At 41.4% G+C, this 72089-nt stretch overlaps 2 protein-coding genes across 2 annotated transcripts; both read left to right on the forward strand.

Annotated features, from left to right (window-relative positions):
* Positions 1-3928: 3928 nt before the first annotated feature.
* Positions 3929-21005, forward strand: LOC310935215 (3-oxo-5-alpha-steroid 4-dehydrogenase 2-like; the record flags this gene model as incomplete). The annotated part of the gene is given in 7 exon segments (XM_083899068.1): positions 3929-4074; positions 14643-14856; positions 14859-14911; positions 18146-18309; positions 18401-18502; positions 18796-18946; positions 20939-21005. Coding segments are annotated over 7 exon segments (897 nt in total).
* A 3011-nt stretch (positions 21006-24016) lies between these two features.
* LOC310935216 (microfibril-associated glycoprotein 4-like) lies at positions 24017-26007 on the forward strand (the record flags this gene model as incomplete). Its single annotated transcript, XM_083899069.1, has 4 exons — positions 24017-24022; positions 24145-24289; positions 24822-25007; positions 25766-26007. 4 exons carry the CDS (start codon positions 24017-24019, stop codon positions 26005-26007), a joined length of 579 nt encoding a protein of 192 aa, XP_083755195.1.
* Between the last annotated feature and the right edge of the window lie 46082 nt (positions 26008-72089).

Raw genomic sequence — 72089 nt, forward strand, 5'->3', positions numbered from 1 at the left:
AAACTTTGTCTCTCCTTGACTCTACAACAAGAAGAAGAGCTGCTGTGTGTGTGTGTGTGTGTCTGTGTGTGTGTGTGTGTGTAATGATGAAAGGACGATGACATCACAACAGTGTGCTCTTTCAAAACTTTAGAAACATTCTAGAATCACCGTGAAGACAGGTTCATCAGGGTCACTGTTGTCGTCCTGTGACTTTAAAATCATCCTCTTTAACACGCTAATAAAAAACAGACAGAAATAACTTGTTTAGAGCTAATGATTCTTTTCATCGTCCATTAATCTGGGGATTATTTTCTCCACGAGTCGTTCAAAAACGTGGATCAGTGTTTGTCAAACCTGGAAATTACCATGTTCTCAAACCTCTTTGTTTTTGTCCACAAACCAAAATAATTTCTTTGTTTTATGGAGAAAATGTTCACATTTAAGAAGCTGAAACAATCAGAAATCTGGTTTCAATCATGAAAAAAAGCTTCAAACCGATTGATCCACGATCAAAATAGTTGACGCTTCATTTAGTAATGGATTAATAATGAATGAAGGGTTTGTTTTTAAATGTGCTGTAGAAATACATTTAGATTGGATTAAGTTGATGCCACCATCCTTCTTCATTGAGGTTTCATGATAGACTTTGGACCGTCTGCTTTTAATGCTGTGGCTCTGAATTATCTATGATAAAGTCAGAGTGACTCACCTGACCGAGAGCTGGTCTGAGGTCTGTTGACTGAGAGCTGGTGTGAGGTTTGTTGAAGGTGAGAAAGTGGAAGAATTGGAGTAAATAAACGTTTGCATCAGCCTCTGAATTCACAAACCCTGACACATACTAAATTATAATCCTTTCATGATGAGAATGAAAGGGTTACGACGTCACAACAGCCTTTAAACTTCACTTTGATGTTGTGGAGGAAAAGGTTTTCAAAGGTTAAGCATACAAGTGAAAATAACTGAGAAAATCAAGTTAAAGTTATACATGACAAAAGGAAACAATTGAGTAAAGAAAACTGTTTAATTACAGCCCTAACTGTGAGACTGTGAAGTGTGTGTAAACTAGGAGAGGAAAAGGAAAAAAACTAAGTCAAAGGAAGTAAAAGAAAACACCTGTTGAGACAATTACTCCAGTGAGGAGCTGTGTTTTCATCACAAAGATAAGTGTGACTTGTTATGAGATGTGCCAGAAAAGCCCCTGTATAATCAACATGTACTTTTAATCTAAAAAGAATGTCATCCACTGTGAGAATGAAGTGTGCATGGTGAGATACCCTGTTATCAGTAAGCGTGCCCCCTAGGGGGAAGATCCTGCCTGTGTTTTATGTCATCCTGGAGGTCGGCTTGTTGGTTGGGAAGAGCATGGTGTGACACTTGGCTGAACCTGTTGCTGGGAGCAAGCCAATGGAGCTTGCCAACGGTGCAGAGCGCTGAGAGAAAGCACCTAGCTCTCAGAATGTATCAGACAATCTCAGACTGTATGAGAAATTGTCCAACGGGGGGAGCGGCAACAATTATCACCCACCTACCCCTCCCTACGGAGTAGAGTGTTAACCATGCCTTAAGACCAGAAAAAACAAAAGAAATAGATGACCAATCCGACACGATTAAACCTGTTGATTTGATCCTAATAGGTGGAAAGGTTATGGGGATGGACATAGGAGTAAGGGGGGTTCTATCCCCCATTAGGGTTATAAAAAACGATGCACACTGTCTGACACCTCAGTTTGTACCTAATCTTTGGATTTGGTACAGCTCACTGGGTATTCTTTGTGGATCTACAAATAAATGCCTTTGGATTGAAGACAACGAACGCAACTCTGTCTCTTTTTGTGGAGTACAACTCTGTCTCTTTTTCGGGGTGAGACTCTGTGATTTTTTTTTGAAGCCGATTTGAGAAAAAGGTCGTTCCACGACAATGTTCAGTTTAAAACAAACTGGTTCATCATCATCATCATCATTATTATTATTATTATTATTATTATTTATCCAATGATTTATTTTCTCTGTGACCTCTGACCCTGTCAGAAAAATATAGACGATTAAAATAGTTGCCGATTCATTTAGTCATGGATTAATAATGAATGGATGAACGGTTTCAGCTCTAAACTCATGAGAAGTTGATATTAAGTGAGGGGCCACATGTGGCCCACGGGCCTCAGGTTTGACACCACTGCTTTAAATCAAGCTCAAATCATGTCTAAGATGCTCTGCTGATTGTTTTTAAACATGAAGCAAAGTGTGCGAGTGTTAAAGGCCATACTCAGCAGTTCCCCCTGCTGGCTGGAGCAGGGATGTGAACAGCACTGGTCCATGGTGTGAATGTCTCACATCCACAGACGGTCTTTGTTCACACAGCAGTCGACTACTCATCAAACGACTGAGTGAAGAAACCAGTCCATTCAAACACAACTCATTGTTTTTCAAAGTAAATGTAAAGGTGGAGCTTTAGCAGATTTACAGTAGATTGACAGTGTATTCAAATGAAGGCGTGGCCTTAAAGCAGGACCACCTGACTCTGATCATCTCTAACTAACTGTTGACAAACTCTTTTCTTCCTTGTTTCATGAATCCTGTCTGTTTCATGTCTCTATGGGATGTACAGCACTTTTTAAATGTGCTGTAGAAATACATTTGGATTGGATTAAGTTGATGCCACCATCCTTCTTCCTCTGTGTGTTGATTTCAACAAGAACATTGAATGATTTCATTGAGGTTTCATGAATGACTTTTGACCGTCTGCTTTTAATGCTGTGGCTCTGTAATGTTTTGATTTTCCAAAGCACTGTGGTCGACTGTGGCTTGTTGTAAAGAGCTGTAGAAATAAAGTTCATGACACTGAAGGTTGAATTATCTACGACAAAATCTCACTGTTCTTTTAATGTTTCATGTCCTGCTGTTTGTGCTCGTGACCTTTGAATTATCTACGATAAAGTCAGATTGACTCACCTGACCGAGAGCTGGTCTGAGGTCTGTTGACTGAGAGCTAGTCTGAGGTCTGTTGACCAAGAACTGGTCTGAGGTCTGTTGACTGAGAGCTGGTCTGAGGTCTGTTGACCGAGAGCTGGTCTGAGGTCTGTTGACTGAGAGCTAGTCTGAGGTCTGTTGACCAAGAACTGGGGTCTGTTGACTGAGAGCTGGTGTGATGTTTGTTGAAGGTTAGAAAGTGGAAGAATTGGAGTAAATAAACGTTTGCATCAGCCTCTGAATTCACAAACCCTGACACATACTAAATTATAATCCTTTCATGATGAGAATGAAAGGATGACGACATCACAACAGCCTTTAAACTTCACTTTGATGTTCACTTTAAAACAAACTGGTTCATCATCATCATCTTTATTATTATTATTATTATTATTGTTATTTATCCAATGATTTCTTTGAACTCTGTGACCTCTGACCCTGTCAGCAGAGTATAGAATCACCGTGACAATGGTTTTCTGTTCACAATGTTTCTCTTTATTATTGTTTTACTCAGATATGGAACAAAAGAATTGAAATCTTTTAATAAGAAACATTCTGTAAGTGTGTTTAACCCTCGGCCCTTTTCGTGGCTTAGGGTTTGTTAATTGTGAAGCCATTTTGTCTGTGTTGAATGGATATATCTCAAATTTTCCAAAGGAAATTCATTTTTGGTAAACTTTGGTAAATCTTCTTAAAGATTGTGAAGTTTCTTAAATGAGCCTAAAATGGCTAAGCAACGCGAGAACTTACTAAAGTGTTCCTCCTTCCCAAAAACTGCTATAAAAACATTATATATTAAAAAAAATTCCACTTTAAATTGTCAGTCTTATAAAGCTACTTCAGCCTGAAATATACACATCAAATATTAATAATATTTTTGACATTTTAACTCTTTAAAGGCCAGTTTGTTTTGTTTTCACATGGAGCAGCACTAATTGTACTACTTGTGTTTCCAGCTGCTGTTTTAGCCAAGGATGAGATGGACGTCTGCAGGAGCATCACAACTGACCTGATGTCTGAGGAGGAGGATGGAGGACATCAGCTGATGGTTCAGCCTCCATCCTTCAGGAGCCAGGAGCTGTCAGAACTGTTCTGTTCTACAAGAGAGGCTGGAGAGGGACCAGAGTACTGAACAACCCCCACAGAAGGCTGCATAATGGACCACTCTCTGCAGACCTGCTCCAACTTATGACCCTGAAGCAGCCAAGAGAGATTTTTCATAAAGCATGTTTGATCATCATAAGGGTTAACTGGCCACTCTCCAAAAACAAAAAGTTTAGGCGGACTCAATGCTCCAAATTTTTACCATTACTCACTAGCAAATCAACTTCAATATATCTACAAATGGACCCATCCCACCCAGTCAGATAGCACTTGGTCATACATAGAACAAACAGTTAGCAAAGACATCCATCTCTCAAACTTACCGTTCCTAAGCCAAACTATCAAAAAACACCCATAATATCATCAGCCCTGACAGCCTGGTGGAAATTCCACAACATTACTAACTCTGGCACCCTCGCTTTTCACCCCGATCTGGCACAACCTGGACTTCATCAGCAATAAACAATCACTATACATCAGCACTTGGGTATGTAAGGGGATTACTCACCTCAAACATCCATCCATCCATTATCTACCGCTTTTTCCTCCACCAGAGGGTCACGGGGGGTGCTGTGCCTATCTCAGCAGACATTGGGCGATAGGCGGGGTACGCCCTGGACAGTTCTCCAGTCCATCGCAGGGCCACATAGAGACAAACAACCATTCACTCACACCTACGGTCAATTTAGAGTGACCAATTCACCTAATCCCCATATCGCATGTTTTTGGACTGTGGGAGGAAGCCGGAGAACCCGGAGAAAACCCTAGCACACACGGGGAGAACATGCAAACTCCTTGCAGAAAGGCCCTTGTTCCGAAGTTGTCCCAAACGGGGCTCGAACCCAGGAACCCGGGTTTTCTTGCTGCAAAGGCAAGAGTGCTAACCACTACACCAACCGTGGGCCCCACCTCAAACATATTTTCAATAATAACATCCTGGTTCCATTCCCTCACCAGGTCCAGAAGTTTGGCATCAGGAGCCATCAATTTTTACAATACCTACAGGTTTCATCATCCATTCAATCAACAATGAAAAACAAGAATATAAACTTAGACCTCCCCCCGTCAGCCTCTAAATTCATTAACATCTCCTTCTCAAAAAAACTTTGATCTAAAATATACAAATTATTATCACAGGCAGATACATCGCCCTCCTTACCTTCGGAAACTGACCTCTCCATTGCTCCTGATACCGACTTCTGGCCCCAAATCTGCCAGAACATTTTCTCCATGACAACAAATTCCACAACTCATACAATACAAAATCCTTCATAGAACTCATTTGACTGGACACAAAATGCAACAAATGGGCTTCTCATCATCTGGAAAGACCACTTCTGGAGAAATATTATCCCAGATCATGGGCTGCCACATCCCACTTTCCCCTTCACTGTTCATGAGGAGACCTATCTACAATAAAACTTGACAAAATAAACACCCGTTCACTTCTAGTGGCGCTGACCATTGCCAAGAAAACTATCCCCATGAACTGGAAGTCTCTGAACTCCATACACATCATACACTGGAAAAACCTACTTGCAGACGACATCTCCTTAGAAAATACAAACTCCTCTGACTATAATCATAACCCTGTTATCATTCATCACTTTACTACAATCATAATATGCCACATACCAGCCACAACATCATTCACTTCAGTTCTTTGACGCCTCAATATTTTTCTTTATTATTTTTTATTATTATTATTGTTGTTGTTGTTGTGGTTTTTTTTGTTTGTTTTTTAAGCACACCATTATGATTAATATTATTGTGTTTATTATTATTTATATTTATTTATTTATTACTTATTTATTATTAGCACACTATTATGATTAATATTATTGTGTTTATTATTATTTATACTTATTTATTTATTTATTACTATTTATCACTTGGGTCGCGCTTGTCGGGCGCTGACCTGTGATCTCCTCTCCTCCGATTCTCTGCCCAGGTCTGTCTTCAGACAGCACATCACCTTTTTTAATGCACATCACACTAGTTTAGGAAGAAGAAAGGGGACTCACATCAAATTATACTTCATGACAACTCCTCTCCTGGTTTTTAATGCACAACATTAGAAAGCACATATGTCAGAGAAATATAGTGCTATGGTAATAATGATGATAACAGTAATAATGGTAGTAATGGTGATAACAATAGTAAAACATATTAAGTAAATAATTAAGACTATATATACATCTAAACATAGGGTAAGGTGTTGTGCTGCATTCAGTCCGTCCCAGTTTGTGGGGATACAGGCTGGGAGGAATCCGAGGGAGTCCATGAATTTAGAGACTTCCACTCCACCCATATTATTATTATTGTTACTCATCATTTTTTGTAATATTGAATATGGTTGTTATTTTCTATTATTGATATTATTCGTATTATTATAATTGCAAAATTATATTAACAAAAAAAAGTTTGTATTATTGTATTTCGTTTTAGCTCTTTTGTGTCTACTTTTTTTCTTATTCTTATTATTTTAATTTTTTTGTTTCTGTTATTATGATTCCCACTTTCCTGTCTGACAATTATAATATTTATTATCATTATTATTAATATTATTAGATATTATTAGATGTTTCTTACTCTCATATCACACACACACACACACAAAGTCACAAATGCTGTTGTTTTTTTGTTTGTTGTTTGTTGTTTGTCTGTCTTGTATTGTTATTGTATTGTCGAATTGCAAAATAAAAAAATAAAAAAATAATAATAATAATTCATCATTAAACTGAAGAGCTGTGAAAACCTGACCTCTGGTGGACAAAAGTGTCATTACGTTTAGCTGAATGATTGAAAGCTGCTGAAGAACCCTGTACCTGAACAATCAATATATGATGTGAAAATATAAATGTAAATAACTTTAAAAACACTTAGTAAAAAAATAAACATTACATTGTAAAGAACCCACATTATAATACAATATAAATATATAGAGCAATAAAATACTGTAAATAAGTAAACACACTTATATAAACTTAAATAACTCCCATTATAAACTTATAAATAAAATATAAAGTGGATTTCTTCTGTTTTATGGTCGACATGTGAACCAATCCATTACCCATAATGCTTTGTGAAATGTTAATAGTGAAGGAAATAAATGTCTAAAATAAATCACATTTTGACTGTGAAACATTTGACAAAAGATGGTAAAACAGTGTCAAAATGATGTGATACATAATTCTGTAATAATTCAAGTTTTATCATTTAATTCTTTACCAGCACCATAAGTGATAAGACTTAAGTGGACTTTAAATACTCTGTTATCCCCCAGTGACTGTAGTTTATTACAGCTCATTTCTAACTCTTCAGCAGCCATGGATGAAACCCATCATGTCATGCTGACCCTAACCTAATTGCCCTCTGGAGGGCAGTGTCAAAGATTAATTTCACTGATTTAAAAGTTTATTAAAAATATTGAACCCACTACTAGAGGGCAGATTAAATAATTAATCAGCCAAAGTCATATTAAATTATACTTCCAAAGATATACTTGTCCACTGGGGGCAGTCTACATTATTGTGTATAATGTGAATGTTATTTTCACTTCTGTGCAATAACACTTTTGTCCACAAGAGGACAGTCTAAACAACCCAACATCAATAGATCAGATTTGACCTTACATGTAATGTCAAACTTGTCCACTGGAGGGCAGTCAAAATAATTGAGGATCCATGAATCAAATTTGACCTTACTTGTAATAACACGTTTGTCCACCGGAGCGCAGTCTAAATAATTCGTCAGCCAAAGTCATATCAAATTATACTTCCAAAGATATATTTGTCCACTGGGGGCAGCCTACAATATTTTGTATATGTGAATTATATTTTCACCTCTGTGTAGTAGCACTTTTGTCCACCAGAGGGCAGTCTAAACAACCAAACATCAATAGATCAGATTTGACCTTAGGTGTAATGTCAAACTTGTCCACAGGAGGGCAGTCTAAATAATTGAGCATCCATAAATCAAATTTGACCTTACTTGTAATAATTCGTTTGTCCACCAGAGGGCAGTCTGAAGAATCCAGCAGCGATAAACCTGATTTGACCTAACTTGTAATGACACGTTTGTCCACTAGAGAGCAGTTTGAATAATTTCTCAGCCAATAATCAGATTTAACCTTACATGTAATTACATGTTCATCCACCAGAGGGCAGTCTAAATAATTTACCATCCATCAATCAAATTTCACCTTACTTGTAATGACACGTTTGTCCACTAGAGGGCAATTTAAATAATTTCTCAGCCAATAATCAAATTTGACCTTACATGTAATTACATGTTTGTCCACCAGGGGGCAGTCTAAATAATTTACCATCCATAAATCAAATTTGACCTTACATGTAGTAACACTTTTGTCCACTGGAGGGCGAGTGAAGAATCAAGCAGCGATTAACCTGATTTGACCTTACATGTAATATCAAACTTGTCCACCAGACGGGTCCGGGTACTAAAGTATAATCCGTTTTTTTCACAATACCAACAAACGAGAGCACGGAAATTTCCTTGTTTTGTATTGAACCAAAATATGAAAAAACGGAAACAGCGCCCCTATTTCCTTGTTTCGTATTCAACCCAAATATGAACAAACGGAAACAGCGCCCCTTTTTCCTTGTTTCGTATTCAACCAAAATACGGAAAAACGAAAGAAACAAAACAAAATTTATTTTCATACAGATTATATACCATTCTCTTTATACACTTTAATGTAGTACATGTATTTTCGTGAAAAGTGAAACTATAACAGCTGGTTGTTCGGGAGAAGGACATGTAGGCTATAATTATTATTTTAGCTGAGTGTGTGAATGGATATTGTACAAAACGTTTACCCTGCCGAAATAAGCCAGAAATGTCACCAGCAGAGGTCGCCATCAGCCGCAGTCAAGACAGACATGGCTTCAAATTCCAATAATAGTTTTAATAATCATTTGAATTAAATTTGAATTAAAAACTTATGATTAAGTTATAATGATTTCAGTCAGGGATTTATTATGTTTTGTCTTATAGCCTATAACCCTGTATGATTTGGAATACAAATATGTTAAAATATGAGAAATGGTTCTATAGTATGTAAACTGGCTCATGACAGGTCATCTGATGCACATCTCAGTCTTGTATTGTCGTCCCAGGGCAAAATACAGTAATGTTATAAATAATATATATCTTTAAATGCATAGTAATTATTGAATGTTTTTATTATTTAATTAAGGGTTTTCTTATTCACTTTCAAGTTCAGTTGTGTTCCCTCTGTTATAAACTCTTCCATTTAGTAATATTGTGTTGTGATCAGTTCAGTAATTAAGTAAGTAAGTCATTTTCATTTGACAAATGCACTTTTAGACAGAAGTCAAGAGGAAAAGGTCACCTTGTGTCAAGGAGAGAGGGAACCCAAGAATGCCAACAGGCTCTCAACACATGATGTTGATGTTGATCGTGAATAAGAAAACCCTTAATTAAATAATAAAAACATTCAATAATTACTATGCATCTAAAATATATATTATTACATTACTGTATTTTGCCCTGGGACGACAATACAAGACTTCCATAGATGTTGATCCATTTGAGACAGGTACGTTTGCTTTGTATTCCAGATGACCTGTCATGAGCCAGTTTACATACTATAGCTCCATCTCAGCATATTTGTATTCCAAATCATACAGGGTTATAGGCTATAAGACAAAACATAATAAATCCCTGGGTGGATGCGGGCGCCACCTTGTGGCTAAACATTGACGCTGAAGTCATCATAACTTAATCACAAGTTTTGATTTTCAAATAATTATTAACACTATTATTGGAATTTGAAGCCATGTCTGTCTTGACTGCGGCTGATGGCGACCTCTGCTGGTGACATTAGATGCTAGCTTATTTCGGCAGGGTAAACGTTTTCTACAATATCCATTCACACACTCAGCTAAAATAATAATTATAGCCTACATGTCCTTCTCCCAAACAACCAGCTGTTATAGTTTCACTTTTCACGAAAATACATGTACTACATTACAGTGTATAAAGAGAATGGTATATAATCTGTATGAAAATAAATTAGCACGCTTTTATTTTGAAGTTTTTACACTTCACTTCCGCTTCCGGTCTGGGGGTTAACCCTAACCCAACCCTAACCCTAACCCTCGAGAATTAAGAAACAAAAAACAAAAGAAGGAATTTGCAAAAAACAAATTTGTGCCGTTATTTTGTTTTGTTTCTTTTGTTTTTCCGTATTTTGGTTACGGAAAAAGGAAAAAGGGGCGCTGTTTCCGTTTGTTCATATTTGGTTTGAATACGAAACAAGGACATTTCCGTGCTCTCGTTTGTTGGTATTGTGAAAAAAACGGATTATACTTTAGTACCCAGACCTTTCAGACACACACGGTATTTGATTTCCTCATTCATTCAGTCAGCAGAGTTTTGGCGTAGTATAGTTCTGCGTCTGTTCTGCGTTTACATTAGAAGTTATATTAGGTGGAGACTATTTTCACAACCATGTCCTTTTGACAGTGATCCTGTGGATGAAGGTGCAGCATTACTGCGCAGAGAATTAAATATTCTTCAGGAGATGATTATCAGACCTCATAGATGTTCTTACATTTCCACACACTTTTCTTTTAGAGCGTAACTGTTTCACGTCACAGTTCATCATTTACATACATGACCTAATCTGTCCTTACATTTACAACATTAACAACCGGAGTCACGCTCTCACATCACAGCAGAAATTGTGTGTTGCGCTGCGGTTTTTTACAATTATTTTTTTTACTTACAATTTTACAATTTTTCTTTTATACAACGTCATAGATGCAGAGCACTTGAACGTGATATAAAGAATGAAAAGTCATTTATGTGTGAAAACATCATTATGTTGGGGATAAAACAACTGTACAATCAAACAGCCACTTCATATTTACTTTATGTAAAACATGATCAAAATGAGGTTAATCCCATGAGATTATACCGAGGTTTTACCTGTTTGAACAATGTTTTTATGTTTCATCTTAAATTGCTGCCAACTGCGCTTCTCCCCCGCGGGATAACACCTAAATAAATAAATTAATAATCTACAACTCAAGCAGTTTCCCCCTGTAATATTATTGTGATTGTGCAAAGGACAACATTTAAACTTCCTCATCAGCAGCAGTGTTCTCTCAGACACCATCTCCCTCTCTTTTGCTGCTGTTACACTTCCTTCTAAAACATGCTCAAACTCACGCATTAATATTTTCAACTCCAGTGGGTGAATAACGTCACCCTCCGCTTCCTCGTTGTCATGGTGACTCGTTGAAACGGGGCTCCATTCATGCTGTCTTTTTATACTTGTGGTGCACGCGCTTAACTCGAGGTGAAACTTTCTGAGTTGAACAAACTAACTCAAATCAGCTGTTCTGAAACCGAAAACTCAGAGTTTCCTATCTCAGAGTAGATCAACTCAGAGTTCAGGGTTAGACTCAGAGTTTGTTGAACCTGCTTTGTGAAACAGACCCCAGAACTACAACTACACACGTCAGAAGAAGACTCAGAAAGTCAGCAGAGATCATAAAAAGATTATAATCGTAGAAAAACGATTAATGCACCGCACGGCGCGGCGTGTATGTAAATTTATATGCTAGAAAAACACCTTGAATGCACCAGTGTTACGTGCAGATGCAGCTAGTGAGGGACGTGTGTGGATCAATAATATGAGAAGGGAACATTTGAAAACACAACAGAAAGGTAACAAATGTAGGACAATATCAGTTAACTGGAAATTTTTTCAATTTGACGGACGTCCAGTAAAAGGAATTTTTTTGCAAAGTTTCTGGTGCTGTCGTGTTGTTGCTCCTGAAGGCAACACGACCAATTTATTCAGTCACTTAAAGTTCAGTCATAAAGTGTCTATGACCAGGTGATAAAGTTTGTCAGTCAGCACCAACACAGTCCTCTATTAAGGACACTCTTTACAGTGCCATCCCATAATATCCCACCACGTCCACAGACATCAAGAGATAACAGAGACTATTAGTGTGTTTTGTCTGTTGTAAATGTTTGCAAGTTGTGCAGCAGTTCAAGTAGATTGTTTATTTTTTGTTTTTATTGCTATCATTATTTTAATTTACTATAATTATTATTATTGTTTTGTTTGTTACTAATGTATTTCTGGCTGTTCTTTTAAATTATATTTAAAGTTGAGTTTTGGTGGTTCAATAAATACTCACAATAAATATATTGTGTCTATTAATCATGATTTCAATATCAGTCAAAAATAATTGTGACTAATATTTTTGCCATAATGGTTCAGCCCTAGTTTAAACATGTTAGTGTCATTGAAAAACATGTTTTTTCTCCCAAAGATCTTTGTCATTTTAGTTTTACATATATGATCTACATACATAATACACTTTGCATGTTTACTTATCCTTTATAACCAGACAAAATGTAAATCATTTTATTTTAATTTTGTATTTTTAATGTTTTAATGAATTGCTTTCATTATGGAAAAGGCCACACAAGCCAACATCTGACAGGGAAAATAGCCAATACTGCAGCGTGGCACCTGGGGAGGTGAAACAGTATTGCGCAACAAATGGGAGGTGGGACCACACTGATTATTAATGGGTATTTCGCACACTGTTTTCAGGTCATTTGAGAGTTGTTTTGAGGCTCCCATGTTGTCACTCTACAGAGAAGATGCAAAGAGGAGAAACACTTACAGTTGACCTCCTAAGATACCTTTACTCATGATTGGATTCACCTGTGTATGGAGGTCAAGGGTCACTGAGGTTACCAAACCAATTTTGAGTTCCAATAATTAGTGCTAAAGGTATTGAAATTAATAAAATGACAAGGGTGCCTAAATGTATGCACATGTCTAATTTTGTTTAATAATTCTTGCAGACTTTCTGTAAATCATATAAACTTTATTTCACTTCTCAAATATCAGTTTGTCTCCTATATGATATATTTAACTGACATTTCTTCCAAACCAATGCTTTATAAAGGAAAATCATCAACATTTACAGGGGTGCCCAAACGTTAGCATACCACTGTATATACACACCTCACTAAAGCTAAATTAAATGGAAGCACAACTCAATGTCTTGACCTTATTCTGTACTTTGTGACAGAAAGAAGTCAAAAGTATATACTAAAGTACAAGTATAAGCTGTAGTATTAAAGTACAAGTATAAGCTGTAGTATTAAAGTACAAGTATAAGTTGTAGTATTAAAGTACTTATTCTTAGACTTTTGTTTATACTTTTCAGTTTAAACCAAGTTAACTTCACTATAATATTCTGAAGTTTAGAAAATATTAGGAGTGCAACGGATCAAAAAACTCACGGCTCGGATCATTCCTCGGATCAGAGTCACGGATCGGATCATTTTTCAGATCAGCAAAAAATAAAAAAAATAAAAAAAAATAAATAGAAAAATTAACTCGTTTATTAACACTTTTAAATTATTCAATTAAAAAATATAAAATCAACTTAAAGTGCACAAGGCATAATATCTTCTTTTTCAACACAATTAATGAAAAACAACTTAAAGTTGCAACAACAGAAGGTATCTCCTTCCTTTTCAAATTCAAATTCACTACATGTGCAAACCTATCTGTGGGCCCAGTCCTGCCTCATTCACTGCATTAATTTGTATTGTATTGTATTTATTTATTTTTTGGCATTATCAGTTGTGACTGGGATATTAGTAGTGGACCTCTTTATCTTCCATTCCTCCACTGCCTGAGTCAGTACCTGCCTATGTCAGTACCTGAGTCAGTACCTGCACAAGATGAGTGTCTGTGTGACTCTCATAAAGGGGGCGTGTCTGCAGCACCGGACAACAGACGGTGCTCGGGAAAGTTCATCCACAACTTTTTTCTTCTCCTGCTCATAAAGATCACTGAAGTGTGTGCGCGACGGGATGTTGTAACGTGGCTCAAGCACTTTGAGCAAGTGTTTAAAGCCTCGTTTTGCACAACTGAACATGGCCTCATGTCTGCACCTATAAACACACAGATAGTGTTTGTGATAGCTTTAGCTCGGTTAATGGGCTAACATGCGCACAAGTTTGTTTTTCATAAATCATCCGCAGATCATACGCGTGCCGAACCGAAATAATTGATCCGAACGGATCACGGATCAATGATGATCCTTTGCACCACTAGAAAATAAAGTCGATAAACAGTCAACTTTCTCTCCTCCCTCTATCCTCCTCTCTCCTCCCTCTCTCCTCCCTCTCCCCTCCTCTCTCCTCCTCTCCTCTCTCCTCCTCTCTCCTCCCTTTCTCCTCTCTCTCCTCCTCTCCTCCTCCTCTCTCTCCTCCTCTCTCCTCCCTCTCTCCTCCCTCTCCCCTCCTCTCTCCTCCTCTCCTCTCTCCTCCTCTCTCCTCCCTTTCTCCTCTCTCTCCTCCTCTCCTCCTCCTCTCTCTCCTCCTCTCTCCTCCTCTCTCCTCCCTTTCTCCTCTCTCTCTCCTCTCCTCCTCCTCTCTCTCCTCCTCTCTCCTCCCTCTCTCCTCCTCTCTCCTCCCTCTCTCCTCCTCCTCCTCCCTCTCTCCTCCTCTCTCTCCTCCCTCTCTCCTCCTCTCTCTCTAACCCTAACCCTCAGCTGGTCTCTGGTGGTTGGGGGCGTGGCCTACCTGTGTCATCAGCGGCGTGAACACACGGCGTACGGTCGTTACACGTGTGAAGGTGTTCGCTGCTGTTCAGCCAAACTGGGCTGGTTCCTGCAGGAGGTTCCGTCTCTGCTGCTGCCGCTGCTGCTCCTGCAGGAGGAGGAGGAACTGGATCAGACCAGGATAAGGACCAGATCAGGACCAGGACCGGGACCGGGAGGACGCTGCTGCTCTGCACCTTCATGCTTCATTATTTCTACAGGTCAGGGTCTGTAAACCACTCACTCTCCCACACCAAAGTCCATAGAGAAAACCAGTGATTTTAGCTCACAGGGACACAGGAGCTGCTGGTCCTCTGCTGCCTCGTTTGGTCACTTTGTGTCACTGAGTTAAGTCTATAGTAAATATTTTAAAAGCTGAATTCACTAAAATCAGACATTGTAACAATCAACAACTACTTCGGTAAAGTTGGAAAGATATTCACAGATTCGGACTTTCGGCTTCAATAGCTTGTAAACGAAACGTTCTACAAACACAAGCGTAGTCTCTTCTCAATCAGAATTGTTCTCAATGAGCTACAGTAACATTTTCATCCAACAGACCTGAATTCCGGGCTGGAAGAATAACATTATTCTCTATGCACAGCGAGACGAGTGTGAGGCGAGTGTGAGGCGAGTGCCCAGGGACCGTCTACAAATTGCAACACAAGAGCAAGATGCTGCAAACAAAAACCAATAACTCCACTGTTATACAGTACAGAGACTCCAAAATCACTACACACACCAAGGGTCTCCTCATGGTCATACTCCAAGAGCTGTTTTGTCAAAATGTGCCTTTTTTGAATATTGGTGATTTTTTATTGGTATAAATCAGTAATATCTACCAATAATAATCAATAACTCCACTGTTATACAGACTCCAAAATCACTACACACATCTTTGGCCTCCCTATCAACATACTACACCTGCTAATTATGGAAATGATGACTTGTCTCACTACACCTCTTATTTTGGACAACATTGTTTTTAAACAATTTTGCTGAATTTTTCTGTGAAATAATTTTCAATCACTTTGCCACTGTACATTGTAGTCATCAAACTCACCTCAGTCAATGATGACCTTCCCATGGTCACACTACACCTCTTATTTTGGACAAAATTAATTCTAAACAATTTAGGTGAATTTTTATGTATGAACTAATATAACCAAATTACATTGAACGAGCAGTCATCATATCACATCAAAAAACTGTAAATGGCTTTTTAGGGATGGGGTGGTCAATATTCAGGTTGTTAAAAGAGGAACATTACAAATTACCAGTTGAGTGGCAACATGTTATCATTACAGGGTTGACAGTCAGCTTAACCAGCTTTGTAATTAACAGTTTATGACTGTACTAAGTTAAATGCATATACAAATATAGTTCTGTGCTTATAGATACAAAATGACCCATGAGTGCAACTACATTATATGTACTTACAGTATATTACACCAACAACCACACTGAACTTGGATAGAGACAAAAACACTTTTATAGATGGTTTTGGCAATGCATTTCATGATTTTTTTTATGCATGGGAATGCAAGTCCAAAAGGCTGTAATAGTTTGGGGCACAACCTCTGCCATCTCTTCACTGTATGATTTAAGCAGCACCCATGCATGCTGCCCAGACCACAGGCCAAATTTTAAACAAAATTGTTTATAGTTGTTTATAGAGGTGTAGTGAGACCATGGTGATGACATATTTTGTCTGTGCTGATTTTTAAAACACTACGATTAAGAGGAGTTAACCTATTGATTTTTTCCCCCAATAAAATATATATTGTAAATAGGCCAAGTCATCATTTCCATAATTAGCAGGTGTAGTATGTTGATAGGGAGGTCATAGATGTGTGTAGTGATTTTGGAGTCTGTATAACAGTGGAGTTATTGATTATTATTGGTAGATATTACTGATTTATACCAATAAAAAATCACCAATATTCAAAAAAGGCACATTTTGACAAAACAACTGTTGTAGTATGACCATGAGGAGACCCTTGGTGTGTGTAGTGATTTTGGAGTCTCTGTACTGTATAACAGTGGCGTTATTGATTAATATTGTTAGATATTACTGATTTATACCAATAAAAAAATCTCCAATATTCAAAAAAGGCACATTTTGACAAAACAGCTGTTGTAGTATGACCATGAGGAGACCCTTGGTGTGTGTAGTGATTTTGGAGTCTCTGTAATGTATAACAGTGGCGTTATTGATTAATATTGTTAGATATTACTGATTTATACCAATAAAAAAATCTCCAATATTCAAAAAAGGCACATTTTGACAAAACAGCTGTTGTAGTATGACCATGAGGAGACCCTTGGTGTGTGTAGTGATTTTGGAGTCTCTGTAATGTATAACAGTGGCGTTATTGATTAATATTGTTAGATATTACTGATTTATACCAATAAAAAAATCTCCAATATTCAAAAAAGGCACATTTTGACAAAACAGCTGTTGTAATATGACCATGAGGAGACCCTTGGTGTGTGTACTCATTTTGGAGTCTCTGTACTGTATAACAGTGGAGTTATTGATTTTTGTTTGCAGCATCTTGCTCTTGTGTTGCAATTTGTAGACGGTCCCTGGGCACTCGCCTCACACCCGTCTCGCTGTCACTGCGCATAGAGAATAATCTTCCAGCCCGGAATTTAGGTCTGCTGGATGAAAATGTTACTGTAGCTCGTTGAGTACACAATTCTGATTGAGAAGAGACTACGCTTGTGTTTATAGAACATTTCGTTTACAAGCTATTGAAGCCGAAAGTCAGAATCTGTGAATATCTTTACAACTTTACCGAACTTCAACAACTCCTGTGTGTGCTGTGATGTTAAAATCACTGATTTTCTCTATGGACTTTGGTGTGTGTGTGTGTGTGTGTGTGTGTGTGTGTGTGTGTGTGTGTGTGTGTGTGTGTGTGTGAGTGTGTGTGAGAGTGGTTTTTCCTGTATAGGAGAGTCTTTTGTTGTCGACAAACATTCCTAACATTCATGTCAGCACATGATGAAACTTTAACTGACATCATGTGACCATGAACACACAGTGACAGGGTGTGTGACTGTGGAGAGTGATGGTGACCTCCTGACCTCAGTGAACTCCTGACCTCAGTGACCTCGTGACCTCATTGACCTCAGTGACCTCCTGACCTCAGTGACCTCACTGACCTCAGTGAACTCAGTGACCTCAGTGACCTCAGTGACCTCCTGACCTCAGTGACCTCACTGACCTCAGTGAACTCACTGACCTCAGTGACCTCCTGACCTCAGTGGCCTCACTGACCTCAGTGAACTCCTGACCTCAGTGACCTCAGTGACCTCACTGACCTCCTGACCTCACTAACCTCAGTGACCTCAATGACCTCACTGACCTCAGTGACCACCTGACCTCACTGACCTAAGTGACCTCCTGACCTCAGTGAAGCTCCTGACCTCAGTGTCCATGTGTCTGTCAGGAGTTGTATCTACGCCCCCCTGACCAGAGGGAGGCCCCTCCCCCTGAAGACGGTTGTCCAGGCGACCATCTTCTGCTCAGTCAACGGTTTCTTGCAGAGTCATCACCTGCTTCACTGCACACACTTCCATCACAGCTGGAGCAGCAGAGTGAGGCAGACTGGAGGTCAGTCACATGACTCACTTCACCTTTGACCCCAGCACAGCTGTCCACACTTGAAGACATGTCCTGTCTGTCCTGTCCTCTTTACCTTCAGGTCTCCTTCTGTTTGTCCTCGGTCTGAGCATCAACGTCCACAGCGACCACATCCTGCGCAACCTGAGGAAACCTGGAGAGGTGGTCTACAGGATCCCCTACGGTACTGAGACCACATCACCATTCACACCAGATCCTCATTCACACCTGATTAACACCAGATCCCCATTCACACCAGTTCCTGATTCATACCTGATCCAGATTCCCACCACATCCTCATTCACACCAGATCCAGATTCATACCAGATCACCATTCACACCACATCCTCATTAACACCTGATCCTCATTCACACCAGGTCACCATTTACACCTGATACAGATTCACACCATTTGAACAGTGTCCCACAGAGTGAACAGGGTCAAACTGGTCCTGGACTTCCTGTTTCCTGTTATAGGTGGGATGTTTGAGTTTGTGTCCGGTGCAAACTTCTTCGGGGAGATCGTGGAGTGGTGTGGTTACGCTGTAGCGGCGTGGACCTTCCCCGCCTTCGCCTTCGCCTTCTTCACCGTCTGCTCCATCGGGCCCAGAGCGCTCCACCACCACAGGTGCGCGACTAACTGCTGAGCCACGCTCTGTGCGTCACTAACTGCTGAGTCACACTCTGTGCTTCACTAACTGCTGAGTCACACTCTGTGCTTCACTAACTGCTGAGCCACACTCTGTGCTTCACTAACTGCTGAGTCACGCTCTGTGCGTCACTAACTGCTGAGTCACACTCTGTGCTTCACTAACTGCTGAGTCACGCTCTGTGCTTCACTAACTGCTGAGTCATGCTCTGTGCGTGACTAACTGCTGAGTCACGCTCTGTGCGTCACTAACTGCTGAGTCACGCTCTGTGTCACGCTCTGTGCGTCACTAACTGCTGAGTCACGCTCTGTGCGTCACTAACTGCTGAGTCACGCTCTGTGTCACGCTCTGTGCGTCACTAACTGCTGAGTCACGCTCTGTGTCACGCTCTGTGCTTCACTAACTGCTGAGTCACACTCTGTGCTTCACTAACTGCTGAGTCACGCACTGAGTGTGACTAACTGCTGAGTCACACTCTGTGCTTCACTAACTGCTGAGTCACGCTCTGTGCTTCACTAACTGCTGAGTCATGCTCTGTGCGTGACTAACTGCTGAGTCACGCTCTGTGCGTCACTAACTGCTGAGTCACGCTCTGTGTCACGCTCTGTGCGTCACTAACTGCTGAGTCACGCTCTGTGCGTCACTAACTGCTGAGTCACGCTCTGTGTCACGCTCTGTGCTTCACTAACTGCTGAGTCACGCACTGTGTGACTAACTGCTGAGTCACATTCTGTGCTTCACTAACTGCTGAGTCATGCTCTGTGCGTGACTAACTGCTGAGTCACGCTCTGTGCGTCACTAACTGCTGAGTCACGCTCTGTGCGTCACTAACTGCTGAGTCACGCTCTGTGTCACGCTCTGTGCGTCACTAACTGCTGAGTCACGCTCTGTGCTTCACTAACTGCTGAGTCATGCTCTGTGCGTGACTAACTGCTGAGTCACGCACTGTGTGTGACTAACTGCTGAGTCACGCTCTGTGCTTCACTAACTGCTGAGTCACGCACTGTGTGTGACTAACTGCTGAGTCACATTCTGTGCTTCACTAACTGCTGAGTCACACTCTGTGCTTCACTAACTGCTGAGTCACATTCTGTGCTTCACTAACTGCTGAGTCACACTCTGTGCTTCACTAACTGCTGAGTCACGCACTGTGTGTGACTAACTGCTGAGTCACATTCTGTGCGTCACTAACTGCTGAGTCACGCTCTGTGCTTCACTAACTGCTGAGTCACGCTCTGTGCGTCACTAACTGCTGAGTCACGCTCTGTGCGTCACTAACTGCTGAGTCACGCTCTGTGCGTCACTAACTGCTGAGTCACGCTCTGTGTCACGCTCTGTGCGTCACTAACTGCTGAGTCACGCTCTGTGCTTCACTAACTGCTGAGTCACGCTCTGTGCGTCACTAACTGCTGAGTCACGCTCTGTGCGTCACTAACTGCTGAGTCACGCTCTGTGTCACGCTCTGTGCGTCACTAACTGCGTCACGCTCTGTGCGTCACTAACTGCTGAGTCACGCTCTGTGCGTCACTAACTGCTGAGTCACGCTCTGTGCGTCACTAACTGCTGAGTCACGCTCTGTGCGTCACTAACTGCTGAGTCACGCTCTGTGCGTCACTAACTGCTGAGTCACGCTCTGTGCGTCACTAACTGCTGAGTCACGCTCTGTGCGTCACTAACTGCTGAGTCACGCTCTGTGCATCACTAACTGCTGAGTCACGCTCTGTGCGTCACTAACTGCTGAGTCACGCTCTGTGCGTCACTAACTGCTGAGTCACGCTCTGTGCGTCACTAACTGCTGAGTCACGCTCTGTGCGTCACTAACTGCTGAGTCACGCTCTGTGCGTCACTAACTGCTGAGTCACGCTCTGTGCATCACTAACTGCTGAGTCACGCTCTGCGCGTCACTAACTGCTGAGTCATGCTCTGTCCCAGCGCCTCACCTGAGGATCTACTTCCTGTCTTCTCCACAGAGACTACCAGCAGAGGTTTGAAGACTATCCTCGCTGCAGGAAAGCTCTGATCCCCTTCATACTGTGACCCTGAGGTGGGAGGGGCCTAAATGTCACCACAGCACATGTTGTCACAGCAGCTTGTAACACAAAAACCTCAGTGTCTGTGAATAAAGTGGAACTGAACAAACCCTCTCAGAGTTCAGTCAATAATTACACTGTTAAATTAATACATGAAGTTAAATATTTAAAATGTGAAAATAATAACAATATATATGTATTTAAGTATTTTATATGTTCATTTATCAACAGTCTGTGGGTGGCGGTAATGAGGCTTAAGTACTTGGCGTCTCCCGCCATTCAAACATTAGAACAAGGAAGTAGCTGCTGTACTAACTGAAGAGATCGTACTCGTGTACTCTGCGAGTATGTACTCCAGTTGTACTTCAGTGTGTACTTCAGTTGTACTTCAGTATGTTGACGGCCTACGAATATACATGATGACATGAATGTTTTGATTTGAGCATTTATGGACAGTACATGAGTACTTGTACTTTCTAAACCTTTAAGGCCTAAGTAATTTTTCTGAGTACTTGTACTTGTACATTCTAACCCTTTTAGGCCTTAGTAGTTTTTGGAGTACTTGTACTTTCTAACCCTTTAAGGCCATAGTAGTTTTTTAGAGTACTTGTACTTTCTAACCCTGTAAGGCCATAGTAGTTTTTTTGAGTACTTGTACTTTCTAACCCTTTCAGGCCTAAGTCGTTTTTTGGAGTACCTGTACTTTCTAAGTATGCTCCATCCATTCAAGTGAAATTTGTGTATTTGTATTATCCACTGCCTTTGTATCACTGCATTTATTCTATTCACAATATTTGATTCTAATCTAAAGCCTGACCAGGGACAAAGACCGCACATTAGCTGAAGCTTCACATCTTATCTGCATCACATTGAACCATTTTCTGTGCTAATGTTGTATGTATCGTCTCTGTGAAAGAAACATTCAAATGAAATAGAAATATAATTTGAATTCTCCAGAACTGATCGAGTGAAAAAACAACAACAACGTATCTGAATGAGGTATTTTCTGTCTGTACTTTGATGATCATCAACCGTCCTCCTCAGGCCACGCCCCCAATATGATTCTTTCTTCTTTGATCCCCATCATGTGTGACGTGTCACCTCAAGAAGCCTTTCATGTATTCTATATGTATATATGTTTAACACTAAGGGCCTGATTTACTAAAGCTTTGCGCGTGCAAAAACGTGTGCAAACTGGATTGCACACGCAGATCTGCGTTGATGCTGATCTACTAACAGGGCGCAACAAGGAGTGCGTCGCTCAGATGGGCAAAATAGCACTCGCAACCCATTTAGCGTTTTTGCCTTAATGCATATGCAATATGGGGCGTTTACACGCTATTTTGGGAGGAGAAAATGTAAATATGTTATTTTAGCACGCGCAAAGTGATTTATCAAACCTGAAACTGATTGCAGTGTTTATTTTTGCTTCTATATTTAGCACGTTTGAAAGGCAGGTCTTAACTGGCACAGCAGTGCGCGCACATGGCTGCGATTATTCATAGTTATATTATATTTGTAAATCAGGAAATTACGCTTTTCCAGAGCATGTTCAACTACGCGTTCACAGATGACGCACATTTATTTCTTATTTGGTATATCTGAATAAAATAAATATTGATATCCATAGGAGAAATGTGTGTTTGTACTGGTATGGGCTTACCTTGGTCTGCAGTTTGTGGTTCAAGGAGGGGTCGTACCTATGTTCCCCGGTTAAGACCAGAGGAACGGGGAACCCCGCTTTACCTTAACGGGTCCAGCTCTAACCTGGTCTACTCTTGGTGCACGGCGAAGCGCAGGTGGCACAGTGCGCACACGTCACCAAAACCTCACAGGCAGGTTACCCTAACCCTAACTCTTCCAGTTCCAGACACATTTAAATGCAATAAATAATCACAACAATCACTATTTAATGTAACTATCTGAATCAGCTATAGATATATCTTCTATATCGATTGTCCCGTCGCCTCTGACGTCAGATCAAAGGCTGTCTGCACGCGTAATGGAAACTCAGCCTGACTGAATGAACACAGATGAAACCAGGGACGGACTGGGACTAAAAAGCCGTTGTGATGATCCGCTTTATTTATTTATTTATTTACATATTGACAAAAAAGTGACTCATCCATTGAAATTAGACCTATGTGTAATCTTGATAGACACAGCAGAACTCGCTCCCTGGCAGCTGTCAGTGAGCTGCAGGTGAGTCAGGAGGAGAGCGCAGCACCTTCTTCTTTTTCTTTTTTTTACAGCAACATCCATTGTCCATAGTTTTCTTTGTTTGATACGTCAGGTAATGATGGAGCTGTCCAAAATACAGACGCAGGATTAAAATAATAATAATATAAAAAGGTGGACCCGGGGAACAAGGACGTCATATATGCCTCGATCCCAGTTATCTGCTCATCGCAGAACGTCACTTTCTTTTCATTGGCTTCACATTTAATTCTGCGCTTCCGTTGAGTCTGCTCTTTCTCCATGTGGACAACTCTTGACTCGTGCAAGATCCTCATTTCAATAGGGCGGTCTTAACCACTTCTGCGCCTGTAGTCAATTGCGGCCGCAATCTTAGTAGTTCACCCGAAAAACATAATCCAGTAACAGGCGCAGTCTTTCTGCTCGCGCAAGCAATTTAGCGCTCGCTATTTGGAATCTTAGTAAATCAGGCCCTAAGTCTTTAAATCTCTTTGTTTTCAGAGATCATCCTGACCATTACCCAGAAATCACCACTTCAGAGCAATAATGGTGAGTTTGTTTTCTCAGTCAAAGCACTGCATTTGTTCTGTATTTCTTTAAATATCCAATCTACGCGTCTATTTCTAATCTTGTCAATGTCTTGACTATATTTTCTATTAATTTTTCAACTCTTTTGATGAATAAAAGTCTGACTTTTAGCAGAAAACACAAACAATTGTATAGTTGAGTCTAAACTTCAGAACAGTATTGTGTGATTGCTCCATGTTTAGGTGGTCTGACTTGTTGCATAGAGTTTCCTGCACATGTGTTTTTATCTTCGACATGTTTGTATCTGAAGCACATGTTTTCTCTGTGCTGTGTGTTTGTGAATCGTCTCTGACTTTAATGTTCTGATGACACTTTCGTCTTTTGATTTCAGGCTTTTATTCTTTTATTCGCTCTGATCTCAGCAGCCGTGTGCACCACCGAGTCGTCCAGGCGACTGCACTGATGTGTACGATGGAGGTTCTCTAAACAATGGTGTGCACACAATCTACCCAGGAGGACCAACGAAGCCTGTCCAGGTCTACTGTGACATGGGCTCCGATGAGGACAGTGTGAGATGGACTGTACGTATATGTTCCATCATCATTTGTACATTGTTATTCTATGAATCACTGAAGGGCTGCTCATCTAACGTCATTGCTTCTCTACCACAAGTTCATGGAGGACTTTGTCTAAATGTGGTTGGTTGGTTGGTTGGTAGGTAGATAGATGGGTCAGAAGGAACTGTGATGATCTCAGTTTTACGACCTTATATCAGTGTCGTCATCATCATCTATCACCAAAACATTATTATTGATCGAGCTACAGCTGGTGATGGATTAGATTGGAGAAATTCCCCCTAACACACAAATCTACTGCAGGTGATTCAGAGAAGACAAGACGGCTCTGTGGACTTTTATCGTGGATGGGACGAGTATGTATCTGGATTTGGACAAACATCAGGATCATACTGGCTGGGTAAGAGTTGAGACTTTAGCATTATTGCTACACTTATTGTTGAGTTTGATCACAGCTCTCATCAAATGACCTGAGTCAATCTGTCTGTCTTTGACTGTCCCTGCTGATCAACCTTGTCCTCCAGGACTGAAGAACATCCATGTCCTTACTCACAACAAGAAGAAGAGCTATGAATTGAAGATTGACATGGAGGACTTGGATGGCAACAAGGCCTGTGTCTATTATTCCACCTTCTCTGTGTGTTCGGTGCATGACGGCTACAGGCTGATCGTCGGTGGCTTCAGAAATGGAAGATGTGGAGTTGGTGGTGGTGAGTCTTAGTCCTTGTATATCTAGACAGAAAGGTGTTGATTGCTCCAAATATTGATTTGATGCCAGCTCTGACAATTGGCTTCAAAACAACACCATTTTGGTACAGTACATATATACAGTATATACAGTGGTACAGTATATAACCAGCGGCATGTACAGCAGGTAATATGTCAAGAAACTAGCAAAGATGACGGACAGCTGTTGTTGCCCGGGATACCAAAACAGTGGAGGAAAAGCAAACAGTCCATTGTTTCAGCAGATCACCAAAGATCCATCTGGTTGATTTGTTTCTTTCAATGTTTCAGTGTTTTTTGGAGTCGAGTGAACGCAAGTTTGTCAGAGAATTTAAAATGTTGATATTAAAAAAAAACAACAAAAAAAAACTGCTAAACTAATTCATGATCATAATCATGATGTAAATGATAAAGATTCTTCTACATTTGATTTCATGAGCTGCATCTCAAATGAACCATCCTATTTTACCGTCACACTTTCTAATCTTTTGTTCATCAGTGCAATAAACTATTTTGATTAGTGAAAACATTGAGCCAGAGAATGGTGATCTCAATTCTAAGCAACAACAAACATGTGATTGACAGTTCTTCCAGAATGGTGCAGCCCTAGTTGAGATATCTCAGGACTGGAATAATGTCTGCTCTGGCTCTTTTCATACTCATGAAAAGCACCAGGGGGCAGTATAAGTGTGACAGCTTCTGCAGTATGAAGTAATTCTTTTACACTTTCATTTTTATTCAGGAGATTCATTACCTTACCATGATGGTATGAAGTTTTCTACATTTGACAATGACCAGGACAAGGATGAATACAACTGTGCTAAGAGATACCTTGGAGGATGGTGGTACAACAGATGTCACAGGGCTAGTCCTAACGGAGTTCGTGGCAACACAGAGCACGGGATCGGAATCAACTGGTCGACTTGGAAAGGATATAATTATTCTATGAAGTCGATCACAATGAAGATCCGACCCAAACCGTGATGTCAGAGGTCACATGCTCTGCCTGGCCAATAATCAATCACACAGTCGTCTTTTGTAGAGTTTGACCAATATGAGTTTGTTGATTATTTCTTTTACCTTAATACTAAGTGTCACCTCTTAGTATTATAATCATAGATGATATTATTATAATTGTAATCATAAATATTATTATAATCATATATAGTATTATTATAATCATATATATTATTATTATTATTTATCATATCAATTATCATAGATATTATGATTATTAACATAGATATTATTAACATAGATATTATTATTATTATATAATAATATTATATAATTATAATAATCATATATTATTATTATAATAATAATCATAGATATTATTATAATAATCATAGATATTATTATCATAGTCATAGATATTATTATTATTAAAATCATATATATTATTAATATATATGATTATAATAATAATAATAATAATCATCATATTATTATTATAATCATATATATTATTATCATATATCATTGTAAAATAATAATAATAATAATAATAATAATCATATTATTATGATAGCCTCTTTGGTCCATGGCTCGTTCACAGACCCGAGAGGCATCATGGGAAGGACACTACTGCGCACGCTCTTTGGACCGCCCAACCCGGAAATAAACACGGACGCGCCACCGGTCGAACATGAGACAGCAGTTTTCAGAGCGAACAACAGCAAAGAGTCCAAAGTAAGTACATTAATTTCGTTTTTAACGTTAAAACAACGATAAAAGCTTGAATTAAACACGATGGTACATATTATAAGTGTGTTCAAACCGTTTAATTGTAAAGTACGACCATCGTTTTGGTAAAGAACGGTATCCGCGGGTTCTTAAAAAGTCTTAAAAAGTCTGAAATCCAATAATTTGAATTTATGAAAATATAATTTTGAAAGGTCTTAAAAATCTATAATGTTACTTTTATTTAAAACGTACATAAACTTCAGTCTCGCTTTGGAATGTTTCTATTTTTGAGGATGCGATAACATGGCTACAACACGGAACTAAAGTAGGTCACCTGTGCTGCCCTGTGACAATTTTTCGAGCACCACTAGCTAGTGAGCTGTGCTCGCGCCGTGGTGTGTTACAGCTTAGCATAGCAGCGGAGAAAACTTAATGAAAACCCACAGCTAAGCCGAATTGCAAGTTCAACAATTTGTGGTTCCAATTTTCCTTCATGTCTTTTGTACTTTTTTGCCAGCACGGTTTTGAAATGGGTCTTAAATTGTATTCATTGTGGTCTTTAAAAAGTCTTAAATTTGACTTGTTGAAACCTGCAGAGACCCTGTAAGAAAAACCCATGACGCTCTTACTAAAACCAACTCGCTCCGTCTGACAAAAGTAGTCCTTTAGACGTCGTTCATTTAGTGAATGAAGTGTTTAGTTTGACCAAAGCAGAGTTGATGTGTTAAAATAGTAACGTGTCAGACTGTGGTCAAAGCAGCCGTTACTTGGATTTCCGTTGTCAAATGAGCCGCTGCTAATGTGAACGTCTCCTTTAGGTCAATTCTACACTAACGCTCCAGGCCAAGCAGTCCTACTTAGGGTTTTCAAAAGAACTAAGAAAAATGTTCAATTATACATGATGAAAACAATATGTTATCACTGTGACGACATGTAACATAATCAGGGCTTATAATCCTAACGGGCCTCTAGGTTTCCATTGAAACAAAATTCACAAATGCGTCATGATCACGGTTGTTTTGTTCTTGTCAATAAAGATGTGATATTTAGGGAGAGTTCACTGTGGAACAGCAACTATTAAACGATGGAAAGTCTCTTTGTGCTAAAGTGAAACTTGGCTTCATACCATGTAGATTCTGAACTCCCCCGACATTAACTTCACACAGAGAACATTGTCTCTGTCTTTGAGCAGTTCACTAAAGACATCTCATCTGATGCATCTGTTATGGTCTTCATTACAGCCAAACTAAAGCGTCTTCTACATTTTAGTTCTGAAAGTGAACTTTGACCCGGTTCACTGTACACAGTAAAAGTGCTTGGTCCAATAAAACTGAAATCATAAACTACGAACAATTGTTGTCAAAGAAACAAAACAAGACAGGATCATATATTCCTTTATTGTTGTTTTCTTTTGAAAGGCACTGTCAAAGGTTTGGCTTCTGGACTAAAGAGACGAGACTTGAACCAGGGAAACCAGGCTGTTGATGACTGAGCTTCACAGGGAACTGTTGCTGTGATTTCCTGTAAATCCAGAGGGAGGAGCAGTGAACATCAAACTATTCTGTGACTTTGCTTCAGTCGCCAATTTAACGGCTGATCCTCCATGGCTCGGCTGCAGTTCGTTTATCTCATTCTCCAGACATACTTACTTCCGGTATTAGCTCCTTGTACATCTAGGTAAATAAACTCACTTTTATTTTACCTCCTGTGTCCTTGTCTGCTTCCGAGTCCTCAAATCTAGCGCCTTAGTCGTTTTCCTTAAGAAAACGTAACAACTTTATTTACTTCATGCACAAGTAGCATGAAGTACTTTTACTGCGTGACATTTTCTCATCTTCAAATGGACACATGGAAAATGTAAATAAAGGCAGGATTTGTATGTGATAAAGTCAGAGGCTCGTGTGTTTGTGTCTCTCGATATCAACACTTGAAACTGTATCTAACATTCAGCTGACTTTAATGCAGGCAGCAATAACACGCAAGCAGTGGAGCCTAGCACCATCTACTGGCCATAGGCTGCCATAGCATCCAAATCAATCGGTAACATGAAGTGCAGATTTCATCAAACACCTTCTCTAACAGAAAACTCCTGTTGTCTTCCAGTTTCCTCTGGTGTGATTGGTCACTGGACTGAACACAGATCCAAGCCAGACGTCCTCCAGGAAACATGGAGGAGATGTTCCACTGCAGAGTTTGAGAGGGGAACATTCTAAAGTGCTTTAAATATGATGCTTTCAGTGGAGCAGTGACAAGTAATTGAGGAGCTCATTGACACTCATTGAAAAAGGGCTCTTTTTATATATATATATATATATATATATATATATATATATATATATATTTATTAGGTTTACAGCATAAAACAAATTATTTTGCTCAAAAGAGCTCTGTAAATCTTTATATTGGGACGGTTTACACCTTCAGTCTGTGTGTTTGTCAGTGTCAGCTCACAGTCTATGAAGGTGTATTTGGTGCAAAAGTCACAAGCACATTTAACTGCAGATTTTGCATGCGCACACCATTCGCGTAGCCAGCAATGGGACAGGGCGGATGGCCCGCCCAGTTTACTCACTGGCCCACCCAGCCAAGTGTGATAAAAATGTATTTTGTTTAAAAAAAATAAAAATAAAAACATGCATGTAAAGGAAATACATTTCAAATTAGCCCACAAGAAGGTTAGCCCGGCCCTGGACACTGAAATTTGTTCCCCGGCACAGTTGCTCTCTCCCGGTCAGCGTAACGCGCCAGGTTTACCTGCGGATTTATCCCTACACTGACGCTGCCCCCACGCAGCGACAAAAAACGTCATAAAACCATATCTAACTTTAACAAACAGACATGCTGCATACCCACAGAAACGTCAGAAACTCAGCTAAAACCTCATATAAACCATTCTTATGTTCACCAAACTCAGTTAAAACACCGACAGCTCAAACCAGCAGCAGTGAAAAAAAACATTACAGCGCACACATTGAAAAGCGGCACCGGAGCGCCAACGTGATTATGTAAACAAAAAAAAACACACGTCGACTGGACAACGGAGAATCCACAGATTCCAGTGGTACCATTTTTATCACTCTACAACCAAGATTCACGGATCCAGCCCCAAAATAGGAGCAAAACAACTGACTTTCAAGAAATACAAGCAGAGATGTTGTCTTACGTTTGCTGTTTATCAAAACAAGTTATTTCCACCAGAACAAAACCTCTTCTAATAAAGAACTACACTGTCCAGCATGTTTTGGGAACAAATCCCGGTCTGATTGATCATTACAGAGCGACATTAGATCGTTCTGATTAGAGAAGGGCGAATGTCCGCAGAAATGCGTCATATGCATTTATGGCCTTTTGACTCGCTAATGAAGTGATTCACACACATTTGGAGACCGGAGCCCGATTCTATGAGTTTAGATGTTTAAAACAAGCTGTCAATCACTCACTTTGACCAAGGTAAGCCAGAGCTATGGTGCTGCGAACTGAAGACGCTGCAGTCACAGAATTGTTATTACGCAACACACAGGGAGCATCCATTTACAGACAGTTATCATACTTGGTTTTTTTTTTTCAAAACAAGTTCTTTTTAGACCAATAGTGACATATAAATAAAATTAAATGGGTTTTCATAATTTGGTACCTAAGAAATCTCAAATGGCACAGATGGTGCCAAACTAAATTCTGTCTGATGTAGGCCTATGTCAAACCGTATGTTAACAACTTTTCTACTGTTTGGGTTTACTGGCACTTTGTGCAATATAATGATTAATTGGGTCGTGCAATAGCACCGATATGCAAATAAATTTTTTGTCTACACTGCAGTATTTTGCCGTCATTGCCTTTGTAATGCATAATATTACAAAGTAAAATAGTCATTGTTTTTCCAGTTTGTCTATAGTTGTCATTTTTCAATTTCTAATTCCTTTTTTTTTGGGCAAAGATGGCCTACCCACTTTTGTACTGGCCCACCCAAAATATTATTTCTGCCTACGCCACTGCAGCACACCGCAACCGTAAATTTGAAGTTGTACATATTTTTTTATACAAAACTGTAAAGCGCTTACTTTACAGTTTTGTAGTGTTCCCGAGTCACAGACCCACCAGACTTCTCAAAGAAGAGTTCCACAGAATTCCAGGTATCAGTCTAAGAAATATTTGATTTATGTCAAACATCTTTGAGATTTGAAGCACTAATCAGTCAGTTTTATATAAGGGTTTCCAGGTGTGATTGGCTGCATCGATGGCACTCACATTCCTATCATAACACCTTCAATACATGAAGGAGATTATGTGAATAGGAAGTCTGTCCACAGCATTAATGTACAGGTAGGCCTAAATAGCCTTCAACATTCCAAATGGAATATACTTCACTATACAGCTAATTACTTTTCTCCACTGTGAAGATCATATGTGGAGCAGCCCACATGATCAACAATGTGGAAGTGAAGTGGCCTGGGTCTGTGCATGACTCAGAGGTTTTGTGAGTCTACACTGAGTGCCAGATTTGCCCGTGGTGAGTTTATATACAGTATATAGCTATATCCTATGATCAATCGTTTCCTCATATTGCAACTGAAACATTCAACTGTATCTTGTATTAGGAGAGTGTTACGCTTTCGAGACCTAAAGCGTGGACCCGAATGCAGAGCAGGACAAAGGCAGGTATATATATATATATATATATATATATATATAGAAAGATATTTATTATAACAAATATTAGTTGACAACAATAGCCGATAACGGTATGTGCAATATACATATATATATATATATATAACAATAACGATATAAGTATATTAACAATATAGATATATGTACAGGTATATATAGATATATAAACAAAAGACACACACGCGCTATGGAAGCTAACGTGACAACGGGGACAGAGACAGAAACAGGGTGAAAGTCCAGCGAACGTAAATCAGCGTCCTCAACGTACTCTTCGTGGCAACACAGTTCGTAACTGTTCCTCCAGGGAACGGACTCACTCGTGGTGACGAAGAGTGGAGTCGGGAAGCACACGAAGATCGTAGAGGAGCGGTGAATCGACGCTGGAGTGGAGATGACGACGGAAGTGGAGAGGAACATGAGGAAGCGATTCCGGGGTGGAACAGGAATCCGCAGGAGCACTCTGTGATCCTCTCTTTTGGCAGGAGACGTGGTAACCTGAACAAGGAACGTGAGGTAAGTACGACGAAGTCAGGATTTCCAGCAGCAAGTTCGTGAGACGTATACCAATCGAGCGAAAACATGGATCTGACACCAGAAGAGGCGAAGCCCCGCCTTATAAGCCCGCGTGATCGCTGATCAGGAGCAGCTGGGCTGGAGCTGCGCAGGTGGAAGTCATTCTGGTGTCATCAAGGAACTAGGTCAGCCACGCCCCCTGCAGGGTGGAGAGAGAGAGGAGAACACGGAGCAGCATACAAAACAACAACAACAACAAAGTCTGTGGTGTGAATGTGGATCGTGACACTGGCTCTAAAGCATATCTGAACTTGATTAAAAATTAAACAGCTTTTTTATGTTAAGAGTTCAACTCAGAGTCAGGGTTTGAGTGAAAAACACACACCTGGTCCATGGCAACCATGATCAGGTTTATTCTGCGTCCTGCTGCCCCTCCCTTCTTTTTGAAAACCTTCATCAGTTGGCTGGAGTAATGATCCAATTGACCCATAAAGGTTGACAGCAGGGGGACTGTGGTAATATGGGTGAACTCTGAATTTACCTGAAACAGATTGAGTCAGAATCTCAGATGAAGCTTAAAATTCTCACTTTTTTTTCCTAAACGAAGAGCTTGTTGTTTAATAAATGTACAACCATTTAAAAAGAAACAAAACAAAAACATGAACATTACCTGATTCTCACAAAACAGGGCTGGCCATCTGTTTCTAAACTCTGCTATGAAGGGCATGTCTTCAATTACTTCTCGTCTTCTATGGGCGAAGGTTTTCTCCATTTTACTGTTGATTAGCTGAAGGTTGTTCTTCTTCTTCACCTCTAATGTAAGTGCCTCCCTTTCCTTTTCAAGGCTTTCCTTGGTTTCACCTGCTGGGTAATCAGGACAGAAGTTGACCTCTGCTTTTTTGGTTTCTTCACCTGGTTTGGACTTTGACCCACAGCACCTCGATTTTCTTTGGCAGCATTTATGCTCAACTCCGGGCCGCCAATGTTCCTCAGTCTTGTACGATAGTTTGCCATTTTATATTTTAAACAAATTTTCCATCCATAGAAGCCAGTAACTGCTCCTTTAAACAAGGATACTTTGTTATCAGGGCCTGGGCCACATCATCAAACTCCAGCCGCGAGTCCACCCCGCGCAGGACCAGGGCAGGGCGCCGCAGAGCCGGCGCCCCCCACGCACAGAGCACGCCCCGAGGGGGCAGGAGACGACGGCACCACGAGCACAGACCAGCCCACCACACGCCGAGGCAGGTCCTGAGGCCCCAGGTCCCCACACCCGGGACCCACCCAGGCCCCCAGGGCAGCCCAGCCCATCACCAGGGACAGTAGAGCCTCCCCCAGAACGCCCCCCCAGGAGGCAGGCCGGAGCCCGCCACAGCTATCCCCGACGCCTACCCTGGAGCCCACCACACGACTTCCCCCCCAGGGGGGAGCCGGCAGAGGCTCATGTAGGGATCCCAGCCGGGGGCCCCCAAGGAACAGGAGGCAGCAGGGTCCCGGATCCGCCCCGGGCAAGCCCCCTCACACAGGTATGGGTCAGAGGCCGTAAGACCTGTCACAGCAGATCCCACGCCCACCCGGCACAGGGACCCACCGTCCACCCAGGGCAGGGCGCCCAAAGTCATAATAATTCGAATTTATATTATGCATATTGTACACATACATACAGACCTGTTTAGAAGAGCCAGGGGGTTACCTCTTTATCCCGGTATAGCTGCCCGTTGACGTACAGTTTATCCACTGCAACAACTGCCCGGGATCCTTCTGCCATGAGCTTCTTTCTCAGTGGAAACAGCCTCTTGCGTCGCTCCAGGATTTCCTTGGGAAACTGGTCGTTGACGCTGAAGTCCGTTCCTCTGAGCTCTCGTCCCCGGCTCTTCACCAGCTCCTTCTGTTTGAAGTGTTCGAATTTTACGACGATGGGACGCGGGCGCTGGCCGTCCTGCCGCCTTCCTCCTATGCGGTGTGCCCGGTGGAAGATGATGTTCCTGACGGTGTCAGCCGGGACCTTGAGTTGTTTCTGTAAAAAGTCTCTCACCGTCACTTCTTGATCCTCTTCGGTTTTTTCCGGAATCCCAGAGAAAACCAGATTGTCTCTCATACTCCTCGCTTGGAGATCAATGATTGTTTCTTTAATGTTTTTATTTTCATTTGAGAGACGGCTGGTTTTTCCGTGAGCGACGCCACTGAGCTTTTTAAATAATTATTCTCCGCCGCGAGTTCGGCCACCTGTTGCTGGTTGAATTCCAGTGACTCCCGTAGCGCCTGGAACTCTTTGTGGAGTAACTCCATCAACGAGAGTCGAGCATCAAAACTCGACAGCTTCCCGTTAATGGAGTTAAGGATCTCCAAAAAGTCATGGTCCGATGCAGGAGTTGTTCCAGGAGGAGAGGAGGAGAAGCCGCTTCGGGTGAGTCCTTCTGGCGGCTTCTTTTGGACGAGGGTGTTTTCGGTGTTTTATCCATGACAAATCGGTGAAAACACTCGTCGATGTATTCCTCCAGGTTATCCAGTCTTCTGTTTGTCCCACTGTTTTTTTTATTACGGCTGTTATTGCTATTTGGCCTCGGATTAGTTGGCGATGTGCAGAGGAAATGCTTGTATTAGATGCGCGCCGCCATGTTGGATTTCGCACTGATCTCACTGAATCTCGCGATACTACAGCATTACCACCAATAGAGGGAATATTTGACAATTCTGATGCAATTTCTGATGCTAAACCATCAAGTATATCTGACTTAAGTTTGGGACTTGGACTCAAAAGAGTACCACTGTTCAGGAAGGCTTGGTTGGCCCTTTCCAACTGAATCTGTACCTCATAATTAAACTGAGGTATCTGGAAATTTTGGGGCCATGGCTGTGACCTAAGGGAAGAACCTGAAGGTAGATTCAGAGGAGGAAAGTATATCTGTGTCTGATGCTGTGGACAAAGAATTATCATCTAACCACTGTGAAATAAGTTGACATGTGGTTGTGCCTGACTCATCTGTTAACGAAATGACTTTAACTGTGCTCTTGTCTCTGATTTCTGAGATCTCTGTCAAGTTCACAAAGTCATTGTCAAATTCAGTGTCTCTGTTCTGCAGTCTGAACCCTCCAAGCAAGTTGAATTGTCTTTTAATAACTTCTTTCAGTCTCTACTGAATCCGGCATCCCATTGGGCAGAGTTAGTTTTGCTGCATTGTCCACTCCAAGCACAACTCTCAGTGATGCAGCCATCTTGTGTTCATTCTGAAAAACAAAAAACAAAATCATTTTCTCACATAAATCTCATCGACCTTTGCATAATCAATTTCAGCATTGCAACACTTTATTTAGGAGTAACTGGGTTTTAATAACTGACAAACCATTTTACCATATTTCATATCAAGAAATTACCTGTCAGATATACAAATCTTTTTAAAGTGACCATTCGTAAGGATCCAACTCTGTAGTCAGCCAGAGGATACTGGTCAGAGGGCTCCTTCAGCTGAACCACTGCAAACTGTGTTGTTGGGTGCAACTCAAAAGCTCGATAATGGTCTCTGTACCATGAGGTCAGTTTTTTAATGGTGAGATTCAAATCATTTCTTATAATGCACAGCTGAATTATTTCTGAAAATTCAGGCAGACCACCACATGATCCATGCACAACTATCATACCTTTTTTGTACCTTATGCCATTAACAGTGACAAGTTGAGCAAGGTTTACAGTTGTGATTTCAGGGTATTTCCGGGCAATTGTGCTCACAACATCATCATTGAGAACATCAAGTGGGACCTCTGAGATTTGAACAACATCCAAGGAGAAGTTTTCATTGTCAGGACAAAGCATTTGATGGGCAATCATTAACTGATGTTTTGTTGCCAATGACAAAGTTACATTCCTAAAGTTATTTATATGCCTAACAACCTGCTTAAAAAAGCTATGTTTGGCTTCAAAGCGCATGGTCCATAATGACACAAGGGGACCAAAACATTTTATCATTTCTGGATAGTGTTCCAGAAAATGATGTTTAGGCAACAACCTTTGATCTGGAAACAGTTCCTGATAACGTTTTCGATGATCTGATATTTTGCACTCTAAGGGCCTGATTTACTAAGATTCCAAATACATGCGCTAAATTGCTTGCGCGAGCAGAAAGACTACGCCCGCTACTGGATTACGTTTTGCGGGTGAACTACTAAGATTGCGGCCGCGATTGACTACAGGCGCAGAAGTGGTTAAGACCACTCTATTTAAATGAGCATTTTGCGCAAGTCAAGAGTTGTCCACATGGAGAAAGAGCAGACTCAACGGAAGCGCAGAATTAAATTTGAAGCCACTGAACAGAAAGTGACGTTCTGATGAGCTGATAACTGGGATCGAGGCATATATGACATATTGTTCCCCTGGTCCATAGGACCTTTTTATATTATTATTATTATTATTATTATCCTGCGTCAGTATTTTGGACAGCTCCATCATTACCTGACTATGGACTATGGATGTTGCCGTAAAAAAAAAAAAAAAAAGGTGCTGTGCTCTCCTGCTGACTCACCTGCAGCTCACTGACAGCTGCCAGTGAGCGAGTTCTGCTGTTTCTATGGATCTAATGCATGGGTGTCAAACTCTGGCCTGCGGGCCAAATTTGGCCCGCCGTGTAATTTCATTTGGCCCTTGAGGCAATATCAAATTAACATTAGAGCTGGCCCGCCGGTATTATACAGCAGCACCGCCGCTGTAACACCGCATTCACCGCTAATACTACAAATCCCATAATGCTCTGCTGTTGTTTTGTATTCATTGTTATTTTATTTTCAAATTTATTAGCTTGTTGAAAAAGTTAATGTTGATATTTACCTCAGAAGGCTGGAAATAGAAAAGAGGCATTCAATTTTTTATTTAAATTTTATTTAATATGCCATTGATGTTTTTTCGTTTGTTTTTTGAAAGTTGATTTTGCACTATTAAGTTATATCAGCGTTGCTTGTTCCATATTCATTGTTAAAGCAAATCAGTGGAGCAAACTGAGCAATAATTAACGTTTTATTCATGCACTTTCTCTTGCTACTTCAAGGCTTGAATGTTTGATTCATTCATTATTGTTATTTTATTTTCAAATTTATTATTAGCCTGTGGAAAAAATGTATTTTGATATTTACCTCAGAAGGCTGCAAATAGAAAAGAGGCATTCAATTTTTATCCATCCATTATCTACCACTTATCCTGTATTTAGGGTGCATTCAATTTTTATTTAAATTTTATTTGATATGCCATTGATATTTTTTTTTTTATGCTTATTATTATTTGAAACTCGATTTTGCATGTCACTTTAAAGTTATATAAGCCTTGCTTGTTCAATATTCAATGCAAAACTTGTTTGGGTCCCTATTAAAAGGTTAATTTGTTCAACCTTGGCCCGCGGCTTTGTTCAGTTTTACATTTTGGCCCACTCTGTATTTGAGTTTGACACCCCTGATCTAATGGATGTGTGACTTTCTTGTCAATAAGTAAATAAATAAATAAAGCAGATCATCACAACGGCTTTTTAGTCCCAGTCTGTCCCTGGTTTCATCTGTGTTCATTCAGTCAGGCTGAGTTTCCATTACGCGTGCCAACAGCCTTTGATCTGACGTCAGAGGCGACGGGACAATCGATATAGATGACATATCTATAGCTGATTCAGATAGTTACATTAAATAGTGATTGTTGTGATTATTTATTGCATTTAAATGTGCCTGGAACTGGAAGGGTTAGGGTTAGGGTAACCTGCCTGTGAGGTTTTGGTGACGTGTGCGCACTGTGCCACCTGCGCTTCGCCGTGCACAGAGAGTAGACCAGGTTAGAGCTGGACCCGTTAAGGTAAAGCGGGGTTCCCCGTTCCTCTGGTCTTAACCGGGGAACATAGGTACGACTCCTCCTTGAACCACAAACTGCAGACCAAGGTAAGCCCATACCAGTAGCTACAAACACGCATTTCTCCTCTGGATATCAATATTTATTTTATTCAGATATACCAAATAAGAAATGAATGTGCGTCATCTGTGAACGCGTAGTTGAACATGCTCTGGAAAAGCGTAATTTCCTGATTTAAAAATATATATAACTATAAATAACCGCAGCCATGTGCGCGCACTGCTGTGCCAGTTAAGATCTGCCTTTCAAACGTGCTAAATACAGACGCAAAAATAAACACCGCAATCAGTTTCAGGTTTGATAAATCACTTTGCGCGTGCTAAAATAACATATTTACATTTTCTCCTCCCATCACACGCAAAATAGCGTGTAAACGCCCCATATTGCATATGCATTAAGGAAAGAACGCTTAATGGGTTGCGAGTGCTATTTTGCCCGTCTGAGGGACGCGCTCCTCGTTGCGCCTTGTTAGTAGATCAGCATCAACGCAAATCTGCGTGTGCAATCCAGTTTGCACACGTTTTTGCACGCGCAAAGCTTTAGTAAATCAGGCCCTAAGTATGCAATTGATTCTAGACTGTGAAACAGGTGCAACAACCAATTCTGCAATGTCCTTTAAATCCAAAATCACCTGCCGAGCAGGTTCCTCATTGGGAACAAGGTCTCCTACAATGAAAGGGAGTAACCGAAGAAGACACCAATTTTCGTGTGCGTTGCCACCTACTGTGTGTTTCCTCTGTAAAGTTTTTGGTAAAAAATGAGGCCGGTTTGTTTTATCTCCCTCTTTGTAAGGAAAAGAATGGATAAGATTATTGAGGTGTTCAAGAGTGAACAAATGGTTAAAATATCTTTTCATAGCCAAAAGTTTTGACATAATCACTTTTGCATAAAAGTGCCAAGTAGATTGAAGAAAGGGTCGAGCTGCAACCAGGAGGTAAGTTACCTAAAGTCCAGTACACTGCACAAAGTTTGTGTTTCTTACGTGATGTTCCCAATGGATTGCAAACCTCAAAGTCGTCAATATAAAAACAGGGAAATCCTTAAATCTTCAACAAAAAAAATGTTTTTTTTGTGATGCTCACCATCCTGAAAGGACACATACTGGCTTACATTTGATGATAAAGTTGTATGATTATCAACAAGCTTATCAACTATATCTTTACGAGCAAGTAACTGCTGTAGAGACTTTAGTAAGGGAACATACTGAAATGTTTTGTTGGACTTTGCCTCCAGTACATACTCAACAGCTTCCACAACCTTAAAGTTTTCCTTGTAGTACTGTTTGCGTTTGAAGGCAGTTGCCAGTGGACCACCCTTAGCAATAGCTTTTACTAGTAGAAATGGCAACACTGACTTCATTAATTATGAGCTGGTCAACCTGGAGGTTATGTTTACTGAAAATGTCAAAAGCTGTGCTTTGGGATATAGGCAGCGCTGCTGAGGTCAAAATGAAATGTAACTCCTCAAGCAAGCCATCAATTGCTGAACATGGCACATGTGAAAAAACCTCTAATTTCAAAAGAACAGTTGCCAATTTTTGAATGATTGTTTCTTGCAAGTTCTCATTTGGTGTGCCAGTTTCAATCAAATTATGACAGTCTAAGTCTGAAGCAGTTTCTCTAAGATCACATGGATGGTCTTCAGATGCATATTCATCACCATTTACATTACCACCTTTCACTACTTCAACTTTAAAGTCTTTAACTGTGCAATGTGAATGCCTCCTATTCTTATGTGATTTGTAAGTAGAATATGTATTAGTCTGAAACGTACAATTTTGAAACACACAAGATACCGTTTCATAACGCTTCAGATGGTTGTTGATGTGAGAAAAATACTCTCTACTAGATGGTATTTCACTTCCAGGGCACAAAAGGCATGTAAAAACTCCTAGTTCTGCACTTCTAGTACCTAACACATTTACATGACATCGACTCAAATGAGTTTTAAGAGCATTCCATGTTTTGAATGAGCATGGACATTCATAGTATGTGCATGGATACGAGTGTCTCTGACCGTAATGATAATGTTTCAATTTGTAGTGTTTTAATAACTGGTACCTTGTAGATACAGTCTCAGGGCACTGTTTGCACCTCCACCTACAATGAAGAGACAATGATTAGATGTTAAGATTAGAACTGCTTATAAAACAGATATGGATCATATTAGTAAATAGCATTAAGATAATGTTACATTGAGCCAATCAGTTGAGTCAACTGCACCAGACCTGTATATTATTACCAAAAGCATTTCATTGATGTAAATTGTGAAAATGGGGCACACAAAAATAACACCTTTAGTATCACTCTACGATTATTTATTAGATTTTAAAATGTGATATGAAATTTCAAATATGAATTTTTGAAAAGTGATCAACCCCACCAGAGCTCCTCCTGATTTCTGTTCAATATTTAGGGATGCAGTATTAACTAGCTCAAAATAAAATCTGGCTTTTTAAGAATTCATGAAATAACCTCTTTGTACTTGACAGTAGCACAAATATTTAAATGACATACACCAAACTCATGTATGGCAAAACATCACACTGCAGTCTTGTTTGGGGGGGGGTCGCGATTAAAAAAAAATGTGTGTGTATGTGTGCGCACGCGCGTATTTTAAGCTAGCAATGACCGTTTTTCAAACGTTCAAAATGTACAACCGAGGGCATTAAACACGGTACACATTTATTATCGACTGACACAACATACAGTCAGTTTCACACCGTATTATCTGTATTGTGTGTGCGCACGCGTATTTTAAGCTAGCAATGACCGTTTTTCAAACACTTTCAAAATGTACAACCGAGGGCATGAAACACGGTACACATTGTTTGTGTGTGTGTGTGTGTGTGTGTGTGTGCGTGTGCGTGTGCTTGTGTGTGTGTATTTTAAGCTAGCAATGACCGTTTTTCAAACGCTTTCAAAATGTACAACCGAGGGCATTAAACACTGTACACACTTATCATCTTACCCTGGATTTCCACTGGACGCGGAACGGCCGCGGAACGGCGAGTTCGCGAGATCCAGTGATAGACTGTGTGTATAGAGTAAACAACAACACAGCTTCTTTTCATTCTCCGACGTGGAAGAACTGTTGATCTGGTGTCATAAATGATTTTATGTTTCTCCACTTCAACAATCAGTCTCTCGTCGTACATTATGACTCTCTGAGACGCTCTGATTAATTGACTGTTTACCTGGCAGCACCGGTCACGACGTAATGTTGATGTGAAGTTGTGACAGGCGATATTACCTGCGTATTGTGTTTTATTTTGAAAGGGGGGCGGAAATGTTTTACTTTGATTCTGTGTCGCTTTTCCTGTCTGGTGCGATATGCTTCGTTGAAATTTACGAGGTTCAGCAGCGGCAACGGAAAAAATAGAACTGATTCCTATCGATAGCGTTGCGGCGCGGCGAGCCGCTTCTGGGCCACTGCTGAGACGCTCCTCAGCGCGGCCAGTGGGAATGCTCTCATTGATTAGAATGGAAACGATTTGCAACGGCAACCGCGCCGCTGCCGTTCCGCGGCCGTTCCGCGTCCAGTGGAAATCCAGTGTCACTGTGTGCTGGCTGTGGTGTATGAGGGGCTGGTCTGAGTACTGGTGGGGGAACAACAGCAGGAGAACAAGGATGAAAAATGAGAAGTCCATCAGTGATGAGTCATATTTACAGTTTTTATTTTTCTTATTAAAGACTGTACACAGAACAAGCACATCATTATTTAAGAAAAGAGTTACACCATGCATTTATTCACTTATTTACTAAATGTGTTGCCAGTGCACAGTGTAGACACTGCTTGGGAGAAAAATAAAACTGCATATGACACTGTTGGCTGAGGACCAGTCAGCTTTTGCACCAGAAAGTGTAGCTCAGAAGGAAGAGGTAAAGGTCTCTTCACTGTGGGTGTTGTAGAAACTATAAGGACAGATGACAAGAAAACATACAGTAAATGCACTGCAAAAACAGCCCTTCTAGAAAGAAGTAAAATATTCTTATATTCAATCAAATTATCTTGTATCAAGCAAAAAAATCTGCCAATGGGGTAAGCTTTTTTTTGCTTCACAAGAATTCTTAAAATAAGCCTACATTTGTTAGCTCAGAAAGACTAAAATGAGACTTTAAACTAGACAGAAAATCTTAAATTAATCCAAATTCTTCTAAAACAAGCAATGAAAAAACTCTAATGGAAGATAAAATTACTCAAAATTAGAATTTAAGTCTCTTCACTACATTAAATTTAAGAAATGAGGTCTTAATCTGGGATTGATAATGAGCAGAAAAGTAGTTAAAATAAGACATAATTTCTTAAAAGAGCAAAACAAATATAAGTGGTGTTGTCTTAAATCAAGATACCAAAGCATTCTCATTAATTTTTTAATTTTTTTTATTAACTTTGCCACACAGTTGCTCAATTCAACATCCAAAAAAGGAGCACTTCACTTCATTCAAACAGATTGAAAGGCCAGTTTTGATTTGAACTTCAACTGCAACTAAACATCAGGTTGCAGCTGCTTTGCAGCATAATATCCCACAGGAAAGGATTTCAATCTCGTCAACAACGTGTCTAACTGTGATGAACATTTTTTTAAAAAACTGAAATGCTTACATCAGGCAGAGTGGGGCAGAGTGACAAACAAAGGGACTCACTCACTGAATGACTTCCACTCACCAATAGCTTTTTTGTAGTGGTGGGTCAAATCCTGCTCATGAATTGAATCTTGAAGTACCTCAGTCTGCAGTACTGACAGTAGTGTAGAAATGCACTTTGGGTAGGTCATGTGCAGGGCATAGTAATATGCCATGAGGTAGAGAAGTCCCTCATTAAGTCTGTCCATGGTGAAGGTGATCACTGGTGTGTTTCCAATGGCGAGCATGCAGTTGTCCTCAGAAATGAGCAGAACCGGAGAAGACAGGGGTCGATGCCGCATGAAACCATCAGGATCCTCAGAAGTCTAGATGACAAAAAATGATCAAGAAGATTAGATAAACATTACAAATAACATAAACTTTGACCTGGACTAGAACATTAGTGAAATCAAAGTGAAATTAAAACACTTAGGGCCTGATTTACTAAAGCTTTGCGCGTGCAAAAACGTGTGCAAACTGGATTGCACACGCAGATTAGCGTTGATGCTGATCTACTAACAGGGCGCAACGAGGAGCGCATCCCTCAGACGGGCAAAATAGCACCCGCAACCCATTTAGCGTTCTTGCCTTAATGCATATGCAATATGGGGCGTTTACACGCTATTTTGCGTGTGATGGGAGGAGAAAATGTAAATATGTTATTTTAGCACGTGCAAAGTGATTTATCAATCCTGAAACTGATTGCGGTGTTTATTTTTGCGTCTATATTTAGCACGTTTGAAAGGCAGGTCTTAACTGGCACAGCGGTGCGCGGCGCGCACAGGGCTGCGGTTATTGATAGTTATATATATTTGTAAATCAGGAAATTACGCTTTCCCCAACTACGCGTTCACAGATGACGCACATTCGTTTCTTATTTGGTATATCTGAATAAATTAAATATAGATATCCAGAGGAGAAATGCGTGTTTGTACTGGTATGGGCTTACCTTGGTCTGCAGTTTGTGGTTCAAGGAGGGGTCGTACCTATGTTCCCCGGTTAAGACCGGAGGAACGGGGAACCCCGCTTTACATTAACGTGTCCATCTCTAACCTGGTCTACACGGCGAAGCGCAGGTGGCACAGTGCGCACACGTCACCAAAACCTCACAGGCAGGTTACCCTAACCCTAACCCTTCCAGTTCCAGGCACATTTAAATGCAATAAATAATCACAACAATCACTATTTAATGTAACTATATGAATCAGCTATAGATATATCATCTATATCGATTGTCCCGTCGCCTCTGACGTCAGATCAAAGGCTGTTGGCACGCGTAATGGAAACTCAGCCTGACTGAATTAACACAGATGAAACCAGGGACGGACTGGGACTAAAAAGCCGTTGTGATGATCCGCTTTATTTATTTATTTACTTATTGATAAGAAAGTCACTCATCCATTAGATCCATAGAAACAGCAGAACTCGCTCCCTGGCAGCTGTCAGTGAGCTGCAGGTGAGTCAGGAGGAGAGCGCAGCACCTTCTTCTTCTTTTTTTTACGGCAACATCCATAGTCCATAGTTTTCTTTGTTTGATACGTCAGGTAATGATGGAGCTGTCCAAAATACCGACGCAGGATTATAATAATAATAATAATAATATAAAAAGGTCCTATGGACCCGGGGAACAATATGTCATATATGCCTCGATCTCAGTTATCTGCTCATCGCAGAACGTCACTTTCTGTTCAGTGGCTTCAAATTGAATTCAGCGCTTCCGTTGAGTCTGCTCTTTCTCCATGTTGACTCTTGACTCGCGCAAAATCCTCATTTAAATAGGGCAGTCTTAACCACTTCTGCGCCTGTAGTCAATTGCGGCCGCAATCTTAGTAGTTCACCCGCAAAACGTAATCCAGTAGCGGGCGCAGTCTTTCTGCTCGCGCAAGCAATTTAGCGCTCGCTATTTGGAATCTTAGTAAATCAGGCCCTTAGAGTTCAGCACTGCAAATGCTGAATGCACCACAGCTAGTTCCAACAAAGTTAGTAATAAATAAAGTACATACTTCCCCTTTAGACCTTTTGAAATGATAAAAGTGTATCTAAAATGTACTAAACCTAATACAAAATGTATGCCTGAAAAACTGGAACATATATTATGAAATGTTTCAATAAGTCTGTAAATCTCACCGTAAGGACATGGAAAAGAGCCTCACTGCTTGAGCCCAGTTTCTTCGGTGGCATAGTGCTGGATGGAAAGAGCAGTGGCAGGGCTCTGAAGACAGCTGTGATATGCTCCACTGGTTTAATGAAAAAAGCACAAAACAAGGTGGTACCATAAGTAACTATAACACAACATAACATAAATAATTAAAAGACATTATTATATAAAATTAGCAAGTCAGTGTATTGTGACTTCACCTCCATTCAAAGATTTAGGAGGCTTCATTGCCTTCTTCATGACGCCATAAAACTGGACCTTGGAGAAGAAGGTTGCCCATCTGTTCTGGACCTCTGATATGTACTGGGAGTTGGTTGGTTGGAGTATACGCTGCAGCTCATCCAGCACCTGAAAAATAGTAAAATTTATATAAAGAAATAAAAATTACTGAAAAAAAGTTCTCGTCTTACATTCTGATGACTAAAATCTAATAGACTAAAAATCAATAATGTGCAAGATATATAAACATTATGCTAATTATGTCATGCTAAACTGAGTTCTTAGAAGAGCTGAAAATGTGAACTAAGTGGGACCAACATTACTTACGTGATCCAGTTCTCTGAAACAAGGGTAAGCCTCTAAAATCTTTGCTGCTCTGTCTTGCTCCTTTAAAACATCAGAGGTGATGAAGCGTCTTCGAGACTCAAATTCCAGGTTCAGCAAATGAGTTACAGCAGCTTTGTTTGGCTTTTTTGACTTGTACATTTCTTGGAGGGTCTTGTAGTGTCTTGCTTGGATTTTCTGGCTGTCCATGACTTCAACTGAACAAGCTGAAGACATTACAGGGACGTTATGGTGGAAAGGGGAAATGAGATTTCCAAACTAACAAATTATATTTACGCAACACAATACATACTTTCTTCATCACTGCTGTCCCGATTCTGTGCTGGGGTGCTGGTTCTAGGTGACTGCTCTACTGGGATGCCCATGGGACTAACAGGTGACCGTTCCAGAATAATGGTGGATGCACTGGAATCTCCATCATAGTCAGTAGTTGCAATGTCTGAACTGACTTCTTGTCGTGGTTTCTTTGAAGGAGGACCTTTGGCCTTCCTGGGACTTCTGACATTTGAGAGTCTCTTTCTGAGCTTTTTGGCAACATGCTCCTGTAAGGCATACATAGCAAACATTCAAAAAAGATGATAGGGGCTCAAGCTTTCTTATACTGTAATTACAACTTTTGGAAATTATCTGAATCTCAGTATTAACATAATACCAGCAAAAAGCAAAAGTGACAAAAATCTACTCACCCACTCACTATTAGATGACCTGTCTTTTATCATTGGATAGTACTCCACCAATCGCTTTGCCATGGTATTCACCTCATGTCTGGTGGGGTATCTGGAGTCCTCTGCGGCTCTTGCGATGGAGATCATATTAGTCATAGTGTTTCTTATCAGTCGGCAGAAGAGCTCCTTGGATAAAGTTACATTGTGCTCAGTCCCCAGCCGTTTCTGCTCAAAGTAGGAGCATCGCACCTGTTCAAGCTCACTGTCTGTGAAGACTATGTATTGTGGGTTGGACATAGTCACAAATTTAGAAGTATTGGCCTCCTCTTTTGAAAGGTCACTGCCTCCAGTGGGGGGTGATTGCTGAATTTCAGCAGCAGTATCCACCTAAAACACATTTACACAAACATTTATTGAGTAACTTCCACCCAATAAAAAATTACACGTTTTTCCTTCTCATCATTATTGAATGATCAATGCCATAGATACGTATATATTTAGGCAGTGGAGTGTTTGTGTAATGCGTGACAGTGTTTTTGGTGCCAGAATAACACAGGAGGATCGGTGTCACCGTTGCCACATTCCGTGACACTGACCCTTGCTCGCGATGCTCCCACCACACCAAGACGCTCCACACTGTGTAAAAACACGATGCAACAGCGACACTAGGGGTTGATTTAAGAACGGTTGTGTTTTTGATGTTCATGCAAAGATGGGACGTGGATGTGTACATAAAAAAAAAAATATGATAAATGATAGTCATGATGATTAATTTTATTTGTGTGCCTGATGTGCACGTTATTCCTCATATTTAGTTTATTATTGTTCTTATTTTATTTCTGCACATAATTTAATATGTTTTAAACATACGATGTGCACTGATGTGCACAGTGAAAGATCTTTTTAAGCTAAGAGCGACTCTGGGAAACACGTTATTCTTTCACAGTGTTCTTAAGAGCGTTCCTAAGATCTTAGCGCTTCAAAAAAACTTGAAAAAAATCACTTTTTTTATTTTGTATCCACTGTTGAAAGGGACTAGAAGCAGAAATGTCTAAAACAATGACTGTGATATTGAAAAAGTGTTGTACTGTTAAACAGCAGTTTATACTGTGAATGACTGACCTTTTCATCTGTATTTACAACAAGCCATATAGCCCTGCGCCTCAAGAAATTTTCAGGACCAGGAAAGAGGTCTTTGATGTCATCTCGGGAAAGCGAAAGGAACAAGTCTTCTCCTATATTAGCAGCTGGAATATAGAAAAGTGACAGTCAGGGCCAAGAAACAGAGGTTATCATTGAATTCCTTCATATTTGAACATAGTAGGTAAGGATATTTTGGCAACATCCCTTATACCGTTTGGACATACATTTTACTACATTTATAAATTAGATATACTGAAACCATGCAAACTACAGAGTGAGAATAGAGCATTGCTAGATAAAACGCATTCACATTTGATGTCAGTTTTGTAAAGCTTGTTTTTTTTTTAATGTAGTTTAGTGGCTAAACTTTAGCCCATTAGGCGGGAATCCACAAGGGGGGCCTACAATGAACGGCTCCAGCTCCTGCCTGGGCATGTGCAGTTACATTTTCAGCATTTACAACCCTTGATATTAAAAAAAAAATACTGCTCTCAAAGCTTAATTATGTTAAACCTATTTCTAGATGGAAATCATGCAAGGCTAGCCTGTTTTTTTAAATGTAGTTTCGACTAGTAAAACTTTAGCCCATTAGCCGCAAACCCGTTAAGCTAGGTTAACTAACTTTAATATAACACCAGCACAACATAAAACTAACCCTTGTAGCATACCTTTGAGTGTGGCAATTGTAACCTCGTCCAGTTTGTCCATATTTTTTTATGTTAATATCCACAATCAACAATGAACTCAGAGCTGCCGCAGGTGAACTCCGGAGTAGCAGAGCGTTTAAAATTAACGGACTCCTCCAAGTGGGGAGAGAGAGAAAAAAAAGAGCGCGACAGGGTGGATTGTACCATCTTCCAAGAGGGTGCGGGGGTGGACGCTCAGGCTAAATACATTTATTTTGCATTTATACCAACTATATTTATCTAAATAACTTCATATGACTTTGTAATTATTAAAATCGAGTCACATTTACGGGATAATTGATAAATGGAAAGTCATTTCTGCCGTTATGAGACACGGAATTATGGTACGTACCTTTATCACCACCAGGTCATCTTCGGTTCAGCGGCAAAGGTGGTCAGGTGGTCGGACTCGGAAGCTAATTAAAACAGGCTAAAAACGGCAAAATGATTTGGCGCTGTGTTTGTGGCTCTCACGCTCAAGTCTTTATTGAGTCATATCAACACTGCTCACAGTCGCAGTCCAGATTTTCACGTTTTTTGTGGAATTGATGGATGCACCAAAGAGTATCGAGTCTACAACTCACTATGGTATCACATTCGAAGAAACCACCACGAACAGCTGGAAAGTGGCAGCAGCAACGCACAGCGAGAGGGGACAACAGCGACCTCAAGCCGTGAAGCTTCACCAGCAGTGGACCAAAATGTGTGGGCATACAGGCCAGCTGATGCGACGGTGGAAAACAGAGAGCATCCAACGGACGAAGCAGTGGTGGAAAACACGGTGCAAGATGCAGTGACTGTTGTGTCATGTCCTACTGTAGACTCTTCTGCATGTCAGTCAGAGGTAAGTTTGTTGTTTCCTTCAGTACACAACCAGCTAAATCCTATCATCATTCTTGTCTTACAAATCCAAAAGAAATCTCAACTGAATTGTCATAAAATGCTATTTTTTATGACAGCATATCAGTGACAACAGTGTGTTTTGCATTATATGTTTAATTTTCTTTTTCTTTTCTTTTTTTAAAGGATGACATGAGGTGTAACACTCTGAGTAGACAAGCTACTGCCATTATGTTGACTGCAAGAGAAAAACACCACCTTTCACAGGTTTGTCTACATACAACATTATTACAATTATTACATCTGTGGCTGTGTTGATTATCTGTATTTAAAGTCCAAGTTTGGAAATTAGATCTGAAGTGGTAATATTGAGTTCTCTTATTGTGAACTGTACTATGCATAGGTCAACCTCTCACTCACTGAATTTCGACATCTGGGCTGGTGCCTGCAGTTTAAAATATTGTGTGATGAAAAAAAATCAAGTCAGTTCACAGTTACCTTATTAGTCTCCCTTAGCTGCAACTTAACTTCTAGATTAACTACGTATCTATCCATGAGGTTTGATATTTAATAATGCCTTTCTCTCTAGTTATGATAACTTCATATCTTGAATTTACTTTTAATGTCCTGTAAATTAATTGAAAAGCATCATTGTGTTGATGTTACTCTTATTTATATTCATATTCTTTATAAAAGAGATTGTATGCTAATAATTTTAAAACTAGACTGTTTGGAATTAATTTTCTCTTCTTTCTTGTTTGTTTTTCAGAGAGGTGTGAATGATGTCTTGGCAGCAATGCAGCAATATCAAGCTCTGTTGGTGACTAATCTGAGGAGTCAGCTACAAACTGTATTCCAGGAACATCAAGGAAGTGAACTTGAAAAGGAAGCGATGGCAGTATTTGACCGGATTGAGGATCCATTTTCCTCTGTTGCAACAACATACAGGCAGGACAATGTGATAAAGGAAAATTTCAATTTTGTGGAGTCAGAGGAGGTTTCTGTTGGGTATACGGCCTGCTTGAAGAAAAAAGGGACAAAACGGGTCCTCTCCACAGTAACCAAATGTTTTCATTATGTACCTCTGATTAAAAGTTTAGAACAGTTATTGTCCCATCCAAAAGTTTTAGAAATGATAGATCAGCCGCAAAAATACAGAAGTGGCTATCTGTATGACATCATAGATGGAGAGCTCATGTGGTTCACACCCTTTATTTTCAGCTAAGCCTTCTGCTTTACAGATAATCATTTACTCTGATGAAATTGAAATCTGCAACCCACTTGGTTCTCATGCCTCCAAGAATAAGTTGCTAATGTTTTACTATACATTAGGAAACATTAATCCAAAATATAGATCAAAACTCGCTGCAATCCGTCTACTTGCTATTGCAAAGAAGAGGGAGTTGTTTGAATGTGGAGTGGATGGAATTTTGGGCAGGTTGTATGAGGACCTAGAAATGCTATATGATGGTGTTGATATTAAAACTGCGAATGGTGAACGTAAAATATTTGGAGCATTAGTTTCGATATGTGGAGACACCTTAGCACAACATGAGCTTTGTGGATTTAAAGAGGGTGTTGGTTTCGCCTATAGTAAGTGCCGGCAGTGTGAATGTTCATTTGAGGACATGCAAATGTATTTTGACGAAGACAACTTTGAGCTAAGGACACTAGAAAGACATGTTCGACAATGTGATGACATTGAGAGGGCAAATACTGAGTATCTTAGAAACAGTTTAAAGACTACATTTGGCATTAACAGAAGGAGCAAGCTGGTACAATTTCCTGCCTTTAACCTGATCGAACAAACACCTCAGGATATGATGCATATAATTCTTGAAGGCATTGCTCCATTAGAAATAAAGTCTGTGTTAAAACAGTTAGTTCTTTTAGGTCAACTAGACTTGGATGTCTTCAATAGTGCATTAAGAGGATTTCCCTACTCTCCACTTGATGTCAGAGACAAACCGAGCCCTATAGCTTACAGCACATTAGCTTCAAGTGATAGTAAATTGAAGCAATCCTCAGGCCAAATGATTGTACTACTAAAATTATTGCCATTCCTTATTGATACAGCTAAAGATACTGAATACTACAAAATAATCCTTGAACTCATAGAAATTGTTAAAATTTTGTTTGCTCCTGCCATTGGTCTACAGACAATTAACAAGTTGAAAAGACTAATTGAACAGCATTTAAAACATATGAAAAGTGTTTTCCCTGATAACAACATTACCCCAAAACAACATTATTTGATTCATGCTCCATCGCAGATAAAAGTCCTGGGACCAATGGTCCGTCACATGTGCATGAGATTTGAATCAAAACATTGTTTTTTCAAACAGTGGGCCCCAAAACTAAATTTTCAAAATGTTTGCAAGTCTTTAATAAAGCATAATCAAATGTATGAATGTTGTCAAAATGTAAGTCAATCTGAACACCCAATTTTTTCTAACGAGTGTGCATTGGGACCAACTTCAGAAATACGCAACCTATCGTATTTGAAAGAAAAAGCCAGGGCTTTCCTTGGGAATGATGACATAAACAATGCAGTGTCTGTTAAATGGATTAATCTAAATGGTAATAAATATATACGGGAGAAAACATTACTTGTAACTGCTGTTAATTCCAATGATTTGCCTGAGTTCGGACTTGTGAGCAATATCTATGTAATTAACTCATCTTTATATTGTTTTGATTTGCAGCAGCATACTACTGTTCGCTATGATAGAAATTACATGGCATATACAATAGAGATTCCAAACATGGCACAAGCAACTGAACTCATAATATCTGATAATCTGGTAGATTTCACTCCATATTACAGGTATACTCACAAGGATGTGACATATGTCCCTACAAAATATTATCTAGGAGATGTGCTTGGGCTACACAGAGCCTCGTCTGATAGACTGTAAAAGGCACACTTAATGTGTTTGCCTCTCATAGAAAAACTGTCCTTCTTGACCATTGTTTATGTTTTTGTTGTTTCATGATTCTTTTTTCTTCAAATGAACAATCAATTAGCAGTCAAATGCTGATGCTGCATAAGCGTGCTCTTTGATGCAGGATGCAATTGAGTCAAGGGTCATTTCATTTTGGCCATTTTTGGTCATTTTGTTTTGTTTGTGGGCCATGTTTTCATCCAACATGATAATTTGTATTATGTTGTAGGTTGTGTTGTATAGACCAGTCTGCTGTGATATGATAGATATGAAGCAGCAGGTTCATGCAAAGAAAATAATCATAATAAAAACCTTTAATTGTCCTTGTTTCATGGCATTCTTAAATTGAGACATTGTTCATATGGTCTTACTCTTAAAGTAAGGCAAATTATCTTGTTGCCCTACTGGGTTTTATCGTAAAACATTGTTATACTCTGTTTCTGGTTCATTCTAGCTCATAATTAGCTGGAATATCTTATCAAGAAAAAGTAAGGCATACTTTCTTAAAATTAGATAATTCTTCTGATGCAAAACATACTTGTCAAGATTAATATTCTTTTTGGACAAAAAAATAAGACTTATTTTCTTGTTACAAGGCTTTTTTTACTTTCTTGAAATTCCTTTTTTGCAGTGTGGTGAATGATATTTCCAGTACATACAACTTATTAACATGAGTGTATTGATGGAGACAAATGATTCATTACCATCTTCTAGTGACTTGTGCTGTTCACTTTGGGTGTCAGCAAGTGGTCTGGACAGGGAAGCAGATGGTCCTGGAATAGACATTATGTCAGTAAGAAACACAAACAAATGAATTGTGGTAAAAGCACATATTGCTGAAATATTACTTCACCTGCTTTGGCTTATACATCCAAATGATTCTGTTGTGAACCTGAACAGATCATTTGGATTTGCTCTTTCCAGCTCCTCATCATCATCCATCACTGTGACACATAAAGAAGGAATTAGAGTACACATTGTACTATATACTTAATTATTTTGGAATAGAATAAGCATATCTTCCATGATTTTGTTGTATTTGAATGTCAATAAATGCAGGCAGAAAAAACCCCACATTCAGTGCATACTGAAAAAACTTACTAATGAGCAGCAAGCTGTCCTTGTTGTGGCCCTCAGACATGCAAACTCCTGCTGCCTCTTCTCTCTCTCTGTGCATGATAAGGTACAGTGTGTAGCCTACATCATTCTCCAAAAGCCACCTGAAGGATTTCCCCTTATATTTGCCAAATTGCAGGATGTATTCCCCCAGCACCTCTGTGACGTCTGAGGCATCTTCTCCTCTCTGACGGACAACAGTCAGGGCATTTTGTTTCAATGCAACCCCCCTAAGAGGTGCAGACTTGTCCTGTAGAGAGGGGTTGTCTTTAAGGAGCTAGGCTGCATCCGTTGGATTCTAGCAGAGGTATCTTTGAAAAAAAGCAGGTTTTCTCTGACATGCTCGCCTGTGACATAAAGAAGGAGGGACAGAAACAGTAATGGATATATTACACATGTGCAGCACTTACTAGAAACACTTTACCCTTGATGAAAATCTTGACCGTCTGAGAACCACATTTACCTTTGACTTAAAATTAATTTTGAGTTATACATCTTTAAAACAGTTAAATCACCATAAATGACATTCTTTTAGCCTACAATTTGATTATTTTCCAAGAAATACACACACACACACACACACACAGTTATATATACAGTATACACGCACACAGACTAGTTAATGAAATGCAAACTTGTGAATATGTTGATAATAATATAATATAATATCCTTTTATTTGAAGCAGAATTAACATTAATTTATTTTTACCCTTGCACCACAGTTTTTGTTTATAGCACAATTTACCTACATAATAAACGGAACTGGACGTGGTATTACTGGATATAACGGCATTTGGGATTAAATTTATATTAAACATACATTTCCAAGTCATTTTAAACAAGAAAACAAGTATAACGATGTGAAAATACTTTAAACATGCATCACGGGTGCCGCAGAAATACACATTTGCAGCATTCTGAAGGATATAACCTTAGTCTTTTATAGAAAAGTCTCTTACCTTTGTTGTTTTGAACAAATAAATTCTTTAATCGAAGGTGAAATCACTTGTGACGCTGAATGAATGACAGGAGTCTCTCGCTAATTGCCTGTAACTTTTCAGCGAGAGAGAGGCGTTCCAGCATTACAGCGCCACAATCCTCAGTGGCCGAGCTGCGCATTACGTCCGTAGTGGTTCAGCCATAGAGAATGAATGGGATTTGGTTTAGGGCCGTTAGCTAAACAATTCTCGCTCGCTGCGCGGGAGACCGGGGTTCGATTCCCCGACGGGGAGCTCTTTCCGCTTCTACGCCCACGGGACCATCATACCAAAATTTGTTATTTTCGTGATGTCCTCACGTGGCAACACACGTCAGCTCAGTTTGGGAAAGTCTCCAACGATGATTTCCGTAGTGCTTTCGCAAGGTTTCCGTAGTGTAGTGGTCATCACGTTCGCTTCACAAGCGAAAGGTCCTCGGCTCGAATCTGAGCGGAAACATGTTTGCTTCCACAGCTTTCGGGATTCATTAAATGTGTGTATGTCAACTGATCCCAATGAGAGCGTATTTCAGAGTATTTCAGCTGCTGTTGAAAGACATAACTGAAGACCTCCTCTCTTGAGTTTGATTCAGATGGGGAATACGCCCAAGAAGAGAGCCTTCATAAACCTGAAAGTAATAAAATATAAATAATTACAACATATTATTTGAACATTATTATTTAAAGAAATAACCTCCAGCAGTCAAAAATGCAATTCACATTCATTTTAGCGGAGATAGCTCAAAAGACTACATTTCCCAGAATGCCCCGCTCCTACTGAGCATGCGCAAAGCGACACTACCGCTCACGTGATGTAAACACTCGCATCGCTCGTGTTCACAACCTGCGCCCGTGCCTTGCAAACACACATTCAACGGGATGTATCATAGCGCGACACTCTAATTATGTCACTCAAACACATAACACATCAACCCTATCATGAACCATACTCTTATCATTAATGTCAGCCGCCAAGTGCGCTAAATAACTCAGGTTTCAACCCGAGCTAACACTAATAGCGAGAATGCTACTAACTAAAGTTACACAGCATTCTCGCCACCGAACGCCCAAAGCTATAAATAATCCTCCACTACATCACACCCGGCAGCGCTTGACAGAGAAACATTGTGGTATATGTTAATTAACACAAATATCAATATGCAGTGTTATCACGTCACATTATTAACTACATACCAACGGGCTGTGTGCTCCTGACAATGGTCAGGATAAAATGAGGAACTCGTCAGATATTATACGTTAACCGTGGTACTTGCGCATGCGCTCAAGCACGACATTAGAACATAGACATATGATAGATACTATAGATGGATATATCTGAATTACACTATGGCCAGAAATACCTGAACAATTATAAAGCTTGAACAACTTATCTCCATTATACATGAATTTAAATTAAATTATTTATTTTATTTTTACATTATTTCTTTTTACAAAGTGACCATAAGACTCAACACCTCCCACTTGGCCGACTGAATATAACCCAAGGAGGCCACATTAACACACAGTCACTTAAACCTCTTAACAGGTGCTCAACATGAAGTAGAACATGTTCAAATGAAAATAAAGTGTTTTACAGACAGTCTCTTTCTTTTTCTTTTTCCAAGGTCATTGTAGACAGTCGGCAACCTAACTAGGGAGGTAGGCTCCACCACCTTTCCTCCGTACTGAGTGTAGGTTTGCCCTTGAACCACTAGCCTCCCAGGGTTACCCACTAACTATAAACCAGAGTCCTTGGGCACCCATGGAGAGGACTTCTTACCTCCTGTTGGTCTTCAGCAGGAATTAAAACGACCAACCTTCGCACGTCTCTGCTAATGGTGATGGATGTCGGTATTCTTGAGTCCTTACTCTGGGCCTTGGGTTCAAAGTGGGCAGGAATACCCACGCAGGTCTTGATGTCAGCATCCCGGACCACTCCTTTCTCATCTGGATGCATTGCAGTAACTCGGCCGAGTCGAAACTGTCCTCTCAGAACGTTGTTGTCTGCAATCCAGACCACATCTCCAACCTTGAGACTCCTCTCGGTTCGGTGCCACTTCTGTCGGATGAACAAGCTTGGTCCTGCAAGCTCGCTCCACTTCTTCCAGAACTTGTCGACCCCAGCCTGGACGGCCCTCAGTCTGCGCCAAGGATGGGTTTCCTTGTCGATGCCGTGCAGGTCTCCCCCTTTTCCAGTGCGTCCCAGGATAAGGGAATTGGGAGTCAGGTAATCCACTGTGTCCTCTTGCTCCTGTGCTTGGGCGTCGATTGGTCGTTCGCTGGTGAAATTGGCAGCTGCATAGAGAAGGGTTTGGAACTCCCCCCAGGTGTTGCAGGCAGTGGTTCCGCCGAGGCTGTCGAGAGCTCGTTTGACAAGCTTTACGGCTGCCTCTGCTGCTCCATTTCTGTGCGGTGAGTCCGCAGCGTGGTAGTCCCACTGCCACTCTGTGCCATTTCTGGCAGCAGTGCTTTCAATTGACACACTCTGTATGCAGCTCAGGTGCTTGAGCAGCTCTCTCAACGCTACTCTGGCACCCACAAAGTTTGTTCCTCTATCAGACCATAACTTTCTGGGATGCCCCCTCAGAGATGTAAATCGGGAATAGGCCTGGAGGAAGCTCTCAGAAGACTGGTCGTCAACGAGATCAGCATGTACTGCTCTGGAAGCCATGCAGCAATACACGATTCCCCAGACCTTCTTCTTGGATCTCTTCTTAACGGCGTCCCTAACTTCAAAGGGGCCAAATAGGTCCAGTTTAGTGTACTCGAAGGGATTTGCTCTGCTAGTACGCTCCAGTGGAAGGTCACTCATCACTTGCTGGCACAGTTGGGATCTTCGATTCTTACAAGTGACGCATTCATTAATGACCCTCTTGACTACCCTCCGACCTTGCACCACCCATGCCTTTTTTCTGGTGCGCAGCAATGTGGCAGCAACGCCTTCGTGGTTTTCCTTATGAGCTTCCCTAGCAAGCAAGGTCCCTAACCACGACTGGAAAGGGATTAACGGTACAGCTCTTCCGTCTTCAGTCCAGGATTGAACTCTACCGCCACAAACGAGAAGTCCTGTGTTGGTATCTTTAAACACCACAAGGCGGTTCAGTGTTGTGTCTTGGAAGTTCACGCCATCTTGGGCTGCAATGGCTAAGTCTTGGAAGGCCAAATTTCTTTCCTCACTGGAAAGTGCAAGGCCTGTCGCCTCCCACTTTGGCGAATTGGAAGGCCGTTCTGTCCTATTCAGCAGCACTTCTCACCCAGGCAACTGTTCCACAGAGCCTTGACAAACTGCTGAATCGTTTGGGCCCGACAAGACTCACCAGAGCCACGCCCCAGGCTTTTCTCTTTGGCGTCTCCGCTGTTTGAGTTGGAATCTGGTCTTTCAGTGCTGGTTGCAACACTGGGCTTTTCAAGCTTGCACCAACATCAGTGTTACTGAGGCTTGATTGGTTTCCAGCCTGAGACCTAGTGACTACAGCCGAGAATGCCTTTCTTTGCAGCCCCTTGATGTCATCCGCAACGCCAGTTACAATCTCACTAGCCATCTTTACAGGCCACTCAGTTTCGGGCAACCTCAGGAACTCTGGGCCTTGCTGCCACTCTGACCCTTCATCAAGCTCCTCCGGAGTCGCTCCCCTTGTGATGATGTCCGCTACGTTGAGTCTACCCTCGACCCACCTCCAGTCTTCTACTGGTCCGGCCTTCTGAATCTCACCGATGCGGTTTGCAAAAAAGGTCTGGTAGCCATAACTGTCCTTGTGAATAGCTCCCAGGATTGTTTGGCTATCCACAAAATGGATCCAGTGTGAGACATCGATGCGGCAGTGCTTCTCAAAGTATCTCTTGAGACGGACGGCGAAGACAGCCCCACAGACCTCGGCCTTAATCACGTCCCCCTTCTGGTCTAAAGGGGTAAGCTTTGCCTTTGACTCGACCAACCTTACAGCGATCCCGTCCTCTGTCTTCCAACGGAGATAGAGCACGGTGCCATAGGAAGCGTCACTCCCATCCGAGAATGTGACTCCTAAAGGACGGCCTATGGCTTTTAGTGGTGTAAGGCTTCTAGCAAAGTTAATCTGGCCAAGTCTCACATACTCTTCGAGGAGTCTAATGGCGGCCTCCCGGAGCTTTGGCGAAAGTGGCTTATCCCAAGTGTCCTTGGCTGGATTGCCTATATTTGCCTCCTGGTAAGATCTTCTTCTTACAAGCATCACTCCTTTCTGTTTTGCAGGTGTGGCAAGACCTGCAAAACGGGTAAGTGGGTTGGGAGTATTTGTTCTGACCTCATCTTCGCGTAAATTCAGTCCCGTCCTCATCTTTCCTCTCTTTCTAGAGAAATTGACAGATGTCATCACATGAAGTTTGTCAGTTTCAGGTTCGTAGCCGACTCCCAGTGCTTTGCTCTCCTCATCTCGCATCTGGTTGGGTAACACAAGAGTTTTGGGCACACGCGTAGTTGTTGGACTGGTGCAAGTGTCAGCTGTGGATCCAAACCTCCCACTCTGGCCTGACAACACCCAAGGTTTAAGCGAGAAGCCTCCAGCCTTTAAGATCTTCTCTACTTCACAGGTGATCTTTACAAGCTTCTTCAGGTCATTGTGGAATGTCAAGATGTCATCCACATAACTGTCTTCGACCAAAACGCGGCGTTCTTCAACCATGTCTGCAAACTGGGGTAGGTTAGCCGTTTCCCTCATGGCAATCTAAGCGATGGAACCAGCCGGTTTATCGCCGATGTTAACCCTGACGACAGCAAAGACTTCAATTTCATCCTCTGGATTGTCCCTCCAGAGGAACCGATGGAGATGGACTTCTCTGTCTTTCAGCCAGACAGAGTTGTACATCTTCCTCACATCCCCAAGGGCAGCATGCAACCCGGATCTGAATCTCAGAAGTACTCCCCTTATCTGGTTCAACACATCTGGGCCCTTGTGCAGCAAGTCATTCAGGCTTACTCCCTTGTATTCTTGGCTGCTGTTCCAGACAATCCTGACGGGAGTGGTAGTTGAATGAGGATTTGGAGCAACTAGATGGCTAATGTACCACTTGGGTCCCTTCCACCTGTCGATCTCCTCCTCTGTGAGTTTAACGGCAGCCTCTCTTGAGACCATTTCATGGATCTGCTCTCTGTATGCAGCCTTCCACATTGGCTCCTTTCCAAGGCGTCTCTCCGTGTTCTTAAAGGTTACTTCCACAGCATACCTGTTGTCTGGAAGCGTTGAGGGATCTACCCTCCAGGGGTAGGCAGCATCCCAGTGAGGGCGTTCACTGTGCTTGTCTGATTGCACATAGGTGAGGCATTCCTTGATCTTTTCCATCTCTCGTTCCTCTCCTAGGGTCATTTCCTTGCCTCCGGGGGGACACCTACCGCACCTGCAGCTGCCGCACTGAGGATCACACGCTGCACCAACACTATCCCACTTGAACCATTCAAAGACTTCTTTGTTGGTAGTTGCCGTACTTCGGACGATCGGTTCCTGTCTTTCCATCTGGTTTTCACCAGGTCCGGTTGGGTCCAAGAGAACTTCTCTGTACACCCTCGAAGTCGTTCTCATTGACCGCGCGAAGAGGGTTTCAGATCTGTGTGCCTCCAGGTCTATCACTTCAAAGAGGTCAGGATGAGTTCCTCCAACGGTTTTGCCCATGGGACCGTCCCAGAGGACGAGATCTCCAACCATTTTGATTGGCTGGGGAACTAGACGACCTTCTCTATGACTTATTAATAGGTCGATCTTCTTTGGACGGACTAAGTCATGGAGTTCTACGTCAGGGAAGAATCTCTGCAGCTGCTGCGGCGTGACTGACTGGTTCACTTTTGCTATGCTTTCCAAGCCATAACAAAGCAGTTTGTGTTCGACCACTTTACCCTTTGGAGACCTCACCCGTAGCCTCAGGGTATATCTTTTGGTGGCAACTGTCGTCTCCATATTTCCGACTCCTTGGACAATCAACTGAATGTTCTCGCCATTTAGTTTGAGACGCTCTGCTGCCTCATTGGAGATATAATTAGTATCTGAAGCGAGGTCAATCAATGTCCCAATTAGATGGCCTGAGTTTGTTGTTGCCTGTAATAGCATCATTATGACTGGGTACTCTTTAGGGTGACAACTAGTATTAGCACACACCGTTGTCGAGACCTTGTTTGAGAAGGCTTCCTTGAACTCTGCTTTCAGCTCTGGAGACAGTTTAGCGAGGAGTTCCTCTTGTTTGTCAGTCAGTCCAATTTTCTTGCCATCAACCTTTGGCTTGCTCTGCTCCCTGCTCTTTTTGTCCTTCTTGACTTGTGGGCTTGGACAAAGCAAGTAGTTGTGGTCTGAGAACCCGTCTCTCTGACAGTCATCCTTTGAGCATAGAAACTTCGGAGAACAGTTGCCATCCTCACCATGGGGCAGCAAGCATTTGAAACATGCTCCTGCTTTCTTTAGCTGTGCTTTCTTGCTTGACAAGTTCAGCTTCTTGAAGGTTTTACAAGCAAACAGCCTGCCTCCATGGTCATCATCTCCACATGTTGTGCATGTCTTTGGCTGAGAACCCAAAGGCTTTGGTGAAAGCCCTTTTCTCTTTCTTCTGGTCATATGACCTCCCAGGATTATCGACAGAGCTAGGCTGCAGCTGATCCAGCTCTTCTAAAATGTCCTCCTGCTTTTTCAGGAACTGCATGAGAAAATCAAAGTGGTTTTGTGATGAAAAGCCACTTCCAGGTTCATTCTTGTGTGTCAGCCACTTTTCCTTCAGAGAATCTGGAAGTTTGCTTTCAATTGACTGCATAACCACGCAATTCTTCACAGCATCCTCCTCTTTTAGCACCTGGAGGTCATGTAGAGCTCTCTCCACAGCTTGAATTAGCTCAATAGCCTTTCTGGGGTGATTGCCCTTGACAGGGGGAAATTCTTGCACTTCTTTCGAGATCAGCAGAACTATTTTTGATTTGTTCCCATACTTGTTATCTAGGAGCCTAAACACATCATTGGAAGACACACAGCTAGACAGCACGAGGTCTTTCTTAACTTTGTCATCTAGACTTCCTAGAAGATGGAATTTTCTTATGTTATCCAATCCATGAGGATTTCCTAGCCTTTGCAGGTTCTCCCAGTCAGCTTTCCATTGGTAGTACTCCCTGATGTTACCAGTGAACGTGGGTAGACGTGCTCGCTCTAAGCTGATCTGGGGCCTGATGTTGTAGGCCATTGGATATGACTAGAATCAACTTGCGTGGTGTAATGGGCACCATATGACATGTTGGAGGCATTTGGTGGTTCACCATGGCTAGGACTGGGGGCCCCTGGTTGGGCGTTGTTCCCAGGTCGATGAGAGTCTGCCAGATTGTGCTGGACAGGTTCAGGTTGAGCACTGACAGCAGGCCTTGACACTTCCTGCTGCTCTCTCACCTGGCCTTGTTCTGCTGCAACTGCTGACTCGGTTAGTTCCACCTTTTCTCCTTGAGAGATCGTCAAGGAGAGAACCAATCCTCCCTTTTCCTGCACTGCCAGATTGCAGGACTCTGAAGAATATTTCTGTCTTTACCTCTTGACCAGAAACTGAGAGGCAAATTTTAAAACACACAAGGAACTTCCAACTTCCAACTGTAATAATGCTGCTGTTTAGGATCAGTAACATTAGTAAGTACAACCTCGAATGAGATCAGACAATGGTCCGATATCAAAGGATTCTCATCAAATACTACCAAGTTACGTATGTCAATACCATACGTCAAGATAAGGTCAAGTGTGTGTCCATAACGATGTGTTGGTTTGTTAACCTGCTGCTTGAAGCCAATTGATTCAAGCAAAGCTTTAAAAGACGAGCCAAGACTATTATTGGCTACGTCCACATGAATCACCTACTATGATGATTTTATCTGAACAGAGAACTAAATCAGATAAAAAATCTGCAAAATCACTTAAAAAGTCGGAGTAGGAGTTCGGTGGTCGGTATACAACGATAAGCTGGAGTCTGTTATTCTGTTTAATACTTGAGTCTAACAGACTTAGAGTAAGGTGCTCAAATGATTCATAAGTACACGTGGGTCGAGAGGTGAGCGAAAGTATACAGTCAGATATAGCTGCGACCCCTCCACCTCTGCCATTTCCTCTAGGGGTATGAACATTGGTGTGGGAAGGAGGCGTTGCTTCGTTTCGATACATAATCATTCACTTGAAGCCATGTTTCTGTTAAGCAGAGCAAGTCAAAATCCTGTTCGTGTATCAGTTCATTCACAAGCAATTGATATATATAAAAAAGCTCTTAGACATGCAAGAACTTCTTATTACTCAGAGTCAATAGAGAAAAATAAGAGCAACCCCAGGTTACTTTTCAGCACTGTAGCCAGGCTGACGGAGAGCCATGATACAACGAATCCATCGATCCCTCGATCGCTGAGTAGTAATGACTTTATAACATTTTTTAACAATAAGATAGAAACGATCAGAGATAGAATTACCAACCAGTTTAGTACAGCGAGCCTAGACTTAACTGCGGCTCCAGCTTTACATGTACTGAATCATTTTATTCCTATAAGCCTCCGGGAGCTGACCTCACTGGTCTCCTCCTCTAAACTAACTACATGTCAGTTGGACCCTATACCAGCTAGACTCCTTAGAGAAGCTCTACCACAAGTTGGTAATACTTTACTAGATCAAATAAATATGTCTTTACTGAGCGGCTGTGTCCCAAAGGCCTTTAAGATGGCAGTAATTAAGCCATTACTTAAAAAGCCTTCTCTCGACAGTAGCATTCTGAGTAACTATAGACCGATCTCAAACCTTCCTTTTATTTCAAAGATTTTAGAAAAAGCTGCAGCCACACAGTTGTGTAATCACCTGTGTAGCAATAATGTATTTGAAAAGTTCCAGTCTGGGTTTAGAACCCACCACAGTACAGAGACTGCACTACTTAGAGTAAAAGATGATATTCTTATAGCCTCTGAAAAAGGACTGGCTTCTATACTGGTTCTGTTGGATCTCAGTGCAGCATTTGATACTATAGATCATGAGATCCTGCTACATAGACTAGAACAAGACGTTGGGATTAGAGGATCGGCACTTGTCTGGTTCAAGTCCTATTTATCGGACAGATTTCAGTTTGTTAGTGTAAACGAGGAATCCTCCATACTCACTAAGGTTAACTACGGAGTTCCTCAGGGTTCTGTGCTTGGACCTATTCTTTTTACCCTGTACATGCTGCCATTAGGCAACATTATCAGGAAACACAACATAGATTTTCATTGTTATGCAGATGACACTCAGCTATATGTATCTGCACGACCGGACGACCCAAACCCATCTATTAAACTCCAGGATTGTCTCATAGACATACAGACGTGGATGACTCGTAATTTTCTGATGCTTAACACAGAAAAAACTGAGGTCATGGTCCTTGGGCCAAAAGATATAAGAGCAGCACTTGGAGCTCTAAACCTAGGCAGTAACACTCCAGTCCCTTGCACTACAGTAAGGAACCTAGGAGTCCTGTTTGACCAGGATTTATCGCTGGATGAACATATTAAGCATATATGTAGAACAGCCTTCTTCCACCTTCGCAACATCAAGACAATTAGAAATATTATATCAAGACAAGACTCTGAGAAACTTATCCACGCCTTTATAACCTCTAGGCTGGATTACTGTAACTCCTTACTGTCTGGATGTCCTAGTAAGTCCCTGAGAAGCCTTCAACTGGTCCAGAACGCAGCAGCACGGATACTGACTCGAACCAGACGACGTGACCATATAACTCCTGTCCTGGCTTCTCTTCACTGGCTCCCAGTGAAAAGTAGAATCGATTTTAAAATACTTCTACTTACATACAAGGCCCTGAACAATCAGGCACCTTCTTACATTTGTGACTTAATCACTTTATATCAGCCGAATAGACCGCTGCGCTCCTTGAACTCAGGTCTACTGGTTATTCCTAAAATAACTAGAAGTAGAATCGGTGGTAGAACATTTAGCTACCAGGCTCCTCTCCTGTGGAACCAACTTCCGCTTTCAGTCAGACAGTCTGACTCGGTCTCTGCCTTTAAGGTGAGACTGAAAACCTACCTTTTTAACATAGCCTATAGTCGAAGCTAGATCAGGTAGTCCTGATTAGAATAGTCTATCTTATGCTGCCATAGGCTGAGACTGCTGGGGGAATTTCCCATCATGCACTTAGAATGAGCACACAGACTTTGCACGAGCCGCACTTTCTCTACCCCGTCCTCGATTTTTCATCCCTCACCACTTACCCGATGTACCCCCATGAGATGTAGCACATAAATCTACATATAGCACATCTCTAACTGATTTTAATCTCTTACAGTTCTGCTGACACCAGTGAACGACATGAGGTCAGGACAGGAAAGAAGACTCCGTCATCCTCAAGTCTCGGACCACAACAGTCTTCACTACAGGCTGTGATAAACCCAGTGATCCAGATGATCCTGGCATTTAAAGACTTTTTTTTTTTCACTTTTTATTCTTGTCATTGTGTATTGTATGTTTTGGGTAACATCTACTGCACGTCTGTCCGTCCAGGGAGTGGATCCCTCACCTGTGGTTCTCCCTAAGGTTTCTACCCTTTTTCCCTTTTACAAGGGTTTTTTTTTCCCTGGTAGTTTTTCCTTACCCTGGTCGAAGGTCTAAGGACAGAGGATGTTACCAACCCTGTGAAGTCCCGTGAGACAAACTATGTTTTGTAAACTGTGGGCTATATAAATAAAGATTGATTGATTGATTGATTATCTGAGTGAGGACCCCCTGGGGTAGGTATTCACTCCGACATTCACTCTGAATGAGTGCACCTCTTGCAATGTCTGAAATAGACAGACAGTCTGCCATATTTTCGTGCCATGCCTCCTAACAGGCCAGGGTAGTGCTCTTTAGTATAATGGACAGTATCTCCGCCTGTCACGCGGAAGACCGGGGTTCGATTCCCCGACGGGGAGCTATTTCCTGGAGAGAAATCAACAAAGTCTGGAGAGAAATCAACAAAATTGAGTGCAGCTGATTTTTGAAAAGGACTATCACAATCAGTAGATACTGGTAAAGGCTGCATCCCCCAGTCGGAGATGGTTTTCAGGCCTCTCCAGACTCCGCTGACATCTCTCTGCTGCAGCTGCTCCTCCATCTTCTTCCTGTAGCTGTCCTTACCCTCCCTGATCTTTCTCCTCAGCTCCCTCTGAACAGTCTTCAGCTCCTCCTTGTTTCCTGACCTAAAAACTCTCTTTTTCTCCTTAAGGAGAGCCTTTATGTCAGGGTTAATCCAGGGTTTGTTGTTAGAGAAACACCGTACTGTCCTGGTGGGTACAGTGCTCTCAACACAGAAGTTTATGTAGTCCGTAATGGTGTTTGTGAGACTGGGCGAGGGGAAGAGGGGAAAGGAAGGGGGAAGGAGGGGGAAAGAGGAAGAAGGGAAAAAAGGAGGAAAAAATTGTAAAAATTCCACGTTTTCTCCTCTATGGATGTTTTTGCATAAACTAAGTCATATAAACGAGTTTAATCTATATTATTATTCACATTTATCTAGTTTATTCCTATGTCAGTTAAAATAAAGGGAAAAAAATCCATGTTTTCTTCCCTATGGTTGTATTTAGATCAACTAAGTCATATAAGAGTTTAATCAACTTGATGAATTAATCATGTTATATCAAAGTGTTTTTCATTATAGTGTTATATCACCATAGATGTTTTTTTGTTTGTTTTTAAAAGAGAACACAAACACCTCAAATAATTTACAAATAAATTTTTTTACTGTTTTATTTAGAAAATAATTTAAACATACATTACAAATCAAACCACACAACTATTTACCATAAAGAAAAGAACATTTACTATATACTTATCTTTTTAAAGAGTGTTTGTCCACTCTTCAATTTGTCTGTCCAGATGCTGGACAGACACACCTGTGTATGGCCAGTGTTTTTGCTTTTTCCTTGGCCACAGGTTTTGCACAGATAATGATATGTGTGGCCTGTGTGTTGTTTTTGGGGGGCTGCCCTTGTACAATCCTCTCCTCATCCTCATCAGCTACTTTTTTAAATTGGCAAGGCTGCTGGTGAGGAGGACAACCCTGCGTCTGAGATGCTGTAGCAGGTGATGTTGGAAATGGTAGAGGTAGAAGTGGTGGTGTCATTGCCGGTGGTGGTGGAGCTGTTGACGGCTGGTGAGGAGCGCCCTGAGAGTGAGTCGCTCCAGTCACTCTGGCACAGCGACATCTGCGAATCACTGCCTCACCCTCGGGGTTTTCAGGGTCCACTTTTCAGTGGAACTCCATAACCTCATGCCTGTGCATCACTGGTGTAGATGGAAGGTCCCTGGCCTTCAGGAGGGGATCCTCTGCTATGTGGATCTGCTGAGGAAGCTGCACCCCCTCTGATCATGAAGCCTTGAGAAAAATATCAGAAGAGCACATTGATTGTCAGTCATTTTCTGTTTGGATTTATTGCATTAATGCATCTAAATAAATGTATAAAGCCAGTAACTGTAAATTAACTCACCAGGAGGACACTGTGGTGTTGTTAATAGTCACCAGTACAAGGTTACTATTCTGCTGTATCCTTGTGCAATCCTCAATCAATTGTTTAATTGTTTAACAATGGACTGAGGAATGGCAAAGGTTTTGCCTCTGTTATCCTTGGGCCGATTCCTGGCTTCCCTGTACTCTTTGTAGAGTTTCAGAGCAACACACTCTGACAGCCTGTTCACATCTGGTCGGTGGGCAGCCTGGCCGTGAACCAGGAACAGTCTGCAAATTAATAATATGATAGATATATAAATTGTTTTATACATTACATACACCTTACACACATCAATGCATATACATCCATAGACAAACATTAATATTACATGCATAAATTACCTTTCAGCAGCTTGCTGACCAGGTGCAGAGCTGATACGCTTCCCAGAAGCTCTCCATGGCCCTGGCAAGGTCTTCTTTTTAGTTTTCTGTGAGTGTTTTTGTTTGGGCCTGATCGGTGGCATCCAGACAGGAGTACACTCTCAATATTTCTGATAACAGATCACACACACACACAACAGATCTCACACACACACAACAGATCACACACACACAACAGATCTCACTCACACACACACACACACAACAGATCACACACACACACACACTTACGGAGCGCGAACAGCTGATCCGAATGTAAAAAAAAGACCCGTGGCTGGTCGCGGGGTCCGCAGACACAGAAAGTGAAAAAAAACAAGAGGAAATGCAAACGCGGCGACCCCGTTCTCCATAAAGCACTGTTATTAATTCAAAAAGTACATAAAAAGGTAAATAAAGGTACTCGTTTTCGCGCCGGCACGGCGGAGCGGTAAACAAAGATGGCGGAGCCGGCATCGGTACACCGCGATTGTGATTGGATGGCCGGCCCTGGGCCGTCTCGCGATCCGATTGGCTGTCTTACCCCCTCCGTTAGGACTTGTTAGGATTGCTGTTAGGATATGTTAGGATTACGGTTAGGACTTGTTAGGATTACAAGTAGGCGGGCGCCGATTGGACGTTGGTTCCAGCGTCCCGCGCTGCGTTTGGCCGACGGGCGGACCTGTTAGGACAGCGTTAGGATTGTTAGGATAGTGTTAGGACTTCTTTACCGGCCGATCGGCGGCGGGTGCGGCCATGACAACGGTAACCAGGTGTTTTATTGGTCCGATTTTAGGCAAACAAGGGGATAAAACTCCAGCAGCGCACCAGTTTAAACTATCTTCCGATTATGTCTTTATTTTCAGGTTCCACCAAACATCAAGTCTTGGTGAAGCACCATGAGAAGTGAATTAATCATAGAGCTTGTTACTTGCCCGAGTCTACACTCACAAGGATATGATGAACAAGGTAAGTTAGCATTTTCACAGATACTGTTGGCAGGCAAGTCGGGGAAACTGCTACCATGTGTGTTGAGGGTGTTTGTAGCCCATCAGCTCTGTCGTCTTTCTTAGATGCAAACGTGGTATTCAAGTACTCCATGTCGCAAGCACATCAAAGTGTGTGTTATGGGCCCAGCACGCTTCCGCTGCGCCACTCTGCTCCTGGTAAGTGATTCTAATGAGACAACAGACAGTCAAACTCTTCTTAGGTAGGTCTACCAGGGACCAGTTTACCAAAGTCGAAACATGCCCAGCTTAAGGACGATGTGTACACAATTAGCTATATGTGCAGATTCCAACAATGCAAAGCTGGACAAATCAAAGCTCATGTCCAGCGCAATTTGTTGAGCCCAGACTTTGTGCCTTCTTGTAAGTACCACATATGAAGATCCATGCCCACGGTCCTAACTCTGCACAACGCTAGGATGAACAGGTTAAGTTAGAATTTTCACAAATACTGTTGGCAGGCAAGTCGGGGAAACTGCTACCATGTGTGTTGAGGGTGGTTGTAGCCCATGAGCTCTGTCGTCTTTCTTAGATGCAAAGGTGGTTTTCAAGTACTCCATGTCGCAAGCACATCAAAGTGTGTGTTGCGAGCAGGAACGTGAACCAGAACAGAACGTTGAGAGTGAACAGCATCACTGTCACGGACTTGAAAGCATAGCAGGTCTAAGACGTTTTTTTAAAGGCAATGTTAGTTTTCAGAGAGCACATGTAAATGTAGGCAGGATTTGATGGTACAGGTGGATAGCACCAATGTTTAGCGTAGCACGTGAGTAACAGTTTTTAAATGCAAAGTGAGTTTCCAGATGTATCAAGCACGCGAAAAGCTTGCACGTTGTCAGCAGGATTTGAACCTGCGCGGGGATACCCCAATGGATTTCTACTCCATCGCCTTAACCACTCGGCCATGACAACGGTAACCAGGTGTTTTATTGGTCCGATTTTAGGCAAACAAGGGGATAAAACTCCAGCAGCGCACCAGTTTAAACTATCTTCCGATTATGTCTTTATTTTCAGGTTCCACCAAACATCAAGTCTTGGTGAAGCACCATGAGAAGTGAATTAATCATAGAGCTTGTTACTTGCCCGAGTCTACACTCACAAGGATATGATGAACAAGGTAAGTTAGCATTTTCACAGATACTGTTGGCAGGCAAGTCGGGAAAACTGCTACCATGTGTGTTGAGGGTGTTTGTAGCCCATCAGCTCTGTCGTTTTTCTTAGATGCAAACGTGGTATTCAAGTACTCCATGTCGCAAGCACATCAAAGTGTGTGTTATGGGCCCAGCACGCTTCCGCTGCGCCACTCTGCTCCTGGTAAAGGAATCTAATGAGACAACAGAAAGGCAATCTCTTCTTAGGTAGGTCTACCAGGGACCAGTTTACCAAAGTCGAAACATGCCCAGCTTAAGGACGATGTGTATACAATTAGTTATTGTGCAGATTCCAACAATGCAAAGCTGGACAAATCAAAGCTCATGTCACCTCTGTGCAAACGGGAATCATGTGTAACTTGTTGTGTACACATGATCCTTAAGCTGGACATTTTTCCACTTTGGTGACGTGGTTCCTGGTACTGAGGAGGAGTTTGCCAGCGAGTTCTTCTCTTTTAAACATCCAGTTATTCTTGTTCTTTCTTTCATACACATAAGAAACTTTTTCGAACCACTGGCTTTGGTCACGCACAAGAGCCTTGTGTTTGTTTGCCAATTTCACACTTGTGCAGGCAGAATTGACTAAGCAAACAGAGCTCAGAGGCTTTTTAATGCCATTCAAGTCACCAAGAACACAGCCTTTAACACAACACATCCCTCGGGCACACAACCTCGACATTTTACAGATCTCCTTTGTTCAACATTCAAAGTGTGGCAAGAACCACATTAAGTATCCGACACATATCCATTCCAATGAATGTATGTTGGCAGTGGTGGGATTTGAACCCACGCCTCCTCAGAGACTGGAGCCTTAATCCAGCGCCTTAGACCCCTCGGCCACACTACCTTCTGCCAAATTAGATTTTTTGGTTTTCTTTATCGAAGATACCGCAAATCAGTATGACGTCGTGCGGTAAGATGCTTCACTGAAAAGGTAGACCAATGACAAGCACAGGAAGTAGAATGTTTTTCCTGAAGAAGTGGTTCACTCGGCTGTTTGCCCAGAAGCTAGCAGGACAATGGAGAAATTCAATCCACCTGAGTAGAGCATGGTAAGGTTTTGACCAACATCACTTGTGGACTTGTGGACTGTTGACTTTCAGTTTCATCAAACGGCTGCCCCCGGTTTCTTCTCTGCCTTCACGAGATAATGTATTTTCCACAGCGGGGTAGAGAAACGACATGGCATTTGCTTAGCAGAGGATGGTTTCCATCCATCGACCTCTGGGTTATGGGCCCAGCACGCTTCCGCTGCGCCACTCTGCTCCTGGTAAGTGATTCTAATGAGACAACAGACAGTCAAACTCTTCTTAGGTAGGTCTACCAGGGACCAGTTTACCAAAGTCGAAACATGCCCAGCTTAAGGACGATGTGTACACAATTAGCTATATGTGCAGATTCCAACAATGCAAAGCTGGACAAATCAAAGCTCATGTCCAGCGCAATTTGTTGAGCCCAGACTTTGTGCCTTCTTGTAAGTACCACATATGAAGATCCATGCCCACGGTCCTAACTCTGCACAACGCTAGGATGAACAGGTTAAGTTAGAATTTTCACAAATACTGTTGGCAGGCAAGTCGGGGAAACTGCTACCATGTGTGTTGAGGGTGTTTGTAGCCCATCAGCTCTGTCGTTTTTCTTAGATGCAAACGTGGTATTCAAGTACTCCATGTCGCAAGCACATCAAAGTGTGTGTTATGGGCCCAGCACGCTTCCGCTGCGCCACTCTGCTCCTGGTAAAGGAATCTAATGAGACAACAGAAAGGCAATCTCTTCTTAGGTAGGTCTACCAGGGACCAGTTTACCAAAGTCGAAACATGCCCAGCTTAAGGACGATGTGTATACAATTAGTTATTGTGCAGATTCCAACAATGCAAAGCTGGACAAATCAAAGCTCATGTCACCTCTGTGCAAACGGGAATCATGTGTAACTTGTTGTGTACACATGATCCTTAAGCTGGACATTTTTCCACTTTGGTGACGTGGTTCCTGGTACTGAGGAGGAGTTTGCCAGCGAGTTCTTCTCTTTTAAACATCCAGTTATTCTTGTTCTTTCTTTCATACACATAAGAAACTTTTTCGAACCACTGGCTTTGGTCACGCACAAGAGCCTTGTGTTTGTTTGCCAATTTCACACTTGTGCAGGCAGAATTGACTAAGCAAACAGAGCTCAGAGGCTTTTTAATGCCATTCAAGTCACCAAGAACACAGCCTTTAACACAACACATCCCTCGGGCACACAACCTCGACATTTTACAGATCTCCTTTGTTCAACATTCAAAGTGTGGCAAGAACCACATTAAGTATCCAACACATATCCATTCCAATGAATGTATGTTGGCAGTGGTGGGATTTGAACCCACGCCTCCTCAGAGACTGGAGCCTTAATCCAGCGCCTTAGACCCCTCGGCCACACTACCTTCTGCCAAATTAGATTTTTTGGTTTTCTTTATCGAAGATACCGCAAATCAGTATGACGTCGTGCGGTAAGATGCTTCACTGAAAAGGTAGACCAATGACAAGCACAGGAAGTAGAATGTTTTTCCTGAAGAAGTGGTTCACTCGGCTGTTTGCCCAGAAGCTAGCAGGACAATGGAGAAATTCAATCCACCTGAGTAGAGCATGGTAAGGTTTTGACCAACATCACTTGTGGACTTGTGGACTGTTGACTTTCAGTTTCATCAAACGGCTGCCCCCGGTTTCTTCTCTGCCTTCACGAGATAATGTATTTTCCACAGCGGGGTAGAGAAACGACATGGCATTTGCTTAGCAGAGGATGGTTTCCATCCATCGACCTCTGGGTTATGGGCCCAGCACGCTTCCGCTGCGCCACTCTGCTCCTGGTAAGTGATTCTAATGAGACAACAGACAGTCAAACTCTTCTTAGGTAGGTCTACCAGGGACCAGTTTACCAAAGTCGAAACATGCCCAGCTTAAGGACGATGTGTACACAATTAGCTATATGTGCAGATTCCAACAATGCAAAGCTGGACAAATCAAAGCTCATGTCCAGCGCAATTTGTTGAGCCCAGACTTTGTGCCTTCTTGTAAGTACCACATATGAAGATCCATGCCCACGGTCCTAACTCTGCACAACGCTAGGATGAACAGGTTAAGTTAGAATTTTCACAAATACTGTTGGCAGGCAAGTCGGGGAAACTGCTACCATGTGTGTTGAGGGTGGTTGTAGCCCATGAGCTCTGTCGTCTTTCTTAGATGCAAAGGTGGTTTTCAAGTACTCCATGTCGCAAGCACATCAAAGTGTGTGTTGCGAGCAGGAACGTGAACCAGAACAGAACGTTGAGAGTGAACAGCATCACTGTCACGGACTTGAAAGCATAGCAGGTCTAAGACGTTTTTTTAAAGGCAATGTTAGTTTTCAGAGAGCACATGTAAATGTAGGCAGGATTTGATGGTACAGGTGGATAGCACCAATGTTTAGCGTAGCACGTGAGTAACAGTTTTTAAATGCAAAGTGAGTTTCCAGATGTATCAAGCACGCGAAAAGCTTGCACGTTGTCAGCAGGATTTGAACCTGCGCGGGGATACCCCAATGGATTTCTACTCCATCGCCTTAACCACTCGGCCATGACAACGGT

The sequence above is a fragment of the Microchirus variegatus genome (genome assembly GCF_963457635.1).
Source record: "Microchirus variegatus genome assembly, chromosome: 12".
NCBI lineage: Eukaryota > Metazoa > Chordata > Actinopteri > Pleuronectiformes > Soleidae > Microchirus > Microchirus variegatus.